Here is a 72,089-nt window from a genome sequence, read left to right on the forward strand (position 1 = left end):
ATAACACTTGACCTTGCCTTTGTCCGCCTTCCTTGCTCCTGTGTAAGTGTGGCATGAATTGAGACGATACATTACCCTGTCTGGTTTCATTTCCATCCAACTGCAGAGGATGTGGAAAAAAATCAGTTTGCAGGTTAATGAATAAAGAATGAAAGTGGGTGTGTGTGAAGTATATTTAACACATATTCACAAATAATCCCTCCAAAATAGCATCAGGGAGCTTTATTGGGACTGAGAATACCTGAGCGGGCACATCATCCTCAGCCACAATCGATGTGCCATGTAATAAGATATTACAGTCAGGCCTCAGAAATAGAGTCAGTCACATGTATTTTTAGCATCAGGATATCTACTTGCTTGTTGTAGTGATTTTTTCCCAGACACAGCAACATCTGACCAACTTGTGAAATACAAACCCACAGGACAAACAAGAAGGAGGAAAAGTTGCTGCTCAGGCAAAATAAGTTTTTGAGAGAATGAATGAGTGAATAGTTTTAATGAGAATTCAGAGGAAGGCATCAAAAACCAGCAGGAATCATTCCATGAAGACCCTGAGCTCCCCTCACTTTGTTGTCCGACACCATCATTATAGTCATCTTTTATCTCTGACTAGCATTATTTCTCCTATCCACAACTTAAATATGACAAAAATGGATGAATATCTGTTTGTTCACCCACATTTGTTCCAAAAAATGGGGTAAAACTAAATTAACTAACTATATAATCTCTGCCTGCATTACAAACTGTGGGCCAGCAGTGAAAGTCGTATTCATGTCATTTACTTAAGTTACTTAAGTATTACCATGTTTATAAATTCTTCAGTAAAATTAAAGATCCTGCATTCAAAATGTATTAGCAGTAAACTGTTTTTAAAATAACGACAGTAAAAGTACTTATCATGCAGAAAAATTGCCCCCGTCAGAGTTCTGTAATCATCTGTGTATTATGTTATGTGCTCATTATTAGTGATGAATTAATGTGTAAACAGCATTTTATGTTGCAGCTGGTTGAGGTGATGCTAATATTGATGTATATACTGCTAGGTACATTAACCCGTAGCAATGAATTGTATTTTTTAATCTCATTATATAATTTTTAACAAATAAACTGCTAAATACCTTGGATGGAGTATAGAGTATAATATTTCCTCATGAGATATACAAGTACTGTATTATAAGTGTAACATAAAATGAAAGTAATGAAATGCCTCAAAATCGTACTTGTACACTACCTGAGTAAACATACTAAGTTACATTTCACCACATCTGTTTAGAGGGATTAACAAACAATATTGATTTGCATGATGGGAAGTGGGGTATACAGTGTTTCTGGAGCGTGGCTCAGAATTGGGAGTACACGTTGCTGGAGTACACCTTTAAATTAAGCTTAATTATCATTTTATTGTTGAATATATGAGAATCTGTTGTCTATTCATGAATTCAATTTGTACAGAACTTAATATGTTTTATAGTCATGAGGCGGCAGAGGCTCAAACCACATGTGACACTGAGTCATTACCTTACATTAACCAAACTCATGACAGTCCAATCTCATAGCTTTAATGACACCTCAGTCTACACAGACTGAGTCACTTCTTCTGTTTCAGCAGTAAAACTGAATAACAGGACGCACTCTACTACTAAATCATTTTAAGTTTCTTAATACTGTCAAGGACAGCGACCCTATCTGGCAATCAGAGGACATGGACACGCTGCAGTTACCATGGATACAAACAGCGCATGTAACACAACACAAACACTTGGCCAGCTCATATCTCCCCTACTTGTCTATGAGCCAGTGATCCATCGCCATCACCCTGTCAGAAAATAAAACCATACTACAAAAATATCTGATGCTTGTTTCCCCTAATAACCCCTCTGGTGACACGTGTGTGTTACAGTATTCATTTAGAGGCTTTATTTAGTAGCGTGTTATCTATTTGTGTGGATGTTCAGTAAACCTGCCTGACCAGCTGCACATCACCTGCCATCCTGGATGCAGATGTTTGGCCTTCACCCAGGTTCAGGGTCAGGTTTAAGGTATAACAATCACAACCCGCCGAACAATATGCACCTTTTATGGGTTTTCTATACACACCAAATAATATTAAGGTTGTCAGGCAGTAGCCTTCGTTCACTGAGTGGATTATAAATCACACCAGAAGAAGAGATGAGGTTCCCTCTCTTGGGCAGACTGTTGGTGGTCTGTTGGGATAATTTAAAGAAAACAGAGCTTCTCTGTCATAGGAGGGGAGGTCATGATCTGTAAGTCTATACTTGGCTGTCAACTCATGCACCATAAAGGCTTTGATCTATGGACAATTTTTTTCAACAAAAAAAAAAGTTTGATTCCTCTGGCCTTGATCTTTGATTTCCTCTGTATAATGTTTTGTTGCTATGTTGATTGAGACACTGATACACACGATGTTATGTATGACAGTCACACCCTGACCCCTGAAATCTGATATTGACAGTGTGGGGTTACCCAGAAGTGAGCCATGACATATTCTGGGTGGGCAACAGACACCTAGACAGTCTTCAGGGAACTCGGCAGACTTAACTCAGTGAATCTTAAATTGCCTTGAGTCACTCTAAGATCCACTGTTTGTTCACGGTGGCTATAGCAACACACAGTCAGCGCCACATCATGGCTCGGTCAACACATATTTATTTCATACACGTCTGTTTAAAATCACTGTCAGAGATATTTGGCTTATTGGGTGCATACGTGAAACTAACTCTAAAGGACTCAGAGGTTTGTATTTGCAGCTATTTCAATCAAGTCTGAAGAGAACTGTTATAAACCAGCAGTCGCAGAAGCCCATTATTATAATAACCTTCAGTTAAAATTGTCATGGACTCATGGTTTTTGGACTCTTTGTGTTTCTGTTCTCTTGGTTTCATGCATTATATTCCTGTTGTCTAGTCCTTTTGGTCATTTGGTTGTGCTAATTTATAATATTTGGATTGTTGTTTTAAAGGACTGCCTAGCATTTTCACTTTGCTTTGTTTCTCTCTTCTGTGTTCCTGCACTCCCCCCCTGCCCATTTCTTACTCCACACCTGCCCTGCATCACGTACGTTAGCCATGCCCAGCCTGCTGTCACCTTCACGCCTTTCTCCCTGTTTCTTCCCAGCCAATCAACTCCAAGCTTGCCCTTTTGTCTTGTTTCCCTTTCCCTTATTAATTCTGTCTGCATTTAAGTCTTGATTTGCAGTTGAGATTTGTTGGATCTTCTGTTCGGTTTGGTTCAGTCTGTTCTGTCCAGTTAATCCTGGTTTGTTCAAGTCTTGTCCTGTTATTTGTTTTGGTCAGCTCAGCCAGTTTTGGTTTTCCCTGCTCAGTCTGAAAATAAATGGTATTCTGGTATTCCTAACAAGTTTTGTGATGTATTTTTTTCTTTTCTTTGGTGTGAACTACTGATAGACCAAACCATTATTTTGAATGATACACTATGTTTCAGCTAAGTGTGACATCTCACTGTGACAACATAGCTTTGTCTGTTGATGGCAATTTGCATGACTATATAATCTATAGTCTTGGTCAGTATTCACAGGACTAAGAGTCAACAGCCATGCCAGCAGCCTTTGTGAAGCCGTTAAGCATTGCTTCGCTTTAAGTTAAATGCTACTGTCAGCATGCTAATATGCTGGCAATTGCTAGGAGAACATCCTAATGTTTAGCAGGTAAATTACCATGTTCACCACCTTAGTTTATCTTGTTTGCATGCTATCATTCACTAATTAGCACAACATAAAATGTCTAGGTTTCGTGTATCTGGCCATAAACCAAAAAAGTACTATACTAAATATTGGACAAATTGAAATGATCTGATGATAGCACTAGCTGAAAATCAATGGATCACTAAAAATATCTTCAGGGGGCCTTGAACATCTGCAACAAGTCAGTGGATGAGTAAAGTCATTGGGATTCATTCCTCTTGGGGCCATGAATGTGTACAAATTGCAATCAATGTGATAGTTTTAAGATGTAGATAGAAGAGATATTTCAGTCTGGATACAAGCGGTGGACTGCTCACTGACATTGCCTTCCATAGAGCCACACAGCTAGTGTGGATAAAAGTAAATGTTTGAATTTGCATAGCTAATAGAAATATCAGACAAAAGCTGAACTCACTGGTTCAATATGAGGGCTGAAATATAACAGATTAACAAACTCAAGTGTATATTTTACCTGTCATTGAAATTTAGAGCAAATCTCAGGTTAAATTTCGATTGAAGTGAAGCAGAGTGAATCAGAGCTTTATTTAAATTTTATCCCCAGACAGAACCATTAAAGAGCAACCCGATAACTTAATGGGTCGGACTGGGATAGACCCATGTGATCATCTCTCTGTCTGTCTCTGTGGATTGTCTCCAAAAACATCACAGGCCTTTGGCTGGTTTGATCCCTGCCGCATCTGCTATCTACTGCAACTCCCACAACCAACCACCACTGACACGTTCAAGTCAGAGGGGTCAGTCATGCACCCAGAAGCGTCACAAGTTTCCAAGATCTCTATCCCTCAAGCCCATCGGGTCAAAAATAGTCCCTGTTAGCCTTTTATAAATCGGAGTGTTTCTATAAAAAGCCTTTGGCTGACCAGAAACCTGGGTTGAAGCCACATCACACTATCTTTAGCTTTATTTATGTCCTGGTGTTGACAGCACCACTTGCACAGCTTTCCAGTCACCGTTCAATAGGTCACATGTGTGCCAAGCCCTCAGCCCGATGTTGGAAAGCACGGTCGAGTAAAAACGGTAATCAGTGGGCCTACAGTGCTGGCCGAGCTGCATCCCTTACAGAAACAAACCGCCTAACAGCTGCTGAGTTAACGGCTTGATGAGTCTTGCCCTTAGATTCTTTCCATCCACTTAGTGTTTATGGAGCTCTCTTCTGATGGCAGATAAGCATGTCCACTTTTGTGAAATGATGATTGGCATTATTACAACAGTCACATGACAAGAACTATTGTTACATGAGCTGTAAAAATAGAAAGACCCACAACTGTGGCTTTATTTGATTAATCTAGGTCATGTTGTCTGCTTAAAACACGCTTCACTGTCTTTTCATATAAACACATCCCTGATTTCTGAGAAAGCCCTTCAGTCACTGAGACTTTCACTGTTAACATTTACAGCATGAAGCTTAGTTATGGAAACAGATTTTTATTCAGGAGTTCAATAACGCCAACATAATTGTCAGGAAGCCCAGTTTCTCTTAACAAACAATTTATGAATTGAAGTATAGATGGAAACAGGATCAATATGTCTTAAGTGGTATGCCTTTCAATCCTGCGTTTTTGGCTTAATGCATATTTTATCATTGTAGATTTTGCTGGAAAATGTTGCTGTTTATTTGATTTAATTGTGGTTGGATTCTAGTTTTGCCCCCTTTCTCGCTACTTTTTAAAAGGGCCAGTGTGTGGGATTTAGTGCATCTTACAACCAAATGATTGCATCCCCAACCACCCCCACATCCTTTTTAAGCATGTAGGAGAACCTTTGGTGGCCACAAACCCTGCGAAAAATGTGAAAGGCTCACTCTGGAGCCAGTGTTTGGTTTGTCCTTTTCTGGGCTACTGTAGAAACACAGCTGTGCAACTTGGCGGCCTCTGTGGAAGAGAACCTGCTATGTAGATATAAAGGGCTCTAAGGTAATGAAAACAAAACAAATTTTATTTTCTCACTCTTAATTAATTAAAACATACTTATGAATATATTAAACTGTATTTCTACCAAGTCTGTTCTACTAAATGCCACTACATTTTACAAACTGTATCTTTAAATTCTGGATGGGTCAAGTTAAAACAGCCAAAATTCAGCTTCCTCTTTCCTCCTCCTTCCTCCCCCTTCTTCCTCCTTTGCACTGGGAGAAGGTCAAAGTGCCTTTACAACTTGGTGACTTGCAGTGGAAAAACTGAGTTCACCACAAACTCTTTCCAACAATTTCCTCTTCCATCTCTCTCTCCTTCTCACACTTTTCTCATGTGCTTTGTCTACAATATTTCAGAGCAAGTTCTCCCACACAAGGACAGTAGGTCTCATCCCACTCACGCATCAGTTCATGACTGATGGCAGAGGCCACTTGCCACATTTTCTGTGTACTGAGATAGTGTAGGTGGACTGTGTGTGTACAAGTCTGCGTCTGTGTCTGTGTCTGTGTCTGTGTGTGGGCTTGTTACTCTCTCCTCAAGATTGTTACACTAAACCTCTCCAAATGTGGGGGCAGTAATGTCTTAATGTTTGAGTACCTGTTGCTCTCCTTGTGTCTTTAAGAAATAATAAGCTCACCATACAGTGAAAAGGTGGTCATCACTGCTATTTATAATCTCTTATTGAACCTCGCATTGAACTGTGCTAAGTCTGAGTAGTGCAATCATGCAAATGCTTGTGCCAAGATTGAGATGGAGATGTGTCAAGGCCTGTGGATGATGTGTGTGGGATGAGTGAGTCTGAAGGGGATAAATGATTGGAACTGTTTAATGTATTTGTTTAGCTGTTAATTGCAGTTTCTGCTGCTATCACATATCAGAGGATGTTAGCCTCTGAAATATTCTGTAGCTTCTTTCCTCCCAAGATAACAAGAATACAAAATCAATAACCATTTATTGAAATATTGTGATTATTTTTGTGTGAAGACAATTCCTTCCTCATGATCAACTAATTAAAAATCAAATTAAGTTGCCCAAATTAAATGGATATAGATCACGTGTTGAGACTGTAAAAAAATGAATAATGATGTCACGGTTTTTCTTAAAACACTGACAAGCCCATATGTACATTCAATATGTTATTAGCTACTGTAATTGCAGTACTGGCTGCTAAGAATCCCTTTCCTAAATGTTTGCAATTTCAATACGTGATGGGGATGAAACTTACATTTCTGTGTGCAAAAATAAATTCCAAAGTGTCGCTGAAACTAATATGAGTCCCCGGCAGTCTAAAATAGTCACATCAAGTGGTTAGGTTCCGCAATAACGGCTTTTTTGGTATATAATCCCTGCTTTGTGTTTCCATGGACAGTGTTTTCTTATTGAGGCAGAGGCATTGTACCACTAAGATTGAATTTGGCACTAAAAGGACAGTAACTTTGGAGGGTACCTAACTCACACTACTGAAGCCTCACAATAGCTTTAGTTAATTTTAGGAATTTTTGTCCCGCATCACTTACACTGAAATCGCTTTAACCAAGGATGTGTTTACAGCCAGTATGGAGAGCAGGAGCAATTACAGTGAGAAATCAGTCTTTTAATGTACATAAAGGCATGTCAGTATTGTTTTGAAATAGATTTGAACAAAATGTGAAACTGTCCTTTCAGCCAACATGGACGAGACATTCTTAAAAATATTGAACATATACATGGTAACTGGGAAAACTCTAGCTGCTGATGAAGATCATGGTATATGAGAGAAAGCTTATTAATTAATCTTTAGGTGAGATTGTTTTGTCAATCGAAATTATAATATTCAATGCTAGAACATTAACATCATACAATGAGAAAAGCTGAACAATTTGACTGATTGAAATATACACAAAAGCCCCTTCCGTTGCCATAGAAACAGGTTGTTGGTTTAAAAATGGGAAATCATTTTTTTTTCTTTTTAAGGCTTGAACAAAACAGTGATACAAAAGCAACATTTGGTTCATCTCTCAATTTTTCTTTTATTAGTTATTCCATTGAATGTGCTGTGATTTGTCTCACATGCTACCTTGAAGGACGTGTACAGCATCTTCTGGATATTTCATCAATCAGCACACTTTGTCCTGATCCCTTATGTGAACCTTTTGTATCCTCTCTTTCATAGTCCTCAGCTCCTCTCATGTCGTAGAGCACTTTACTGTGTGCCTCTGCCTCACTCTCACATGGCTTTTTCACAAGTGCATGTGGAATACATTAATGCAATACATATACAGTACAAGTCAAAAGTTTTTCTATGGGAAGGTGTGTCTAAACTGTTTACTTTTACTAACTGTTTTGTATTTGACTAATTAAATCATACATCTGGGAGTATTCTATATGTTTCTCACAACCAACAAATCCCATAAAAAGACCAAAAAAGAAAAATGAATTGATCCCACTAAGTAGTGTTGCCTGTGTAGCCAAAGCTGATATAGTTTATTCCTTTGCACCACATAAACGTTCATTGTTACCCAAAATCATAAGAGTGAGTCACACCATTGTAATGACTCACATGTTTCTTCATTACAATTAACATGGGTACTCTACTGTGGTTAATTTTCAGTCAATCCTCAACACACTGTCCTCACTATACAGCGAATGTGTCATTTGTGAATGTGTAACCAGCTGGAGATAGTTCTGAACTAATTTGACCTATTAACTATAAACTACTAACTATTTACCCTCTGAAAAAAAGAAAGTGTATTTGTCACGTCTTTTAAAGTCTGTGTTCATTTGATAGTAATAGTTTTGTTGCTCTAGTCTCATAATTCCTTCTTGTCGACAGAATGGACAAACTCTGCTTATGTGATAAATGTATTTCATTAATATGCTACATTACCATAAGTTTAATTTTACATCCAAAAATAATGTGTTTGAAAAAATAAATGATACATTAACAAATTGTTTTATCTAATATTATAAATATTACAAAGTGATGCCTGAGCATCCAATCCATCATGAAAATATAAAGAATATGAAGATATATAATCAAGCAAAACAAGATTAGCAATACTACATCACTGATCTACCACTGAAAACTGTTGAAATACATGCAGTAATAGAGGACGAAAGCAGCATTATAGAGTCAGGTTTGCTTTCATGTGCGTATATTCCAGCTGCGTCTTGAATCAAATTGTTGATTTCCAGCTTCCTGTCTTAATAGTCTGAAATGTTAGAGTGATTACAGCCTCCGAAATGCCAAAAATAGCATGAGTGACGCACATACTCTGTCAAATGTCCATTTCATGTGACAAGCAGTTTAAAATGTTTTCCTGTTCACAACACCAAATTACTGAATTGAATGAATTATGAAATAAATAAATAATTAAGCAGAGCTACGACCTGGTCTATTTTAAAAGCTTTCTTTCTACGCATTTCTATTCTCTGGGGTCTCATGCACAATCCTGTTTTCTATCAAACCCTTAGCCTCTCTATTTTGAGTTTTTAATGTTGTAAAACATTAGTAATATGCTTTTAAAGCGATTCTACATTGATAGACCATATATCCTGGCAAGAGTTATGAGAATGAAAATGGAGAAAATGTATTGAGGAGGTATTCAGATCCTCTAGTTGTGTGAAAATAGTAAAACTGCAATCTAAAAATACTCCATTACAAGTAATGGCCATGACATAACAATGTCAACTAAGTCAGCAAAATGTTAAGTATCAGGAAATGGCCCCTGTGAGTGTTATACTACTATACACTGTATATTACATTAGTATGTTATCATTACAGATGCATTTATGTGTAAGCAGCATTTTACTGTTGTAGCTAGTTGAGATGTAGTGAATTTTAACTATTTTATATACTATTTATCTGTTTATACTGTTTGATTTATAACAGCATTATATTTCATAAACTCAAAATATGTTTTTTAGGGAAAATCTTAATCTGTAAAATAAGCTGTGAAATACAATATTTACCACTGTAGTTGCATACAAGTTTAAAGTAAAACATGTTCATATTTAAAAGGATTTGATGGCGATTATTCTTGACAAACCTCATGTGCAGAGCCAAATTCAGTTCAGCAGACACCACTGCGCATGCACAGCAACATGGTTCTGTTTACAATGCTTCACTGGCCTGTTGTGCTACTGTAAATACAAAAACCTTGTGACTTAATATTACTTTGTAAATTTCTAAAATAACTAAATAAGTACAAAGTCAAGTGGTTATGAAATGTAGACGTGACATGTTTTTAATAGTTTGTGGACACTGCGGTACAGAAAAACAAGATATATCAGGTTTAGATAGATGCATAATTCTTGTAAGCCTATCAAATGAATGTTGGTTTGGCTCGGTACATGAGATTTAATGACAGTAAGAAAAATATCATAAATCACCAGCCTTATCCTTGAAGTAGCTGGAATTTGCACTTAAATACAGTATTAGAGTAAATGTAAGTTACATTCCACCACTGCTGGAGCAGAGCTGCAGCAAACAGGATTAACAGCCTCTCACACTGCCAGTGACAGTGTTTTGTGAAACAAGACAGCCGTCAGCCTCTTACAATCACAGGTCAACTTCACTCTCAACTTTGAAGTTGGTGGAAACTTGGGGCTGTTTATTTATTTTTCCAATATTTTCATACATTTGTCTAGCTTGCAAGGATGGCCAGCAGCAGTTTGTGGAAAATCCACAGAAAATCCCAAAGTTTCTGCCATCAAATCAACAGCAGCTGTCGTTATAGTGGGGTTACTGTAAAAGTGGACAGCTGGAGCACTTCAGTCAATGATGCAACATAATGCACCAGTAAGTTGTGCCACTGTTTTGCAGCACCATTCCTGACAGTGAATCAATTTATTGTTCAAATGGAAAACCCTAACAGCCTCTGACCTTTTTTCAACCTCCAGTAATTGCAGGCAATTTATAATAAATCAAACATAATTTACTGAAAGAGGAGGGAGAATGCTGAACAGCTGAGAGCAAGTTTACTCTGCAGGCCATTTATTGCAGCATTTCTTGAGGTCATTTCAAAGGGAGAATTCTCATGTTTTTAACCCCGTAGAATTTACCTTTCCATTAGTAGAATATTAAGAGGAAGCAGACATCCTACTTGCTCCTCTTCCTTTGTTGGTGGGTGCTCTTATTCGACAGAAATTAAAATGAAAGCCTATATGCTCTGGATGTAATCAGTGGTACTGAATAAGATGATAATGAGGTGCTTGCCTCCAGAGGAAACTTAATCAAACATATTGCAATAAAAGTGCAAATGAGTTCTGTATATGTACCTAATCTCCATACCTGTGCAGCCATATGACAAATCACTCGAATAAACAATTAATTGGTCTTTCATTTCTTCTTCAGCCTTTGATAAGATTTGTATTACAACAAATACAAATTGGATATTGATCCTAAACTCTCTCAGACCCACAAGGGATGGAGATGGAAGCAAATATAATAATGAGTTGAAGAGTTGCAGCCTTATGAAATAAATTTAAGTATTAGGGATTTGCGAAGCTGGCTTTAAGAAAGATTTAAATGTCACTTTTAAATACTTAGTGGTTATTGATGGTGATGATGGCAGTGAAGTCTTTGCAAGGAGTGCTGGCAGCAGGTGATAAGTTCCTTCAAATCTGACAATGACATCGGTTAGTTTGAGTCTGGAAAATACTCTCATACACTTTCATGCTGAGTTTCACTCTTTCTGTTGTCAGCATGTTCCTTCGGGTCAGTTCTATTTCCTTTCTGCCTACATTCTTCATTTCCCTCTATTTGGCTCTTTTTCTGTGTTTAAACAGATGCAGTCATAGTATTAGCCTACTGTACATATCTAACAGATATGGAGCAACATTAGCATTAATTTTGAGTCGCGTTTGTGTCTTCCTGATGAAATTGATGAATATGAGTCCCATATTTACTCTCTGTTTAGTTCTGTCTTTGTCTACACCAACTCCTGAGGGAGAGATCTGGCTCTCATCAGCTAAATGATTCACTATGTTCACCAGTTAGTCACAAACTTTGTCTTTGTGATTTGGTGCTGAGCAGGTAGCGTACAGAGCGTACAGAACTCTTTTTGTGTGGAAAACAACACTGATGAGAGCTGTGAGAGTTAACCAAAACTGTAAAGTTGCAGACGAGAAAAACATAATAATGAGCTAAAAGACACTGAAATGCTCTGTAGAGCTGAGGGGACCTGCAGAACAAATAGTCAAGTGATCCATTGCTAGTATTTTGGCAGAGTTATATTTAGATTATTATGACTTGCAGGAGTGCTGATACAAGCCTGTAACAGCTACAGATGGGAAATCTGTCAAGTTTGGAGCCAAAGTGAAACTACATAATCTTAAAACAAGCTTAAAATAGCCAAAGCTGTGGGGAAACTTGAACCCGAGGGGGGGTGAGGGGTTAGGAAAAACACTCCTCTGTGCCGGTAAACCAGCAATGGAAAACCAGCTGGCCACTTGGGGAAAAACTGGCCAGTGCTCCACTGTTCCTGTCCCTGAACGTCCATCCATATGGGGGGAATTATCTCTCATTTCCCAAGCTCCTTGAAGTGATTGGAAATCTCACCCCCTTTTCTCTCCATGGCCTTGCACCCCAAGTTGGCCAGCTGAACCATCCCTGTCCTTTAGAGGATCTCAAGGCTAAAGTTGGAGGCTCATTACCTCCCAAATGTAACGCTTGACCCCATGTCACAAGCTAATCTTTTCCCCTCTGCTCTCTCATCTCCCTCAGGGTCCTCTTCAGTGTACTTTTCTTTTACCCGCTATGTTGTGCTTGGTTGTGATTGGAAACGGTTTGCTATAATGGATATAAATAGCCTAATATAAATGGACAGTGGGTGGGTAGGTTATCAACAGCATTGTCTATATATTTGGGGGGTCACTGCACATTGAAAATGTTCCGTTGAGGGAGGATGTACACCTTGCTCAGATGTATTTGTAATAGTGAATATGTAAATGTAGTTATTTTTAGATATTGCCATCTCATTTCTGCTCCATTGTTGCCATGTTTTCTCCTTCAATTCATGTCTGCTGAAACAGAAGAGATGATGAAGGATATTTGAGGGGCTAAGGATTTGTATATTTTGTGATATATCTGAATGTCAGTTCTTCCAGTACTACTTGTATATTTGTGATTTGTATTACTGGACTATACAAATAAAAATAACGTGACACCTTTTCTTACAAGTCAAAACGCCTGCTGTGACATGTTTATGATGAAAAAACTTTCAGTGTTGAGTTAAGATAAATTAGAATTGGGTTTACATTGTAGCCAGGGTTAAAAGGCCGACTTAAAGCTGCATTCATTGATTTTGAAGGTCTACAAGACAGAGGAAGTGCAAAAAACCTAACACACACTCCTGAGGGGTTTTTCTGGCCAATGGTACATTTGGTGAAGTCCAATATTCATTGTCCTTTTAGCTCTGGTTTTTCATCCTGAAAAACACATCTTGTTAGTCTTTATCTTGCTAGTTGCTGACTTTCTTCAGTAACTGTTAACCTGTCTGCCATTTGGTGCTGGCCATGTAGCATACAGTGGGTTTATTATATTGTTTGCTAAAATCAGCTGCTTTATACTGCTGAAACATAGTAAACAGACCAAAAAAACAAAAAAGTGGCTGAAAAGCTCTTTCAGTCTTTCATCGTCACTATGGCAAATTGCTGCAAATGAGGAAACCAAAGTCAGTATTCTTTTTTTCTTTCTTTTCTTTACAGTTAATGGCGAAAAAAACACCTTCATCCCAAAATTGATCTGGTACCTGGTAGCTTCCCATCAGTTAGTTTCACATATGGCGTGTGTGAGGAACTTCATATCTTCTGCATCTCTGACAATGCGACTGCCCCTTTTTTCCCTCCTCGATTATGAACAATTATCCCAAATTTTAAAAAAAATTCTCACAGCAGGCTAATGGAAGTGCATCTAATATCTATTCAATGTCCAAAGCTTCGTCTCTTGTGAATAAATGGTAATTCGTTGGTTGGACACTGCTGGGTGAGTGTCATTCAGTGGACCTTCAGTTGTCAATCATAGCAACACTTTGGTCTGAATATAGCTTTGCTTGCCTGTAAGGGTCATCTGGGTCAGCATTTCTAAAAGCTTAATCACACAGACTGGAGCATGCAGCTAATGCAATTACAAACACAGGATGGTTTCAGACTGTCTCTGTGTGTTTCAGTTTATAGTAAAGAAGCAGCAAGTAGAGTGAGAGGAGAAAAGGAAAATATTGCATACTTTGAAAGTGACCACATTGATTTCTAATGGTACTGTATGACGGACAGTCAAAGACTTATTTCCAAAAGTAGCAACAGCATACACATATATTTGGAATTAAATAGAATTATACAGTTGTGGTGTGGTAAAATGTTTTAATTATGATAATGTGTTTAATTAACTAAACTTAAAATCAAATATCTGCATTTACAGGATTGTTTTCCTCTGGTTTATGGTTTTGCAACAATCTTTGTCCGACAATTGATCATAGCTAGGAATTAAGTAAATACCATGATAACTCAATAACCAGATGTGTTTAACATTAGGTTAAGAAAGTGCCTTTGAAACTAATTATCAACTCTACAGCAATAAAAAATAACAAACTTAAAACATAAAAGTCAATGTAATCTCCCAAGCACGTAACATGCATCAGACATCTTGACTAATCTAGGTCAGTGTACATCACAACTTTGATCTAATAACTGATATCTAGATTAATTTTCGTACATTCCCGGCCATGTCTTCTGCAGACATCTGAAGACATCCTCTTAGATTGACATTTTCAGTGGAACTGTCTCCTGGTTAGATTTACTTGGTCGTTTTGGGTTCTGGTAGGACAGCCTCACAAACACAACAATGAGTATAGTGCCTGGAATAACAAAAAAACAAGCACTGAGATATTCAACAATGACACTACGGTATGTTACTACTTATTTGTATTTAAAGAACAGTGGTTGGCATCAGGAAGATATATTAAATCTACTACATTATGATGAACAGCATAGATTGCACATTGGTCTGTGATATTGTGTCCACACTATAGATGTTACAGACGTATTATTGCTCTTTTTGTCAGCTTCTGTACTTACCTATGACCGTAAAGGTGCCAAGCAGAATGCCCACTGCAGACTGGATTGTTGGCATGCCCTCCAACTGCTTGGCAGCCATTTTGCAGTTGCCTCTGACGTTGCACGGACACACTGTCACTAACAGGGGAGGCGAGAGAAAAAACATGAAAACAACTCATGGATCCAGACTTTTTAACATCACACAACACAGTAGTTTTGACTAAACATGGAATTCATAGCATTTAAATAATTCATACTATACTCAGGGTTGATATTTGGTGCTTAAGTCCTCCAAGACAATTTAGAAGATATAAATACTTTTTCCTCAGATTGAAAAGATTACTGATTATTAATAAGAATTTTACCTGTCCGTACATTTTTGTGAAAATTGAATTTCAAATAAGAGATACATACATGCATCACATGAGACTTTTTAAAGAGGTGCAAAACTGCAGAAAGGGAAAACCTTGGAGAGCAGTCTGTACACCTGCACTACTACTCTTTTTCCAACTGTTTATCCTGACCAGTGTTTGAGGAGATACATGTTGTTTTGTGTGACTTATGTAAGGTGTCAGCACGCTGTTATTGAGCAGAACAAAGTCTTAGGAGCACCGCATAGTCATCAGCGTAGAAAAATCATTAGTAAAGCCCCATTGCATCATTAATAAACAAGAACAAAGCTCGGACAAGCTGGCACACAGGGGTTGATCTCTATTGATTGTTCCTTTGCTCTTGTCCCATAACCTCCCCATGCTTGCTCACTCTAGCTCATCAGCAGGAGTGTCGGCATTACCTGGCAAGTTTATGAAGGTGCTCCTGGGGGGAGAGCTGCTGTCAGAGATGGTGAAGGGCACAGTGTACACCTCGGGGGCCAGGTATGGGATGTTTAAGGACAGGTTGGTGTGAGTATCTGAAGGACAAAAAAACCCCCAAAAAAGAGTCCATAAAATTTAAAATTAAGCTTTTGACAAAACCATGTACTCATTTTGCTTCAATGATGAGGTAATGATTTACACACTAAACACAAATCTACTTCATATTGTTGAATTTAGATTACATTTGCTTATACTCAAAGCCTCAAACAAATGGTCTGAGTGAAGGACTGAAGTCTTTTGTACCTTTGTTATTATTAAACAATAAAGAAGTAACAAGAGGAAAAGAAGGTATGTGCTACCTGGTGCTTGCAGATCATGGTTGATTCAGAAAACATACAGAATAGTAGTAGCATATTTTTGTTCATAAAAACACAGGCAGGAGGGGGCACAAAAGTGTGCCCCCTCCTGCGCAGTACTACAATTTCACACCAATACATTATTCAAAACTGCTTAATAATGAAAATGTGTTACATTAGACTAAATGCTGCATTACATCCCCATGAAAGTAAATGCAAAACTGGTATGCAAGTTTGAAATATTTTGCTGTAATTTCTACTATCAAAGGGGGAAAAACATGAAAGCAAATACTGCAGACATCAATTCCCATTACACAATGCACAACGACTGTTGGAACTGTGTATGGAGAGGTCTGGAGTGTGTGACTCTTTATCTTATCTCTGTAAATCAGACTAAAATACACGCCTGGCAGCATGACGTAAAAGCCCTGACCAGTGAAGAGAAGCGTTTTATCAAGTTGTTTGAACTCTTATCTGAGGGTCTTAAACTTTACGCTTACACCTTACCATCATTCCCCTTCATGTTCCATTTTGTCAGTAAGGGAAACAAGAGCTGTGTAGCACTTCTCTAGAGACTGTTAATTTTGTTTTCACTGCACTGTGTCATCTTTGCAAGTTTATTTTGTGAGCCACCTTAAATTATTTTGAATGATCGTGGTATTAGAAAATGCTTTAAGGACTGCACATATATAGCGCTTCTCTACCTTAATGGACAAAGGGCTTTGTGCCTCTCATTTAACCATTCACACACACATTTACCCATACACACAAACACTCACTCACCCACCGATAGCGGTGCAGTGTTACAGGCAGAATGCATATATCACATGTTCTCCTTACTGCTATGAACAATCTGTAATTTATGTATTGAAAGGAACTGTCAGTCATTTGAACATGGTACATTTGAGAGACTAAGAGACTTGAGATTAATGTTCATGACACACACACACACAATCTCCTTTTCATGAAATGTTACACACCATTGATGCGAACATTACTGGCTGTGACCAGGTGCAAAGCATTATGGGATATTCCTCTTTTAGCCCCCATTAGCTGGCAGGAACCCAGCGGTGACGCCAAAGAAATTACACAGAAGATATAATTACAGCTGGGCTCAATCAATACCAACAGGAACAGCAGAGTGAAAGAGGGAGATAAAAAAAACCTGAGAGGGAAGCGTTGAGCTGTGTGAATCACTTAATGACAGACGTCACAACAGTAAATAGTTTGCATTAACTGAGCCCAACACTAGCAGTTTACAACTGCAGAAAAAAAGATAATTACATTATACCTCCCATCCCAGATCGAACTGAAAAAAAATAATGCAGGAGGAAAGTAGAACAAGTAAGTCCAACCTTTCGTCATGCTCTGTACACTGGGTGTACCTACAAGTCTAATGACCAGTGATGTCACATTACTCAGCCATCGCTAGGTTGAAATTTTGGATGATGAAATTTCATGGTAATCCATCAAATGGTTGTTGGGATAGGAAGAAGGCCAACTGGGTGTCAGTTAACTATGTTGCATTCTGGTGTGGGTGGTTCAGATGTAAGCCAGTATGTTGCCAGATTTTGACTTTTGGGCTGATGTGGGTTGAGCATGAGCTCCAATTTTCAGCACTCAGGCTGGCTTGGAGCCAGCATTAGTACCGAGAATCACATCCGATTCTGGCACGTCACTCATCATGAGTCATCTATTTGCTGGATCTAAACTGCTTTCGGGCCGAGCCATTTTAGCTGAATCCTCAATCACTTGTATACTATAAGGAAATGTGTCCAATCTGTCCATGGAGGCTGATCATGAACGATATGGAGTTGTCCCTGTTTTAGCATTCAGAGTATCTTTGAATTATAACAAAACATATTTTGTCAAAGATTGGCATATATGCTTGTTTTACTTGTCAAACTAATGTAGGAAAGGAGCTTAGCATAATGAGGTACCTTTATTTTTTCTTGATATTTCATTTGATGTACTGAACAATCATCTTTTCTCTTTCTTGCTGAATCATTAGACTAATACTGCATGCTGTGGGTTGACTAGGTTCATTTAGTCTGTATGCAACTCACCATTGATCGGTGTTAGTTTCCAGTTGCGTCGGACTGTAGCATCGCTGCGCAGAGAGAAGTTGAGCCGTCCTCCATGCTGCGGCCCATCGCTGTCCCGTGAGGCCAGCACCAGTGCTTGGTCTTCCCAACGAGGCGTACACAGGTACTTCCAGGAGTAATCCCCAACCAACACCGGACTGTTGTCGTTCACGTCCAGGATTTGGACAGTCACCAGTGTGGAAGCAGATAAGGAAAAGTTTCCTAAGAGGAACAAAAATACATCAATAAGTGAACAAGTTTGATGCAACTAAACATTTATTTTAACCACCAGATACTCACAAATCATGATGGCTGTTTACTGAACTAAAGAATGAGCTGACACACAGTTTACAGGTGGTTATCAACATTTACTGAGTATAAAACAAGTACTCCCTAACACCATCCCCTATCTAAATACATTTCTGAAGATTTCTAAATAGGTTACCAGCTCAGTATAGTGTACTTGTATCAAAGGTTATTTTCTTTTTTCAACTTGTGTGTCTGCATATTGTATGTGCATGCATGTTTGTGTGTAGTGCCCTCTCTCTCTGTCTCTCTCTCTCTCTTCCTCTGAGTGTGTGTGTTATAGAGTGTGTGTGTTAGTGTGCGTGTGTTTGTGTGTGCATTTGTGAAAAGCAATGATTGAATTTGCTTAAAAAATTAGGATTATTCAGTGAAATTCAGTGAAAAGGAAAAATGAATTGGGTTAATGCATTGTCACATTTAAGAGTACATCAAAAGAAATCCAAAGAACAAGTCAACATACTTCACCAGTCAAAAGTTTGGACACACCTTCCCATTCACTTAAACAAGAAAGTGTGTTCAAACTATTGACTAGTACTGTAGTAATATTTTGAAACATTGTATAAAATGTAATTGAATTATTAATTCACAGGTGGATGGAATATGTGTTTAAGGCCATAGCCTTTTATTTAAATAGCTGTGTGGATGAAAGCAATCTTACTTCCATCCACTGCAATGACCTCCATGGTGTATGTGCTGTTCTCCTCTCTGTCCAAGGCCTGCACAGTCTTAAGCTCACCAGAGTATTTCCCTATTGAAAAGTACTTCTTAGTGTCCCCTCGAAGAGAATATCTGTACAGAAAAAGCAGGAAGAACAACAAGTGTGTTTCAGTCAAATTAGAACTTAGATACTTAACATCTCTTCTGTGACTTTACTAATTATTCACTCAGCATTCAACAACAGATTTACCTGATTGGGTGAGAATCAGGGTCATAACCTCGGATGGTGGCAATAACTCGCCCTGGTTCCTCACCCTCTCTGACAGTCACCTCATAATGGCTTTGAGAGAGAATTGGACCTTCATTTATATCGTCGACATAGATGGAAACTGTTGCTGTGGAAGCAGGACCGTAGCGGCCACGGACCAAGGCTACCGGGTTCTGAGCACTGAGCACGAGGATGTACTCACTCTCACGCTCAAAATCAAGAACCTGCTCAAACAAAGATACACATAGACAGACAGGGATGAAGGAACAAATTACATGTCATAATCTGCGGTGTTAACATTGAACAGAGTTTAAAGAGTTTAGTTGAACTTCTAAAACATGACATACAAATTATCTGCTATCCACAAAATACAGGAATTACATTTAAAGGGCCAGTTCACCAAAATCCTGACCCCCAATATTTTGGATCCATTTTTTAAAACCTCGGTGCAATTGAAGAAAATGCCAGGAGGAACCTGGGGTACCAGGATATAGTATGTGAAATACTGTTGAATTTTTCAAATGACATTTTTCTACATACTTAATACATAAATCAAAGAAAGTGCACTGGTAGATACCACCATGATGAAGTGGATTTTTTTTCATTTAGGTCTTTAAAAACAATTTAATTCTCTACCATTTTAAAAACGTTGAACCTCTTAGAGCTACAGCAATACAATACATTTAAGGAAGTCATTGATTATTTTAAGGATTCAATTGTATTTCATAAGTAAACAATTTACATAAAAATAGTACACAAAGAGGTCACAGTCTGTTTCCCGTCAATTTATATTTCTTCCAAGGAAACTGGATTTACTGCCAGAATTATTTTTTTTTCCAATATGAACCAGACAATGTAGACACAGGGAAAAGAGCCAATTGATTCACAGTATCACGACTGAACATTTTTCTATGATACAGTACAACTGCTATGTGACACTGCAAAAAATATATTATGAATTATAAAAGGGTGTAAAAATAAAATATACACAAACTAATCTTTTCATAAATATTTTCACCATTGCTCTGCCATTAGCGATATGTGCTATTTTTTGTTCAAAACATTTGCAGCAAAATTGGGAGTATTATTAGATTTCAAGTAATAAGGTTGTTGTAATCTGACACTAAAATAGGGCCTGTGGTCTGTTGACTTAGTTTCAGGGATTAAAAATATGTTTCTTAATGGGGTAAGACAAACCAGTCATACAGCAGCCAGTGATTTGAATACTTGTCAGGCACTTAAAGATTTTACGGATTTTAGAGGCAAAAAAATAAATAAAAAAATCAAATAAAATTTAAGGCAAAGGAATCATATTATTGAATTCTGCACATAAGCTTCTGTTTGATGTCCTGTTTCACCCGTAAATCTGCTTTGTCTTCCCATAAAACAAGACATCATTAAACCAGTGTTGCCTGACATCATGCTGCTCAGGCTGAGTGCGTCTCTGTTGCCAGGGAGAAGAAACGCAGACCTTGGAGGGTGCATGAGAACTGCTGTTGACTGGAAATGACGCATCAAACTACTCAGCGTGTATCAGAACATGTGCATGAACTATCTGGAGGCTAGAGTCAGTCATCTGAACCACTATCTTGCTCAAATGCTTCATATGCTGGAATTACTTTTGAATGATTCTGGATTTCTTTGCATATCTAAAATGTTAATTCGGTGTTAGTGGACAGATATCTTCATCCTTAGTTAATATTTAAAAATCTCAAAAATGTGTATCGAAAATGAATAATCACCCATTTCTCTTAAAGCATATCTACTTGCCTTCATTTTTAGTCCAATTTCTGTCCCCAAAAAGATTTCTACTTTCTATGATAATGAATTACTCCTTTAGATATATTAATCTATGAAATCTTATATCCCAAGCCTTCATCTTATTTTCTACTCCGGACAGATTCATGACAATGAATCCGAATAAAATCTAAATCTACAGCTTAGAAACATTGTTTTCTGAGTTAAAATTAAGCTTACATCAAACCTAATAAATATAAGATTCATGTAATATTATTAAGGTTATTCTATTTTTTTCTACTAACGTCAATCTCATGATTCATTTTGTTACATCATAAAATTTACACTTCAAACCAATAATTCACACATTTAGTCACTAATAGATGAATATGTATAAAGGGTTTATTTGGTGATTTAATTCATTAATGGTAAATGGGTGCATTAACATAATTCATTTCACTGTGACAACAGGCCCTGATTCACTGTACCTTGAAATAAGTTTCATGTAATTTTACCCTAACAAAATGGATCTTACATATGAAGTAATGTTTAATGTCTACTGTTTTTCCATCCTGATTCTTCTCACATCCCCAGTTCATTATACATTTACCTCAATTGGCAGCCTCTAGCCTGTGTGGTAAACTGCCACTAATGTCTGCTCACACAATCTAATTATTCACTGCTGTGAGAAGTGTGTAATTTCTAATAATGAAATGTGTCTGCCTTCTGGCACTGACCTCACACTGTAACACGATGAATTAAAGGATTTGCTCAAGTGCATTTTAATCCACTGGGGCTTTACTTGTGAAGGATTTAAGCTTTGATTTTTTACTAAAGTAAGCTAAATAAACAACAGTATCCCTCCTCAGTGATACAAAGTTAGTTAGTTACAGTGGACTCCCCCAAGGTCAGCAAAGGTGTTTTAAACACAGCTGCTCGCAGAGACCAGATTTTAATCTGTGATGTATGATATCACTTATAAAAAGCAGAAGTCTTTGTATGTTTATCTGAAATAATGCAACAAGCTCCATTTTTGGATTTTAAACATCTCCTGCTTTATCTCAGAGGACCGTGTGTGACACACAGTTCAATCACATTCATCAACTCCCACAGAGAGGCGGAAAACAATAGACTAGTCCCCTGCCTGGCCCACTTACAGAGAGCAGACCATGGAGTATACACACACACACGCACGCACGCACGCACGCACGCACGCTCGCTCACACACACACACACACACACACACAATTCCCCACACATCCTAAAACACCCCGCTGGATTATAGGATGGAGGCGAAGGGCGATGCACCCCGGGGACAGTAGAGATTATTGGGCTCAAACATTCCATTGTCATCTGGACTCTTTTATTATTTGAGGCATCTGGGACTGAAGTATTGACGTATTGGAATATTATTTTCCTTTCAGCCTTTCTGACTGTGCCTCATATCTTCACACTGTAATAGTAAAATCATGTCCTCATAAAAATGACTCGTCTTACATGTGACACCAAGAACAGACACATGCCATTATGCCAACAATTGTCCTGGACATAATATCTGTGACTCTGAGTACTCTTTCATACCACAAACAAGTGATAAAAAAATCAACAATTTGGGTTAATTTTGGATTGATTAGAGCTAAATCACTGTTTTTAAGATGATCTTAGTCGGAGTGAGCTAGCAAGGAAGTCAATAACACGGTCAAATGCACGTGTGTGTGTGTCTGTGTGTGTGTGTATGTGTGTGTGTGTCAGCAGAAGATAATCAATAGTTTATGTTGTTTACCTTTGACAGGACCAGTGAGACCTCATTGGTCTGCTTGTCTGTCACCAATGTGAAGACCTCTTCCTCGTTTCCAGATTCTAAACGGTAGTCCACCTGCCAGCTGTCTCCTCCTCGAACATCAGCATCCCCTGCCAGCACAGCCGTGACTGTGGTGCCCACTGGAGCATCCTCTGGGATGTGAAAGGGCCCATACTGATGGGGAGGAGATGGAAAATGTATGATCATTTGGCAGAAACCATTCATTTATCAACAAAATACTCCTACAAAGAAGCATGTCCATGTGTGGTGAGCCCCTTACCCCTCCACAAAAAAAAAAAAAAAAAATTTAAAAGAAAAAGTTTTTTCAAGTCAATAAAGTCAATGACAAAATTGTATTAATAACTCTGACTAACTGACCAACTTATTTATTGATAGCAACTGACTGATGGCAGATGTTGGGAACAATATTGACACTATATTAAGAATTTAAAATAATCGGATAACAGCATATCAACCAATATTTTTTTCTTATCTGCTGATACTCAACATTTTTAGCAAAGATCTCCAAAATGCAGATCATTCTCAAATGACTGTATCAACAGCTGCATTAAATATTACATTATATTATTAAATATCTATATTAGTTACAGGTGAATCTCATTTTTTCAAAGACCTGCAATGACTGCTCAATCTTTTTGACTGACTGTGCTGATGTGACTATTTGTGACTACGTGTGAGAATACCTTTGCCCCTTGTTGCCTTCCTGGTGTTAGCTGACCTTTATTCACACACCTCTGTGTGTTTAGACAGCCTTTTAATCTGCCACTCACAGATGTCCTCTAGTGAAGCAGCCATGCCTCTGATCTGGCTGCCCCATCCGCAGGGTCGCTGAACCCAGCCCTGTCACCACTCGCCTCCCACATCACCCCCTATAGTGCTGCCTTCACACAACCATGGAAAAAGCTGCACTACTAAGGCGTGACCCTGCTCAAGAGCATTTTCCACCTCTGTGTTTGTGTGTGTGTGTGTGTGTGTCTGTGGTAAGTGTGAACATTTGTTTGTAACAGTTTGAAAGGGACCATTCAGAAACACAATTGTTTAATAGATATGTGGGTAAATCCTAACACATTGATTGAAGTTTTATAATACCATGTGGACTTAGATATATGAACAAATTTGATAACAAATAATGTGTACAGCACTGTCTCCTACTATTGGTCTGGTCTCAAAACTCGACAGCCAGTTTCCGTTGTTAAACTTTAAAGCAGTACCTTCTCTCCCTGCTCAAAATAAAACGTTCCTTCACAGCTCATAATGTCCGTGCAGTCTTTTGCTGTCACCATGATCTGACAGAGAGAACAGCCAGGGACTGGTTTCCCCTTATCACAGCCAGTGGCTCTCCCACGTATTGCTCCCAACCCTCATGACTTTTCCAGCTCTTATTATGCAGCACATGTGGGTGGAAGTGAGGGGAATTTCTGTAGCTGCCTATCTTTAGTCTATCTTTCTTTAATACCAGCAGCTACGACGAAATGAGGGAAACCACTTCATCCCATTTCATGCTTGGCCTGTGACTGCAGTCTCAGTGAATGAAATGCTTTTCTCAGCGGGATCACTAAAAAAAATTCCATACAAAAAATGGAAATGAGGATGCAATGAAAAAAATGTAATAGCTGTTGGATCTACTCAATATTTATCATGATACTAAACCCAAAGCTATATTTTATATGAGATATCTGATTCAGATGTGGTTGTGTATATAAAAACAATAATTTTAAGTTAAAACTTTACTTAACAAATCCCACTAACTTGGAAAACAATGACTAACTAGACCTGACTAAAACTGTAGCACAAAAATTGCAAAGGTGGCGAAGCAGACTATGCTCCAAGTAGTCTAAGAAATTTCAATGGATGCTAATTTCATCTTTTCCAACTGTCAAAACATTACCCTGAAAAGAAAACCAAATAATCCTGCACACTGTCCATCACTTGAACACACTAACACAATGTTTTGGTCGTCAAATCTTTAGGCAAAATGGTACAGACAGGTTTTGTCTAAATGCATTTTGCCTGATGGTCTGAGGACTAAATGTGTTGTTAAAATGAATTCAAGTAACAGACAATGTGTGAGATTCTTTGGTTTTCTTAACGGTTCCCTGTGGATTTTTTGGCCTCTACTAGCACTATTGAGAAGTTTTTTGAATAAGTAGGTCCCTGTCTTGTTTTCCTTGTGCATGCACATGAGGATGTACATGCACGAAGATTAGTTTTGCAAATGTTTTATGAGACACAGACACCATATTTCTTAGATGACAAAGAAACACAATGAATAACAAATATAAGCATAACTTTACTGGAAAACTCCACAGGGTACTTTTGTTTTTGATACTACACACCTGTCACTAAGACCGTATGATGTGCAGGAACGTTTTCGAAATTACCATTGAGAAGTATATGTTTAGATTTGGATTTTTTCTGTTATGCACTACACCTTTCAAGCAGGTAATCTGTGATTACTAAAATTATTTTGGGGTAGAGAATCACTATAAGGATTATTTTGTATAGATTAATTCCAGTATGCTGCTGAAATAAGAAGCCAGCTGATACAGAAATGATGATGACATGATTCTTACATAATTTTTAACATGGTCTTCCTATTCTGTAGTGATGATGTAGGTTTTGGGCTATAGATAAATGAGTGGAAACCTCTCTCTAAAGGAGGCTTCATCTGATTAAACTCTAAGAACACTGTCCACTTTGAGTGCAAAGAACAGAATAAAACTCCTCCAATAACATGGTGCCATCTCTATAAGCCTGAGATTAGAGGGCAAGCTGTATCTAGTTCCCAGCCAGGAAAATTAGATCAGTGACCTGCAGAGCGGATTCACAGTCCATTGTCCAATAGCCACTTATTATGGCTTGTGATGTTTGGCCTGCCTCTTTTCAAAAAGCTATTGTTTATCATGTCCTGAGCAGACCGCTGCATTAGAAGTTTGATTTAGTGTGTGTGTCTTTCTGAACATGTGCTCTCGTACCTCATGTTGGGAGAAGACTGGTGGGTTGTTGTTCTCATCCTGCACCGTCACAACCACCGTACAGGAACTGTTTAGACCTGCCAGGGACATCATCACAGCTTCTGTTAGTGACTCAGGGTCAGTCCATCACACAAATAAAATATGTTGGAACAGCAAGTAACTCATTTTGCCTCCATCACATCCTGATCCATGAGTCACACAGACCACATCATCTGTCACCCCAGGGGCTAGCATACATTCCGCACATCCCCTGGACAATATAGTGTCAACGAAGCTACTGGTTCACTAGCTTACAAACCTAAGAAGCTTTTGTTCATGACATTGTCATTATGATGGTTTTACACATTTACACATTATATTCCTCAATGGCACAGTTGCACAGTATTTGATTTACTTTTTCTGATATGTTCATTGACTGCCATTTAACGGAAACAGTGATTGGCCAGGTAGTTCTCACTAACACTAGTTAGATAGAAGATGGTGATGAGAAACCTGCTCTGTAAAGTTTAATGATGCACTATTTCATCCTTGAAGACTTAATTTTCCTTTCTTTATTGCCTTTTAATTTGCTACTGTTTATATTTTTATTACTTTTTATTCATCCTAAGAAGAAAAATCTGAGAAATGAATAAAAAAAAAAAAATCAAATACTGACCCTCACAGGCATCCATCATTAAATAAATAAAATCTCTTTTAAAACGTATATACCTGACTACCAACTGTCCAACCTCAGCAATGAGAAATATAAGCTCATGAAATGAAGTGAAGCAAGTCAAAATGATCTGTATACCATTTCAGTGTGACTTTAGTAAGGTTGTTAAAGGAAAAACCATATTATGAGAAATACTGCCTCTCTGCATTGATCCAAAATCACCTTTAGCATCCTCAGCAGTGATGGTGAGAGTGTACTGTGGTGCCGTGCCCTCCATACTGTCTGCTTGGACAGAGATGACCCCTGAGTCACGGTCCACTCTGAAGAGGGCACGAGGACTCTCTGGAATTTGGCCAACAAGACGGTAGAATATCCGCACATTGTCTGTCTTGGGATCATCATTATCGGCTGCCTGCACTGTCAGGATCTCCGTCCCTGGAGAGAGATATGCCAGTAAAGTACTATTAATGTAAACCCTCTGAAACACAAGAGCATCCAAGAGTCAATATTTCTTATTTTCTTATTTTTTCAAACAGTTGCCAATTTCTGTAAAACAGATTTTTGCTCTCCGTAACAAGTTGCAGTCACATAGCACTCTGAATGAGAGAATAAGGGGAGGAAGGATATAACAATAGCTTTCTCATTTCATCCTCGCTCAGTGATTCCATTTAGATTAACAGATTGTCCTCTGTAATTCATTTCCTAGAATCAACTGTTTTAAAGCATAGCCAAAAAAGTATTTATGCCAGGACTTGATTTGTCACAACACACCATGTGCTTTTTATGAGGACTGGCACGAGTGAGGGTGCCTTCCCCCCGTGTCTTGGCAAAAATCCCAATCTGCTTTCACAAAAAGTATTTGGCACTCTCACTGTAACATCCCATCCAGCCAGTGTTTCCTCTACCTTATTATTGCTGTTGTTAAACAATATTCCCATTACAGGGCAAATGTTACAAAGGATTATTCAGAGGTCTCATTCTGTTGTTATCTCTAATTTAAAAAGTGACTACATTTTGCAGCCATTTACTAAATTGATTTTTAAAAGCAAACGTTGATGCATTTTTACATAATATACAAATATAATTGTATACAAAAATATACTTCAATTTAATGGTTCAGGAAGTTATTGACAGCTGTAAAGATAAGCAATTTATCATAACAATTATGAGGAAAATTTTAACATTAATCAATACATTTCTTTAAAATATTAAAATATACAGTTGTCAGTTACCTCGGGCAGCCAGTTCCTTGACCACAGTATGGTACTGTGCTTGTGGAAAGGTGGGTCTGTTGTCATTGGCGTCGCCAACCATCACCCTCAACTCCACAGGCTTTGCAATCTCTCTGCCATCTGGACGCTCCACCACAATGCTGATCTGGAACTAACAAGGCAAAAAGAGAAGAGTTAGACTCCAGTGCATTGGACATAACAGGTCATGTTTAAGGTGTTCTCCCCATTTGGACCTCACGAGTAGACCACATAGAGCATTATACTCATGCCACACACACTTATAGGCAGCAACTCGTAAGTACTTGGTTGTCTCAGATTGTTTCCCTGCTCTTTACCAAATGTATAGGACAGGGAAAGGATCCAACAATTGAGTAAGCAGGTAAACATGGATGGGTCATATTGTATAAAAAATAATGGACGCAGCCACCATAACATCATGCATTGGTTTGTGGACTTTGACCTTCAGTATCTTGGACCCATCTTTTTGGAGCTATAAGTAATGAAAAGTGACCATATTTAGACAAGAGGGTGAAGTTGAACCAAATGCTAGCCGCTAGCTGCAAGGTTGGTTAGCGCAGTGCATTTACAGTATATGGTTAACTGTAATAATGCTAATGCTAATGGTCACTAGTGAAAAACAGGCTTAAAAGCGTTAAAACAAAATCTACTTACAAGAAAAACTGCAAATGTGACTCCTTTAGGATCTTTTAGGACAACTAAACATTGAACATGACTTTTTTATTAAGAAAATGTTAACTGAGGTTATAAATCAAGTGAGAAATAGGATGAATTTCACACAACAGGTACTACCCACTTGGGATGGATGAAAATGTGAAAAAAAATGTGTCTGAATTTTTACATCCATCATTCTGCACCTCTGACAGGTGAGGACACACAAATTGAAAATGAACAGACCCTATCAACCCCATCACTCATGGGGGATACAGACTGATAAATGGAGCTGTATTTAGCATTCATTGGCCCTTTAGCACATCCACAGATTATCACTCAGTTTAGAGTTGATAGTAAGTATGCACCACCAACCTTTTACTTACAATAAAATAGCTAAAATAGCTTATATGTTTTCCACCTTTTCCTCTTTTTCCTGACTCATATTAATATTATGCACATTTTGTTATTACTAATACATTTAAATGTCCTGTAGCATAAAGAAACACACATGTGATGGTATCTCTTATATAAACTGCCAAACTGAAGCCGGTCAATGAAGCATTTCCTGTTAAATGGTCACTACAGAAGACAGAAAGTGCAATGTGCCAGGAGCAAGTGTTTATACACAAGTCACATCCAATGATGTAGCTCAGTCTCTTTGTTGTTCTTTGGCCACTTGAGCATTTGAACCAGAATGTACTGCTCAGTGAGCCATTCAAATCTCTCAGGAGATTAAGTTGTGTGCGCAACTCAAGAGAAAAATGCAAACAAGTTTAATTTGAAATCCTACCAAACAGCAATGATCTGTCACTCTGTCACCTAAAGTGAACACGATTTGAAATGAAGCCTTTGACTATATAATCCTTGTCATAATACAATAATTATTTTTGTTGCCACAGGTAGGATATGCTCAAGGAACATAACTGCACTTTTCAGGTTTTACATTATTTCCCTAATTACAGCTTAGAAATATCCTGTTCTGTGTGCCCCTTTTATTAAATGATCATTAAGCTGTAACTAATTAAAAGAGAAGTTTACTCCTGATGAACAATATGAGAAATTGTTAAATGGTATTAAATTAATCACATCCTATTTTTCTGGTTTATGCTGAAAGTTATTAAAAGATTATGAACTGCGCTGAAAATGTGTTGAAGGGAGAATAGCAGCATTGGAAATTCTGCAGTTTATCACAGAGGATTTTGTTGGTTTTTAGTAGAATCTTGTGGTGATCAGAAAATAATGCACCTTTAAACCGGAGCAACTTTATATAAGAGTCCATTGCACCCACAGCCCTTATGTTTAGACATTTTAAACACTAATCATACACTCAGACATTCATTATTAGGTGCTGGAAATGTTTAGCTTGCAGGCTTACAGACCTGGTCTTGTGTCTCTCTGTCCAGAGGGGCGTTGAGATAAATGACTCCCTCTCTGCTGATGGTGAAGAGCATCTCTGGAAACTCCCCCTCCAGACTGTACTCTGCTTGACTTCCACTCCATTTCACCTAGATAAACACACACACAGCAAAAGTTTAATGAATACAACATCCCACATATCAGAGGATAAACTAACATTTTGACACCATGCTTTGTCTGTGTTATTAAATGAATTTAAGTGGCATTTATCTAGGAAAATGATCATGATAACTATTTAACAGGGCCTGCATGATGTATAAGTACAAAGCTAAACTACCATTTGTTTACATGATAAGGAGCCAACCAAATGCACTGACAATGATGTGGAACAGAGAGCACAGCCAAAACTAACTATGCAGGCTGAAGGGGATTTTCCACTCTGCTTTACAGCCCTTGACAGAGGGCTGTACAGTGGGGCTGAAAGGGCCCTAGTAGCCATCAAACAGCACCCAACAAGGAGAGGAGCCTGGTCACAGCACAGCTGATGTACACCCAGGGCATGTGTATCTCCTCATCTTACTGTCACACACTCCTCCCTTGTTTTGGAGATGGCTGCCCAAACGCTATGCTTCTGTATACACAAAGCCACTTCACACAGCTGGCTGCCTCTCAGTGTTATGGTGTGTTTCTGGACCTCAGAACTTTAAAGCGATATGTTTTAAGAGCTGATTAATGATCACTGCCTGCTCTATATAAAGTTCTATACAACACATCTATGAGCTCATCTGTTTTGCCTCTGTCAGTGTTTGTGGAGCATGTTCTGTCTCCCTGATGGTTTGTGTTTGAGCGCCTTGGTGTCTGTGTGCTTTTCTAAGTGACACGGTGGACTGGAGTGTGAGTTGAATTTCAAAATGCAGCACAATCAAAAGGAAGAAGTAATTAATTAATCAATTGAAATGTTGTCACATTTCACTGTTTGTTAAAGCTGAAAAAAATCAATAGAAAATGAAAAATATTAATAGTCAATTAGCTTAGTTGATTGACAGAAATTTAATCTGCAACAACTTTCTCAAATATGAGGATTTGCATATTTTATTTGTCAAATATGATAGTGAATTGAACATCTTTCAATTTTAAAGATTGTGTTAGCTGGACAAAGCAGGAAATCTGAATATATCGTGTTGATCTCTTGGTATTTTTCACTATTGTCAGGTCCTTTTGATGAATTAAGAAAATAATCTGAAGATTAATTGACACTGAAGGATTTATTGCAGCCATATAAGATATGGATATAACAATATACTGATAATTATATTGACACTGACATTGCCTATTGGATATTGGAGAGTGGAAGCATAATGACTAATGTTTGGTGTTTAAAACATTAAACTTGCAATATCTTTTTTTGCCTCTTGGCAGCAGCAAAAACAGACTACAAATACAAATCCTCATAAAGTTGTGATGGCAAACTTGTCAGCAAGAAATGGCTTATTTATACATCTAACAGTGGCACAAAAGTAGCATCCATTTGAAGTCACATTTTTGGCCAAATGGCGAATGCAAGTCTGATATTCACTCACGTCCAAGCTCTGCTTGGTCTCCACCAACTCTTGACCAATATCTGGCTCTTTACCTGCTAAATGCCCCACAAACAATGATGAGAAGAACCAAAACACTTAGGCTGCAGGCTGTAAAACCACAACAATGAGCTGGAAGATGCCGAAATGCTCCATGTAGTTATGGGGGAGCTCTAGGGTCAGTTGATAATTTTCTGTGAGCATCTTCTTCCATATACACATAGTCATTTGACCCATTGTTGTTTTAAAAATATTGATTAATGTCTGTATTATTCACACTAACATGAGATCACTTCTTGTGACTAATGTTAGCTGAAGCACTTTGTTAATACAAATATTTGTAATACTGAACACTGAATGTGAGGCCGTGAAGAAGGTCTTGTGGGGCTCAAACTAATTCTGCAACAAATAATCAGACTTTTTTTGACTGTGAAAACTAACTATTTAACACCTTGAATTATTCATTCATAGGCACAAGGCCTCTGTTTCACTCCAAAGACTCAATAGATTGCATTACTGAGTTCACGTAGTTATCCTGATTGCATTACACAATCAAAGTTTTAGGCAGGCAATCAGAAACATACAAAAGATAGAAGATTGAAATTAGCCCCAATGACCCAATGACGCAGAAGTACTGATATCAAATGCCTAGATTTCATATTTAAAATTACAGCCACAGCTTGTTTTGATCTGATTGCAGAATCAGTCAAATTGATCACAGAGCAATCTCAGCTTAATTTTATAACTGACTTTTACACATAGAAGGACGATGGCAAAATATACATAAAGTGCGCTATAGGCAGCAGATTGAGTTCAGCATCTGTCAAGTTGTCGTCATTCAATGGATGGTGTCAGCACAAGTAAAAGTCCACATTTGTTACATTTGAGTGGATGTGGACATGACTGCTCCATTTATCTGGAAACAGTAGGGGAGGTGAGATCTATAGAGTGGGTCCTTGAACATGACTATCTCTGTGTGTGTCATAACAGCGGTTAGTCCCTCCACCCACTATGCACAGCAGTACCATCACTCAGCGTGGGAGAAATGAGGCTTCCCCCAAGTAAACACCATGATAACCTAATCCAGTTATGTGATTTAGATTCTGGATTGGGATTACTGGGACACTGTAACGGTTTTCTGTGTGGACATTTCAGTGTTGGGGCAATAGTGTATTCAGAATCAAAGCATGTAGGAGGAGAGGAGGAGTCTGTCCAGTAAAATATTCTCACATAGTGTCATTTACATATAGATGCACAGATGCTTTTCCTTATAAAAGTGAGTATGATTATCACAGCCATCAAGCTGTGTATATAGCATTGGTTATTAGGAATTAGAACTATATGACAAAGATAATACATTATAGATTTTATTGTAGATTTAGACTGGCCTTTGAAAATATGAAAAAAAAAATCAAATTCGCCTACACTTGTGAATCCACACATTTTCAGTGGGTGGAAGGGGCTGTTAGAACAGGAGAGATGAGAGGCTGAGGGCGAGTGAGGGGGAGGTGGGAGAAAACAGGAGGAGGGGGAGGTATTGTAATGTACCTACAGGACACAGCGACTCTCAAAGCCTGCACAATGCATTTAATTCAGCGCCAGAATTATCACTGCAAGCCTCTTTTGTTTGCCCAGTTCTCAGAAGTGAATGACTAAATTGAGTTTTTTTCCCCACACAGGCGTTGCTACACTGGTCCATTGAAATGATGGCCATGCATCATACAGATGTCTTTTGAAGATTAATTTTATCCATATCTCTCTTTTGTCAGCAGAAACTACAAAACTACAAGAAAATAAAGACATATTAAGTTTAAAATTTCTCAGTCATTTTAAAGTCTTCTAAGCTAAGTCAAGTCAAGTCAGTTTTATTTATAGAGCACCAAATAGCACCAAAACAGAAGTTATCTCAGGCCATTGTTCATGTAGTCCAAGTCTAGACAGTATTCTTTAATTAAACAGGCCTGAACACGTTAGCACAACAGAAATGTCATGAAATCAAATAAAATTACTGAAACTGTCATGGCACTTTGGCCACGTAAAAGCTCAACATTATACACTCTTGGACTGTATGCAGAATAAGGTTATTTTGGGGCTGTTTGTCTTTCCTCTGCATCCATGCTGGCTCTGACCCACAATGCCACAGTCATGGCCTTAACTAAACTCTGATCATGTGACCTGTCCCATTCCAAATTAAAATAAAACCTTACAAAAAGGGCATTAAATGTTTTTAACCAAACATCATTTCAAGGTGTTTTTTTAATCAATGGTACCCATTTTAACATCTTATTTATACTACATTTTAATAATTTTGAATGCCTTTATGAAGTCAAATCATCATAAAATTGTATCAGAAACATACAACATGAACATATTAATGAACATGTCTCTGACACAGACTACATTGTAAAAGTTTCAAGTGTTTTTCAAGTGTTACAAAACCTCTGAGGGCTTTTGAGCTATTTATAGACGTGTAGTTGATATGGCTATTAACAGCCAAAAGACAAGGGACAGACAAAAGGATATGTTATAGGAACCTGACTTGAGAAGAAACTGATTGATGATCAGATATCATCTGGTGACAGTTTTTTAAGTTTGTCCACTAACAAATCAAATAGTGACTAGGTTTGTGCTGGTACATGGTTTTTACTATAAAACACAGTAAAACATCATAATATTTTTCATAGGACACTGTGAACACAGAGCAGTGCTCATGTCTTCATCAGCAGTTTTATTTTGTTTATCTACAAGGAAGGAGCTTTTTCACTGGTCAGGCAGAGCCAGAATAACCACTGCTCAGAGACGCAGGCTCCTGTCTGTCGAGCTTTAACTACTCTGGCCATGACTTTCTATATTAACATTAGTCATTAAGCCACTGAAGCATGTTCAGTTGTAATGTTCTGTATTTTACCTGACTGACACGCTTTCACATCACACACATTAACCATTACAGCTGAAACGGTTTTTGATTTGATTTCTTACAGCTGCTATACACAGACTCCTGTGACCACCAGTGAATAAAATCCAACATGATCATGGAGTGTGTGGTCATTTAGCTTCAGACCTAATGGTAAGATTTCAGGAGACTTTGATAATTATTGTGATAATAATACTTACTGTGTTATTTAGTGTGATATGTAATACTAGCACATCCCTAGTGTATGACTCCCCTGATAGAGGGGCTTCACCCAAATTTTAATGCAGGATTTAGAGCTTTATATCTTAAAATGTGCGTATAGAAAAATCAACATATTGTGGATTACATTATTCTGTTTTCATTTTAACTTTCAACAAGCTATGGGTATGTAAGCATGTAGGCCTGCAACTTGGCTCAATTTGTCAATTACTAATTTGGTCTATAAAATGTCAGAATTAAGGGAAAAACATTCATCGTAGTTTCCTACAATCTGTGATGTCATCCTAACATGCCTTGTTTTGTACAACCAACACTTAAATACATATGGTTTGCAGTGTGTTACATAGAGAAAAGCAGAAAATACTCAGAATGAAGAAGCTGGATCCAGAGAATGTTTGTCATATTTGCTTAAAATGGCTTAAATTAGTAATTGCTTATAGATTACTTCTCTGAATGACTGTCAATGGAGTTAGTCATGATGACATAATCACTACAGTATGTTTCAGTGCTGACCAACATGAGGTCAGTCTTGTTGAAATGTAAAAAGCATAGTATGAGTTGTACAATATGATTCAAATAAAATATCTGAAGTCTTTCCTAGGTTGGACTCTGCCTTTAAGCTGTTAGGTTTGTATAATACCCCTCACAGTGAGTGGTGGTTGTGGTGGGTGGGTGGGTGGGAGAGTGAGTGATTATGGGAGTTAAAGTGACTCAGTCAGGAGGTAGCCGGACAGGATCCATGGCATTTGAACAGCATCAATAATTCAGTATTTGGTCACTTAGGAGGACCCGAGAGACACTAAAAACAGCAACTGGCAATATGATGCCACTTTACTCTGTCCAGGTTATTGATAGTTTGTTTTATAGTAATACAATATCACAGTTGGAACTGCATTAACAATACAACCAGCACTTAGTCCGAGTTGTTTGTGTGATTTATGGTAAAAAATCGAATAAGTAAAAGTGTTTTTATTGCTGAGATGGGTTGAAGTGTTTAAGTGAGTACATTTTTATGAGGGTTTTGCTGCCTCACCTGTGAGATGGGGATGGGGTAAGGGCCTGGGAGGTTCTCCTGTAGTCGCACAGGGTCTGGCGATGCCCAGGTGTTTCCAGTCACCTCAACAGTAACAATGCCAGTGGTGAAGAAAGCATTAGCTCTCCCAGCCATGTCCTTCACCATCACTGAGAGTTTATAGCGACCACACATCTCTGGGTCCAGAGCTGAGGCTCCTGGTGGTCACATTGGGATAAATTATACAAGGACACTTTTTTCAACATTAGTTTTTCAATCTAAATTCAGACCTACAGCAAACTATTTACTTGGTCATTCATATATTTTATTGTGTTTCATAACGAGATACTAACTGTGTTAGTTGTCTGTTGGCGTATAAGGAACAGGTCACATAAAGGAAGCACATTACAATTACGTGAAGGCTTATGGAAACTAAAGCCTGACCAATACTGGATATTTGGGGCAAATGCCAATGGCGATACATTCTTTACATAAATAAACACATATTTTTTGTAATGATTCCTCAAATATCAAAAACTTGACAAACTTGATATGTAATGGAAGCAGGATATTTTTACAGATTAAAAATAATCTCTATTGTTCAAAATGACATCAGTGCTCTGAAGCAGTAAACTTCACTGGGGATTTAATCATTATAAATAACCATCAATTAAAAGAAAAACACACAAATAGAACACATATAGAGTATGAAGTATATACAACATATAAAACTTGAATTAAGAAAAAGGATCAAATATACATAAAATGTTTCCTATATAACTTTTCTTTTTAAATATATTGGCACATATCAGACAGCATATACACCAACAAAATATATATCTGGGATAGGCCAATATCAGTCGATAATGGCACAAATGGAAACAGAAATATTTAACCGACAATATTTTACTTCAAATTACTGAAACATTAAACAGATCTCATGGTAATTTCACATACTTTATTACCAAAAACCATCTGAGGGCAGAACTAATCTTTTCAATTTCTTACTGACGTGGCAGGGAAAAGGGATAAGAAAACCACCATAAAGGTGATCACAACCATGTAGTAGAAAATCTAGGAGGTCATTTTCCATTTTCACTGCTACTATGAAACTGTGTGGAAACCAGCAGCAGCAGTGTGGGCTGGAAGGGACCAGCAAGCGTGAAAGTCATCCAGCTCCTGCCAAGCTGTAACAAGGAGCAGTACGAAAGCTCCGGAAATAGCATCAACATACAGGACTTCACTGCATGTGTATGAGTATGTGTATTTACTGTATATGTAAGTTTATTTGAAAAAAATGAATTTGTGGCCAACATATTTCCATCATGGATGTATTTTCTAACATTACATTAACTGTAGCTTTGAATGTCTCTTAATCTAAACCACCAGAGAAATGCTGGATTTTCAGTGAAATATCTTTTTTTTGCCTTTCATATATCAGTGGACCATTTTTGTTTTCACTCATTCAATTCATTACATTTTTCTCCAATTTAATTCCTATTTTAAAATCTTTAATAATTAGTAGGCTACTAGCAAGTATTAGAGCAGTCAATGGGGGTGCTCACACACAAAGATTACTGATTAGAGTTGCTCTTCACACACTCAAAAACTTTATTTAAGCCAGAGATTGTTCCCAAATTTGCTCTGACATTATAATTAAAGCCCAAACAACAGACAATTTTTGAGGCTGATAAAGATGTCAATATTTTTAGAGTGTAAGAAATCCAATGACAAATAATTTCATCCCTGACATTTTACGGATGAGGAACAAACTTCTCAATGCCCTCTGATAGACAAACTATAAGACTTCATTTGAAGTCAAACATATCTTTGGCATTTCTGTTCCATGCTCATGTGAACTGTGAAAACATTACATGTAAAATCAGAACTGAAAAATTATACTTGAGTGTATGAAAAAATAGACCCTAAACTGTTATGTTACTGTTAATGTTAACCCTAAACTGAGGCACACTTTGTGACCCAGTGTCTGTAAGCAAGAATACGCTCAATAAGGAGTGCTGCCCTGTAGCTGACCTTCCTGTAAAAACAAACAAAAATTTCTCCCTGGGGACCAACAAAGTATGACATTAACTTGATACTTTCCCTTCAGTCTCTAGTTGGGACTGACCTTCTTCAGTGAGGGAAACCTCTCCAGTGATGGAGTCAATGAAGAACATTTGACTGGAGGGAATCCTGGGTGTCTGTTCCATCAGGCTGAAACGCAGTTCAGCGTGGGCGGTGTTGCGGTCATCACGGTCCAGTGCCTCCACCTGCATGAATGGGATTCCTGAGAGACATGGGAGGTGTGATGTCAAAAAACTTACCTTCTCTGTCACATCCATTTCTCTCCTCACCTCAAACTCAGAGCACATTAACTATCTGGATTTATACAGAAACAGATAAAACATGGATTGCACCAATCAAGGCACAAAAAAACAAAGACATGTAGTTATATGGTTTTGTAGGTATAAGTAGTATATGTTTACTGGTACCTAAGTTTCATGCTTTACTGACAATGGTTTTATTGCTCATCTCTTCCAAGAATAGAGAGCATTAATTAATCCACATAATATACACTTGGGTATTGTATCTGAACCAATGTGGCAGCTGAGCCCTGTGACAGTTTGAGAAGGGTTTACATAATTTTTAATGTAATCAAATCATTAATTCTATTGAAACCGAGGTTATGGGTAAATGGCAGTTTCCAGGGAGACATTGGGTATGTTTTCCATTGTTAAAAACTGAATTTGTATTTCATGTGACAGGATTGACAAATGTGACCCAGACTGAATAAGGAAGCTTAAGCCTTTTGTACCCTTGAGAAGCCCGAGCTGCACGCTGCCTCTCATGCTCTCCTCAATGAATGTGGGCACATTGTCGTTCTTGTCGATGACACACACTTCGACAGTGAAGCTCTGACGGTGCACTGATGTTCTGAAGGACACCTGCAGTACACACACAAACACACAAACATATTCTATAAGCATTTCTGAATTATCCTCTTAGTAATCTTAGTAATTAGTAGTCTTAGTAATTCTGAGTGATGTATACTTTATACATTATTAAACACATGGTAAGCACATAAACCTCATGATTAAAGTAGGAAAAAATATCCAACGCCAAAATATATATTTTTTGTAATTTATGTGACGTTTATGCTATTTATTTATCCTAAATGAAAGAATTTGTGACTGCTATTCATGCAACAAAGAAAGATGGAAGTCCACACAATGCAGCTCCTTTACATGAAGTTTGTTGATATCGAGACATCCTCCAACACCTGTTTGAAGTTTATGGGATGTGCACATCTACTACACTATTGACTGCTGTTCATGCTATGCCATAACTAATATATATGATGAATACCTGCAGAGAGTAAGATGGCTGCTTCTCTCGGTCCAGTGGTTTTATGGCATACAGAAACTGAGCCTCAATTCCAAATATCCCCTCATCATCCCCTGTCACCACAACGTCACTGTAATTAGCGGGCAGGATGTTGAGCTGTGCAGCAGAGTAAAAATAGTAAAACATCAGGTTGTATTCCTGTTTAAAAACTTGATATATACATAATAAAGTGCATGACTGGACAGGCAGGGTAGCAAAACAATTACTCCAGCAATCAGTGATTTTATTTGAATTTGTATTAAAAGAGGATATCTAATGAACACTTGGAATAACACATTGTACTTGTTGTAAAACACTATAGTGCATATACAGTAAGCATGGTCAAAATAAGAATAGGAATAAGAACAAGAACAAGAACAAGAACAAGAACAAGAACAAGAACAAGAACAAGAGCAAGAACAAGAACAAGAACAAGAACAAGAACAAGCACAAGAACAAGAACAAGAACACGAACAAGAACAAGAACAAGAACAAGAACAAGAACAAGAACAAGAACAAGAACAAGAACACGAACAAGAACAAGAACAAGAACAAGAACAAGAACAAGAACACGAACAAGAACAAGAAAAAGAACAAGAACAAGAACAAGAACAAGAACAAGAACAAGCACAAGAACAAGAACAAGAACAAGAACAAGAACAAGAACAAGAACAAGCACAAGAACAAGAACAAGAACACGAACAAGAACATGAACAAGAACAAGAACAAGAACAAGAACAAGAACAAGAACAAGAACAAGAACAAGAACAAGAACAAGCACAAGAACAAGAACAAGAACAAGAACACGAACAAGAACAAGAACAAGAACAAGAACAAGAACAAGAACAAGAACACGAACAAGAACAAGAACAAGAACAAGAACAAGAACAAGAACAAGCACAAGAACAAGAACAAGAACAAGAACAAGAACAAGAACAAGAACAAGAACAAGAACAAGCACAAGAACAAGAACAAGAACAAGAACAAGAACAAGAACAAGAACAAGAACAAGCACAAGAACAAGAACAAGAACAAGAACAAGAACAAGAACAAGAACAAGAACAAGAACAAGAACAAGAACAAGCACAAGAACAAGAACAAGAACAAGAACAAGAATAATAATAAGCAATAAATAAGACGAAGGGAAAGGAAGAAGCACTTTTTTGAATGCAAGAAAGACTATTCTGAGGTTTTCCTGGTGACAAGTCATGTTTGGTTAAAATGAAACTCTAATACAATGTGCGGTCAAATGTTGACTTACAAGAGATTCAGTAATATAACACTCATGGCTGATTTCCACTTGCCCCACATACCTTTAAAATGAAATAATTTATTTTCTTACTGTCAATAAATCTAAATAAAATACTAAAGCCGAAGGTAACTTCAGTCTACTAGAAAGTAATACATGTATTCAGAGCCTGGTATAGTGTATTCCTCTGTGCTAAAGATTGTTGTTCATAGACTATTACAAATGCATCACTGAGCCACACTGTCACACAGGGCAACATGTTCCTTCATTACACTGAACATGGTCACTGTAGTTTATTTTGAGTGACAAAATGCTTGCTAGCACACAACATATGTATTAATCTTCAGCTGAAAAGCCCCCAACAAATGCAATATATATTTATACAGGTCAAAAAAACATGATTTACATGTGACCTGTTTTCAAAGGTTTAAATAACAAGCAGGAACACATGGGCTTGGGGCTACAGACAGGGGAGGGAAGTTGATAAAGTATTGACGGATGGAGTAACACATTGTTGGTTTTGGTTTTTTCATGTGATTTGTTGACACAGAAAAATACAGAGTAATGCCTGCTCTATCCATTAAATGTTCTTTTTGCCAACATCCTGTCATTCAATTTGTTTGATGGCCCAATTATTGCTAAACACACTCATTCAATGCTGTAATACTCTGCAGAAAGGCTCAGCCTGATAAGTTGGTCCAGATGTTTTAAACTCACTAAAAAGGTCCTCTCAAAGCAAAAACATAATTCATGGAAGGCTACAGGATGATTTAAAATTGTCCACTCTTATACCACGTCACATGGTGATTCTTTCAGTGCTTTTGTACTTAGTAAGGTTTGAAAATTGGATCATTCAAGAAGTTACAATACAGGAGAACTAACAAGTGTGGCCTCATGATGTACAAACCATCATAAGAGCTTTTACCTTGAACCAATCTGGAGTAATTATTGTGTACTTTCCATTTATAACACAAAGTGGGGTTATTATCCAACACCTCCATTCTGGCCATTAACATGCTATTTAAAGAGTGTTAATGACACAAAGAGTGAAAATATGACTGTGTTTCATACAAGATGTGGTGATGTCACAATGCAACCAATTAAAGTGCCAGATACTCATGCTGTTGCACAATCCAGAGGATGTCTGAGTGACATGTATGAACAAAAACACCCCGCCTGCCACCCAGCTGGACTGAATGAAGGCTGGGTCTGACGCCTGAAAAGCATTGTGAACACTCCAATTATAGTCTACTGATGACGACAGCATGTGTTCGTACATCGTCAACCTTGAGTGCAGATGGATAGAAAAGCGACTGGTGCAATTCTGGCTTACCTTCGGTTTCTGCAATGATTTTTAGAGCAATGATGTTTTTTTAGCCCCATTCCTCACAACTAAAAGACAAGCTCATAAGGATGGTAGGAGGATTTTTCATTTACGTTTAATCTTGAAGAAATGTATTAATTTGATGTTGAGGTCCCTTTGAGTGCTTTAAACCAGATCAAATATTGAGAAATAACTTTATGAGCAGGTATTGGGACATTTTTTCCCCAATTGTTATTGATGCTTGTTGGCCATACAGGGTTAACGTTATTTCCATCCTGCACCTTAGATTGCTATGTTTATACCCTAAATATTGTACATTTCTGCTGATTTGCCACATAAATGCATTTTCTGTGATGCCATATGTTCACATTCGTAAAATATTGAGATGGTAAGATTATGAAAATAAGATCAGAGAATTATACATCTAATGTATTTTCTGTGAGGGTTGTGAACAGAAAATACATTAGATTTGTAAACATTTATTTGTTGAATAAGTAAAAAAGAAAAGGAGCTGCCTTACCTTGGCTAAGTACCACGGGAAAATACCATTATAGTTTTCTGGGACACCTATTTTAACATTTGCCCCAGCACATGGTGCAAATGTGTTTAGTATCACCAACTGTGAAACAAGACATTCATTTCATCTTAGTGACACTGTTCATGCAGCATTTTGTTATTCTTAACAATTAAAATGCAGGTTAATCAAAGCAAATATCTTACTGTGAGAGCAATGATGAGCATGGTTATAGCCCTTCTTTCAGCCATGAGTTCCTGCAAATGTGGCATATTTACAGTATTTCAAAACCACATGGCTTTGGCCCAACAAGCAACACAATTTCTGTCTTGTTACTGATTCACATCCATGGAATTCTTTCATATACTAAGATGTCACAGTTTTTACATGACTGACAGCCTGCATTTAAATGTGTAACCGCCTACAAAACAGATGTCCGTGGCACAAAAAAGCCAATTTAGCCAGGTTTGATTTGAAAGTTAAACTCTGGACTGTGAAAACCAAATTGATTGAAAATATTACCTTAATGTCTGTCAAATATCTTTCAGGCACAGCAGTTTTTTCAGCTATATCAAAGCACAAGCTGTGTACCTGTTTGTACCAATTCCTCTGTTGCCCAACACATAGCCTACCATTAACTTCAATTTATGCCCCTAAAGTTTAACAACAAACTGAAAACACAGTTAAACAACTGTAGATGATGACATCGATGAAGATAGCACAAAGTGCCATCAGTTTAGTAGCTAAATATATTACATTTTGCAACAATTAAAAAAAAAGTTCCTTTTGTATCTTACCTTGTCCAAGTGATGTGTGTGCTCTACTGTGTGTGTGAGAGGAGTTTAAATTGTGTGGAAAAAATTGCGTTCTTGTACTCCTTCAGGGGGATTAATGGTTAACACCTTCACATAAACATGCTTAACTACCTTGTTTCCTTCCTGCAAAACCAATGGCCAGCGCAGTTCCATTCCACTGATAGGATCAAATGAATATTCATAAGGATGTAAATCGCTGAAACAAATCTTATGTGTCTCATTTGGCCAAATATTTTGCTTAAGGAAAAACTGACAGAGAAGATTTCATATTTTGATTTTGTATTTTATTGAAAAAAGGAAAACAAGGTAAACAAAGAATTTCCAAATAATGTCAAAGTTCACAAGACTAATATAACTTATTGCTTGACTCATACATTCACAACCTGAATTCAATGTTATGGAACAACATGGAATAACAGAGTTTTTCCTCTCAGCTGTGTGACTGGTCTTATGTAACTTGGCCGAGGCACGAACCTGCGTACCACGTTTCAAGTAAATGTGACTCCAAGTGACCTATAATATTGCGATCCTTAACGTGTCTTTTAGGATAATGAGATGTACAGTATGTTGCATTCAGCATCATTCATGTTACAGTATATACATCAATCCATCCAATAAAGGAGCCCAACAGTAACCCAACAGCAAGGCAATCTTTGAAAAACTCATTAGTAAAAAAACCTTTGTGGGTTCTTCATAAATACTGATCATATTATGACAGCAACATGTTTAAGGCAGACAAAAATAATAATAAATAAATCGATGTTTGCAAAGCTGCATGCATGTTATCACCATTATGACTTGAATGATGTCAGCCATGTTTTATTTACTTAAGTCCTCTCTTTGCTTTTGGTTGGTGTCTAAAAAATAAAAATATATTTCTGTACAGCTCTATTAGTCCATTAGGGTTAGTGTTAAAACACACACATTGTCTGGTCTTCAGAGGCCAAAGAAAAAAATTTCCTTCTGTCCCTTATGTTCCTCAGAGAACCGTTAGGTCATGGCAGGACTTTGATTTCTGCCTAAAAGCCATCTTCTTGTTCTTGCGTGCGACCATGCGGCCCAGAAACCGTTTGGCTTTCTTGCCGATGCTCTCTCTGCGCCTGCAGTTAGCCATGCGTCGTGCATTCTCCTCTTTGCTGTCTTTCCTCAAGCGGATCTGTCTGACGATGCCCTCGAATAGGTCCTGCACATTGTGATGGAGGGACGCAGACGTCTCAATGAACTTGCAGTCAAATACCACTGCGCAAGCACTTCCCTCTGAAATACAAAACATATAATGAAGGAAAATTAGTTACTTTGTGTGGATGGACATTTCGCATAACATCAAGGGACAAGCTCAACTGGATGTAGACTGAAAATGGTAACTGTAGAGAGCATAAATTAACTTTAAAACATTGGTTTGCAGTGGTATTTGAATTTTCCCTAAACCCAAGCAGTCAAGCAGTCACTAACCAGCTCTGTCAGATTTAATCATGACAGTTCCAAGAATAGCTCTGAAGTTTAAAGTTATTTATATTAAATGTAGAAGTAACCAAAAATTACTTCAAAATCCACTTCCCCTCAGCTGAAAACCTTATTGGCTGAACACACCACACATGTAGGTTCAAATGGTTGGTTGATCATATTGACTTACCATCTACAGACACCTCTCTGGACCGCACCAGGTCACTCTTGTTGCCAACAAGAATTATGGGAATGTTTTCAGACTGCCTGGCCCGGCGCAGCTGGATACGCAGCTCTGATGCCTTCTCAAAGCTTGATTTGTCTGTCACCGAGTACACAATGATGTAGGCGTCTCCCATCCTCATGCACTGGTCCTTGAGCCACTGGCTGTTATCCTTTAAGAAAGAAACAGATACCGAGTTTAGCATTACAATACTACTATTACTAATAAAATAGAGATGAATCAATGTAAACAGAGAAACATTTCATGTATAATGTATAACTCTCACCTGTTCCCAGATGTCATACAACACAATGGATGCCTCTTCCTCATCCACCATAATAGATCTGTCATAAGTGTTTCCTGAGGTGGGAAAAAAAGAAATATTCTGTTACACACTGACAGCAAGGAACAAAGCAAAGCAGTCGTGTTTGTTGTCAATGTGTTGTTGCTTCTATTTGTACTGATTTTAGCACATTTCTTCTTTTGTAGTCTGCATATCCTAGCAGAAAGCTGATCACAGCTACTGATCAAGCCATCGCTGGTCTTTTATATTTTTCCTTCATGTTATGTTATTGGATGTGTTTCTGACAGTTGTACTACTGAGGGCAGGGCTGCTGCCTCTCTGTAGATGGAAATAGCAATAATCAATGCGTACACTCTTGCGTGCAAAAATAAGAACCCTGTTCTTGTTTCTAATCCATCAGTTATCATTTATCACTGTCCTACCAGATAAATATGTCAGTGGTGAGTTTAGAAGACTGTGTGGTTTTTTGTTATTTTTGAAGAATAAAATATTCATTATCTGAAAATATTTTTTATGGTTACCTTTTGTTAACTTATTTAAAAGGTAGAAATTGGCTCCAATTTTTTGTATTGACACCACTCATTCAACCTTATACTGGCATAATTCTGTACCCTTCAGTTTGCATCCTTGATTAACCTTTGACAGTCCTAATCACATGTCTTCACAGACAATGGACATGGTAAATGTGTGTCTATAAGACTGTGTGGGGGTTGCTATAGGGTTGATGACTCATCCTCAGCATCACCAGTTACCTGCTTCATCGCAGTCGTGACCAGCATCCTCAACTCCTCCAAAGACGCGTGCCAGGCTGGATTTGCCGACGCCGTGCTCCCCGAGGAGAACCACCTTGTACACCTGGGAGTCCGCTTCGCTGCTGGTGGAGATCACGGAGTCAGAGGAGTCCGACGCGCAGCTGCCCCGGTGCTGTTCGTTAGGGGAGTAGGACGTGCAGCGCAGGAGGTTGGACAGCTCGTCGGTTTGCCCAGTCTGTGGCATCGTGGCGCGCAGGTCCCGGTCGTCCACGGGCATGCTTCTCCGGTGTAGATTGGGCAGATTCATAGGAAATGGCATGCTTCCTCTTCTCTTGTCCATGTTCCGCAGTTTGTCACCCTTGTTCAGAGTCATTGTGCTTGTACCGAGGATCTGTGGACAGATGTGCCATGCGTTAATTTTGTGATCCAGGCTTAAGTTTAAACACATTTTCACAGAGAAAAGTGCGCGTACGAGTTTAGAAAGGGACATAGCGTAGTCTTTACACGTTTAAATCATATTACAAATGTTGATTATACCTAATTTAAACAGACATGAAGTCAGGTTGTTTTTCCATCGAAATGTCAACTCTGTTCAACAACAAAAAGGGAAAACGAGGAGAGAAATAAAAACACACACGAGACACTTACTCGGTGCTGGCAATAAATCCTACGAAGTGAATCCAATAATCCTTTGTTAAAGATTTGATGTAGCCGAAAAAGCGCGTTGCTTTATTCTGACCAGAGTTGCTGCCCAGCTTATTTATATAGGAGTAGGAGTGACGTCGACGGGGATTCGCCCCGGAGAATCACGTCTCCACTCATTATAGTGGTGCGTAACGGTAACATCATACAGAGGAGGGGGGGTATGACTGGAAGAGCTGAGGAATCTCCCTTCCGCAACGCCAAAAGGAGCTCACATCTGAGGGGGCGGCCAGAGATGAATCCTTGAAGAGGGAAAGCCCCCTTAAAGCAAGAGTGATCTATAAATATTTAATATTAATTCAGGAGATAACGTTTATACAAGGTGGAACTATATCCACATGATCACAGATTTTAAGGTAAAGGGCAAGATTAATGTTTTTTTGAGCTTCACGCCCCTTGCATGATAGCATGATACAAAAAATAATAATTACATTTTTAATATGAGGGTAGAGGTTGCTCCCATCCACCACTGAGGAATACATGATAACATCAATACAAACAAATCTCACATTATAAATAGGAAAATTACTGATTGCTATTAATTGATTCCTTCTTCCTTCCTTCTTCTGTGGCAGTCTTCAGTCATATTTTAATTCAATTTTGTGCACATTCAAAACATTCATACTTCAAATATGGTACTGAAAATGGTATTAACATAAAAATAAAAAAATCTACAGTATGTACTCTGACATTAATTCATCAATCATCTCCAGCTTTCCACCCACCACCTATCTGTTTGATACATGAAGGCCACTTCACCCACAAAACCATAATGCTTTGCAGCTGTAATCCTTTTCTGCTGACAGACCTGACCTATGTCGAATAATATTTGGTTTCACTGGTCTATGCCCAGATTGAATAATGATAATGCTTTCAATCTAAACATCTATGTACTACAACAATAGAGGCAAATTTTATACAGTTCTCTATTGCAGCACCAGAGAGTCCAGGTCATTTGTCTTTATCTTACTTCTGCGTGTGTTTTGTATGGTTTATCTTTCATCCAGCATGTTTTAGGCCGATATTTTTTCTTGAAAATATGTAGCTACAACACTCAGCAGTATGTGATACAGATGCACAATTCAATCTTCCAGTTTATAGAAGGGACTGTGTACGTGGAGTGCTGCTGCCTCCCTGTGGCTTTAGGTGTCACATTACAAAATGAACCTTTTGAACTCACTGTCTGTGTGTGACTGTGCACACGTTTCCATGCATTATAATGTATGCTGCTTTGTCCCTAAATTTGAACTAATGAACAATTAAACAAATACTCTGTAAACAATTAAATACTCTTCATATATCAATGCTATTGATGTTTGCATTTTTCCTAAATCTGCTTATCACAAAAAATATTTGTCTGAAAAGTCTGTCTTAACTCTCTGTCAAATCAACCTCACATGACTCCTTTTCTATTTCTCAACCATTTAGTCATTTTCAGGAAGGCCAGTTTATAAATGTAATATTCACATTTATTTAAATAATATATTACTTTTTGACCCTTTCTGTGAGACGGAGACTTGAGAGGCTGTGGTGTCATTGAACTGCATTAGCCTCTTTTCTATCGTTTTGGCCCCTAGAGGGCAGTAAACCAGATACAGCTTCACTTATACTGAATTTAATGTGCAGGCAGAGTTCGTGCCTGCTCTGCTGCTTTTCACTGAGGACGCATTTGTAGTAAATGCTGGAGTGGCATGATGATCTTCCAGAGTGGGATTGTTTTCTTTATGTATTTTTATTCTTTTTAGTCTAAAGTGTTTAATTTACAAACATCAAGGCATAGAAAACCATAACAACAATAAAAACCTCTTAACATACAGCGCACCTTAAATAAGAAAGATCATTTAAATCACATGAAATAATAATGTAATAATGTAAATAACAGAAAATACAATTGAAAAAACAAATGAATAATAATAATAATAGTATCCTGGGTGGAAAGGAAACCGGAACTCAACCTTTTAAGAGTAACTCTGCGCATGCGCATCCCTCTCGTGTCTTCGACCTCTACTTACAAACCGGTGAGAGCAAACTAACCTCTTCAGTCACCAGCTCACTGTCAGTAAGAACCTTGGTTTTCTTCTGTATAAGTCTGTATGTATCTTTGTAGCTGTTTAAACTACAGTGCTGCTTTGCTCTTTTGACGCTCTCAGCTAGCTTAGCTCGTTTTCAGCGACCTTGTTCGGTTTGCAGCTTGTCTTGACCTTACCACTTAAAATTACTTGTGTGTTCCCACTTGGCACACTTTGTACTTTGTGATATAGCAACCTAGTTACAGTCGACTAACTCAGTCTGCTGCTTTATTGTGTTTCTTATATGTGTCTGTGTGGACAGCAGACACTGAATCACTGCCAGCTCCTTTGGGTGACCTGAAGTCTCGTCGTCATGTATGCCTGCGCTAAATTCGTCTCCACGCCCTCTCTGGTGAGTGATCATGAATGAATGAATGAATGAATGGATGAATTAATGAATAAAAATAACTGCTAAGTGTTCTGTCTCAGTCTGTTTAACCGAGTCTCTACACATCATGATAGTTTGCAGATAGCTGTCGGCTGTTAGCTGCTAGTCTGTGTTCAGGGCAAACAATCAGTAGCTATCTTTGACCCTCTGCTAAAGTTAGCCAGCTCACACCTGCAAGGACGTCCTGTTTTTGAACCTGTATGAGGGCTTAACCCAACAATATTATTAATAGTTTGTCTACCTTTTTGAATCTCATATGCGTAGGTTTTATCTAGATTTGATGTAGAAATAGTCACTGTTTGATAACAGCTATACTTATATTTAGGACAAGGTTAATGTCATTGTAGATGAAAACACATCCTCGTGATATCTTGAGCTGAACTGATGTATTACTTTATTATTGTTACTGATGATGAAGATGTGATTATAACATGCTGGTAAATTTATTTTAACAGAGCACAACTGCAGTAACAGAAATGTGCCCCCTACTTTTTTTTTTTCTCGATACAGGTCCGTGCTGGATCTCGGGCACTGTACAGGCCGCTGTCAGCAGCAGTAGTGTCAGATGCCAGGAAAGCAGAGGTGAGAAGCTACCTGTATTAAATATATTAACTGATTTGACATTATTGAGTGTCAATTAATCTCCAGGTGCCTCCAGTTACCTGCACCTAGGAAAAATAGGATAAAATAAACCTGTAGATTGTAATGCAATCCAATACAACAGTGCTATAATAATACTGCAGCTGTATAACCTCTTCATGTATTCTAATCTTATTTTAATTGGTAGGATTTGATTCGTAATTCTAATCCCGTGTACTCAAGAGACAAGACCTGAGACAGCACATTAGAACATTGTGTACTACATTGTTCCCATATTTCTATCAAAAACAAACTTGACTCAGGTGAGGTGCCGCTACACTTTGCTCAAGCACTGATTAAAAGATGAGGGGAACAAACCATTGAATGGTGCTACTTCACTCCCACAAATGGCAATGACCTACAATGCAAGGTGCAGCCCTGACCATTAGGAGGAATTCAGGGTTTAATGTTGTGTTCAAGGACACTTTGATGTATAGGGAAGGAGGACCAGGGGATCGAACTTATTAGTAGTCGATCCACTCTGCCGCCTGAGCCACAGCTGCCCAGCTTAATGGTTACTGCCCTTAGTAAGGAATGCAACTCTATATCAATAAGTTTCCTTGACTTGTTCAGTTTGGAGAAATTTAATTTCATGCCACAGCTAAACTCTGACCCCTAAACCTGTCTGTGTTATGTACCTAATAGATGAGTTAAGTATTCAAGACAAATACACAGAACAGCATTAATTTGCATAACAGAGGTGACTGGCATTGAGCAGCAAAAGTTGGAAATCTATGCTGGTATTTTATGTTTGTTTGTTGTTTTTTTGCAAAGCACCAATAAAATGCCACTGAATGTATTTGTAGTATTTGTAGCAATGGCCAAATTTGCCATATTAATGCTTCTGTGAGCTGTAAATGAAATGCAATGGATATTCATGTACCAGATGCCTAGAATATGTTAAAGGAATTTTACATAACAATCGCACATTATATTATACTGTCCTCAATTTATTTACTACTTCTGCTGTACAGTGTTATTAACATGTGTGTATGTGTGTTTTCTGTCTTGTATTTTGTACCAACACCAGTTGGTTGGTAATAGTTGTTTTTTTTTTTTTACCAAGATGTTATTTTTTGATATCTAAAAGATTTGATCTCACGGGTTGCAAACCAAGTTTACACCATATTTCTTTCTTTTTTTTCCTTTCTTGATTACAGAAAAAACATTTTTTTACTAACTTCACTTTATTTTTTATTTCAGACTGCTTCCCTCCTGGTACCACAGAGTATCATTGCCTCCCAGCAGCAGGTGGCACTGCGGGCATTTCAGACCAGCGCTGTGAGCCGTGACATCGACACCGCTGCAAAGTTCATCGGAGCAGGCGCTGCCACTGTGGGAGTGGCTGGATCTGGAGCTGGGATTGGAACAGTGTTCGGTAGCCTTATTATTGGATATGCCAGGTAAATTGCTCATGTCTATAAGCACTATGTCAGAAAAAACAATCAATTAATTTCCATTTCAAATTCAAATTAGGTGGGAAAATACGATTTTTAGCCAAAGTACAATTTTTATGAGATTTTAGGTAGTTCTTCCTAAACTAACAGAGGCATCCTTTATTCCAAATCCCATCAGTATGTTTACATACATCAAGAAGTATATTTTAAGTGAAAAAATATAAATATATTTAAGAAGTGTTGAGCATTGTTAGGCTTGTGTTTCCAGTTAATCTACAATATAATAATAATAATAATAATAATAATAATAATAATAATATATAATCACATATCCTACACAGGGATTGTCTTCTCATTTAAATGTCTTGCCCAATTTTTTTTAACAAAACTCTTTACTCCACAGGAATCCCTCTCTGAAACAGCAGCTGTTCTCCTACGCCATCTTGGGCTTCGCTCTGTCCGAAGCTATGGGTCTCTTCTGTCTGATGGTGGCATTCCTCATCCTGTTTGCCATGTAAACCAGTTTGGCATTTGCTGTAAAAGAATACATCACAATGTTAACAATAATGAGCGGTTTGGATGCCCATGAATGGTACAATGACTTCAGCCAATCGTGTGGCTTAGGTGACATTGGTGTTTCTTAAATTATTGTGAAGTCACTGATGTATGAAACTCGAGCAAACCGTACTCCTCCTTTGATGCTGGTTTTGCCAGTATGTTGTATATTTAATCAAATGTTTTTGTTAACAAACACACAACCAATAACAGAAGTAAAACATTCAATTCATGTGTCTGTACAATTTTTTTTTAGCGAGTTCTTCATATGTTTGAGTTATTTTTATATGTTGGTTTTAGACACAAAAATGGTGAAAACTGTAATCTGCCTCCAATCTAAAGTGTGTGTTTGCTCGTTACCTCAATTGAATGCCTGAACTTGAATATGTGAACACACACACACACACACACACACACACACACACTGAGAAAGGACTCTACAGTGAAGTACACAGCTCATCTTGTGTCCAGTGGTTTTTAGAAGGTAAAATATTTGCATATTCATAGATTATGGAGGGAAAAGGATTGATGTCAACTTCAAGAATTTTCAACCAGGTATTTAAAATTTTCTTGATGAAAAATCACATCAGAAACAACATTATTAAAAGCTGACTAGTTCTCTATATCAAAACATTTCTGGGTGGATATTTAAAACCCTAATAGTTTTTTTTGGCTGTGACCTGTCAGCTTCACTGAATATGTTTCTCTCAGCAGTACCAGTTAAATTACTACATATGGCTAGTTAGTCCAGTAAATTTCAAAACTCACCTGTGACAGAGATTTACTATCATTTTCTGTCTTACTGTTTATAGTTCACTCAAAATGATTGTCAGTCTTCAACAGCCTGGCTACCTGGCTAAAATTAGAATGAATTTACCATTTTTTCTGATTTGGTCAGATTGCATTACTTATTTAAATGTGAAATGAGGGAACAAAAACTTCTCATACCCATTAGATTGTGTGGAAGTTCTTTAATGCTAATGAAAGGACAAAAAGATGAAAACTTAGCCTTGATATTTAAAAAAAAAAATGCCCATGGTAAATCAAAATTATAGACTTATGGAATTAAAGGTACAGCATTTTTAACCCAATGTATACCGTAATTTTGACTATTGTGACATTTTATCACAATTGTGCCTTTTTACCTTTACTTTGCCTCATAATTTACATTTTTTTAATTAGATAATTATTACTTATTATCTCACAGTTTTTATTTACCCTTATCATTTTTTAAGTTCTCATCCTTTTCTTTTTTCTTTTCTTTTACTGGCGGAAATGGGCCTCCATAAGATGGTTTGTACCCAACATTTATTTGACAGGTGGAACTAAAGAAGCGCAGTCCGAGATGAGGGACGGACGGATTTGAGGAACGTACGTGTCAGTGTGTATTTGTTGTCCGTGGGATTTAAAATGATTTGATTATACTCTGACATGTCAGTTAGGTGGTTAAAAAAGGGGGAGACGAATGTACCAATTTTGCAGCACATGGAGGATAATTAGCTCCAAAGCTAAAAAGATAACGCCAAGACCTCTGTGGTGGTCAGACAGCTGTCACACGGGTCCTGATGTTGTTTTACAGCCGAACAAAGCAAAAGGAGCCCCAAATACTCAGGTAAACTAATGTTAGGAGAAGCATTTAATGTATAAGTTAGTCTCTGTGTTCCTCTCTGGTTTTAAAGCGGTTACCACACACTGTCACAGCTCCTGTCTAATATTAGACACTTTATATTTAGCTCTCCAATCCTCTATTTTTAAAGGCATATAATCATTTTTTAGCTTAAGTTTAGCACTGCTAAACAGTGCTCTACTACCTATATGTGGTTGTATGAGTAACTTTAGGACTCAGCATTATTTAACTGATAAAGAAGAATTTGGACGATTTACCCCTGAGATATAAATACTGTTAGTTATACTCTGCAATTGGTCATTTTTGAGAACAATATTTTTGTGTATTGCATGCTTATGGAGCTCTAATATGTATTTTGCCACGTTTGTCCCTATAATTAAATATACCTGCAGGCTATCTATTCTCATCAGTATAGATTTTACAGTCAGTATCCACCAGGGGGGGCGAGTGTACAAGACATCACATCACTCTGCTGGAGACTAGAAAGTGATACACTTACAATGGTGTTTGGTGTGTTTACTGTTAAGCTGGAAATAAAATATAAAAATAATTTGAATGTGTTAGGTAAGCAGGTGTCAGCCCTTTTTTGGAGCTACTTAATATTCACGTTTGTTATTGTGGTCCAAATGAGTTGTGCATGAATGGAGGACTCACAGCTTTAAATCAGAAAATGTCCCCACATTCCAGTAAACATCAAACTGAGTGCTTTCAAACTTTCGAATGAGTTCCTGAATAATTTCTTTAGGATTTACTGTGTCTCTTGGTAATATCATCACCACAGTCTGTTTGTAACAGGTAACCAAAACACGCAAAAAGCAAATATCTTCATGTCAACCAGTGCTGGACCATTTTGACCAGCAATACAGTCAGGAACTTGGAGACTTGTGGACACCTGCAAGGTAAATTTTGTTTCCAATAATCATTTCTGCTTACGTTTGTGTAGAGTGTGTACATTTTGGTCATTGGGCTTGCTTCTCTTCCAAAGAGCAGTGCTCCTGGACCCTCACTCCTGGCAATATGGGGTCATGCTCAACCGCTTCACTACAGTGACAAACATCAAACAGACTCTCCAATCAAAGGGATTTTCCACATTGCTGCCTCAAACAGATGCCTCCACACTGTGTTGTGATGTCCCCACAGCGTCTAAATCTATATCTCAAGATGAAAAATGCCCTGTTTTGCCACCTCACTGCATCTCCAAGTGTCCTTCTGATGACTCCCATGTTCAGCTTGTCAGCAGCTCTCATGCGCTCAGTCAGCTGCCTCAATCAGAGTCTTCACTCAGATTGCCCTGTTCTTCACTACAGTGTTACATCCACCCATATCCAGTGTGTTTCCCCTCCCAGGCTCACAGGCCTGGTCAACTGAAGCAGTACTATCTCCTGAATGCTGCATCCCTGCTTCCAGTGCTGGCGCTGCAAGTCAGAGATGGAGAGAAGGTTTTGGATCTTTGCTCTGCCCCTGGGGGCAAAGCTTTAGCCATAATGCAGTGTGCTACCCCAGGTAAAATAGCTAATTTAGTAGACTTGACAAACTTTATAATTTAATCTATTTTATGTAAAAACACAAAGGTAGACTTGAAATCAAGGCAGTCAAATAAATGAATGCTAATCCTACTCATTATATACTGAATGTTTGATCAAGTCATAACTTGACGTAATGAAATTTGACAATTGGCATTTTATGTTGACAATATAATATTAAACTTTAATTATCAACTCTTATAGTTATTAATATGAAAACATTTCCCACAATAGACCTTATCACATCTTATTTAAATGTGTTCAGCTTTGTTTTTAAACATTAAAAGCATGTTTTGCACATAAGTTTGTGCAGTTGATTTTAAGAAATATTTTTGTCAGCCCTGAATGGCCAATTGAATAGCCCCTGCATTGAATACAGGTAATAAGTAATGCTGTCCTGTGCTATGTTCCAGCATTTCTCTGCTGTAATGAACCAGATCCACACAGACGAGACTGGCTGGCTAAAACCCTGGAGTCTTTTCTGCCTCACTCATTAACTAGCAGAGTGATTGTGTCTGCACAGGATGGACGGTCTTTTGGGCAAAGTGAAGAGGGGACATATGACAAGGTGGGGAGAGAACCGCTGTCATGTTTACGACATGATTGAGTTTTACTTCAGTGTCCAACAAATTAAGGTGACATGCCTCATAGTGAAGGCCTGGTTAGAAATGAATTATAACAGACAGCCTTTGAACAGTAGCTAATAAACTCAGGAGAAGAGAAGAGAACCATTTATTCAAAATAAGGAGCCAAGAAGAGACAGACGAATGGCTGGAAGCAATCAAAGGACTCAAAGTGACTGATAATGTAGAGGATGAAAAGGTAGGGAGTAAGACATACAGTGTGAACAAAGAACTATTGAACAGTGCACACAGACTGAACAGAATTTATGTGTATTGTAGCAATGATGTGGCTCTGTAAGTCTGTAAAAAGGACACATTTTCTAGGTACAGAGGGACTGAAATGATTTGAAGAAGATTCTTTTTCAACTTTACTGACCATAGTTGGTCCCTTGATGGCTGAGGTGCGGTGGGGAAAATATATAATGTGCTTGGATTATGTTCCAGACCTCCAGCGTTTGTCTTTTTGTCTACTCTCTTTCAGTCTGACTCCTCACAACTCTCATATATTTCTCTCTCTGTTCCACAGGTCTTAGTCGATGCTCCTTGTTCTAATGACAGGAGCTGGTTGTATTCTTCCAGTGGCCAACAGGGGGAACAGAGACTGAAAGAAAGAGCCCGGCTGCCTGTGCTCCAGGCTCAATTACTCAGGTAAGTCCTATGCCCAGCCTAAATAAATGTCTTTTGATTAACTGAAATTCCTAAAAGACTGTTTCATTCCTTATTGTCAAGATGAGGAATTATAAAATATTTGCCTGTGTTTTTGTGGTACACAAAATAATATAAACACTGTAAAAAGGACTTAAATTAATTACAATTCCTAACAGTGTCATAAAGTGGAATTACATTAGATTGACTTGAAATTAGCATCATTTGTCAGAGATATAAAAAAAAAAAAGTCTGGTAACCATTTCCTAAACATGGGAACATTCAAAGCAACATAACACCACCAAGAGAATTCAGTGGAGGCTGTGTCAAATGTGGTCAAATTGCAGTTGTACCAGAAAAAAATGGCTAAGTTGTTAAATGTTTTGAGGTAGAAGAAACTCATAAAACTTTATAGCCATGTTTGAAATTGTGATTTATGCACTTCAAAGTTAGTCCCTTTTTATAAAGTTGAGTATCTGTCTACTCCCTCTAGGTCTGCACTGTCAGCCGTGCGTCCAGGGGGCGTTGTGGTTTATTCAACTTGCACACTGTCCAGCTCTGAGAACTATGCTGTGGTTGAGACAGTGCTGAATGACTGTCCTGAGGCTGAACCTGAAGACCTGTGGGAGGAGATTGCTGTTCCTTTATCAAACTGCTTTACATTTAGTCCAACTCACCGTGGTCATGAACAGACACCTCACAAGCCATCCCTGCAGTCACAGTACGGCGCCATGTCCACTTATCACCACAGACTCGGCATACTAGTGGTTCCTCAGCCTCGGAAAACCTGGGGACCGATGTTTTTGTCTCGCATTAGAAGGAGGAAATAGTGTTTGTCTTCCTGAGCAGAAGAGATGTGTGAAAACAAGTAGATACACTTCATGTGTACAACTTTTGTTTTGTTTTTCTAGAAATAAAACTAAAATACCTCACTCAATTGGGTTTTAATTCTCAAAACTACCAGCATGTGCCAATCTATAGGACAAGAAAGAAAATAAAAGCAGATTAGACATGCTGTTGCACACACATCAATGTCACCACTTACAGTAAAAACAAAAAAAGTAATGAGTGTTAAAGCTTTTCTTGTTCATAGCTGCTGTTTAATTTTTATAGTAGATGTTTCTGTTATCGACATAAACATCAACATCTGGCTATCAACATAAAAAAACAATAGGAAAAGAATATCAATTACATTCACACTGAACTCCAGTGATCTGCATCAAAATAAACCTTAGTCAATTTACTTTTTTGGTTTTCTTTTCACTGACTTCTCTATGCATTTTACTGTATTTATTTATTGATTATAACCCTTCCTTTCCTCTCTGCTGACAGTATCAAAAAGGAGGGTCTTTAAAAACAGAGAATACAATATGACACTTAGAGATGTGCACTCTGTATCGTCCCCCAAAAATATGCTTCAAGAAAACTCAGTACTCATACTTGTACTGCAGTTGTAACACTCATTTGCTGCAGCTGTCACATGTAAAAATTGCAGAGGCTGTTGCATGCATGTTCACTTCTGCAGACCATATCTGCTTCTGTTTTCTTTCCTATAGTTGGTGCAGGTTGAACTGGACTGGGTGTTAGGTGTTTCACATCAATTACACTGTATCCTCTTATAAACAAGTTGACTTCAATTTTCTAAGATGTAATATTGTCATATTAAACATTCATTCACCATTTATTCTGTAAGAACCTGGTGTGAGTTTTCTAAATACCTCATTTGAGGCTCAACAGCATAGAACTGACATTCAGAATCTCCAACTTCCAAGCTTTTAGTCCATTCATTAAATTTTTATCACTTGTTGGCTTAAGTTATCACTGATTTCTTTTTTTGTGTCAATGGGAATGGCCCACAATTGCAATGTGTAAGCACTTAAGCAGATTTAACATAGGCTACTCAACAGAAAGCTAAAAGTTAAGAGTCTGAGAGATGGGTTTAATAACAGTCTATGAGGAAATGTAAGAGCAGTAATCATATAATGAACACACAGTTCCCATTTTCACCAACTATCTCTTTCTTCATTGCCGCTATTCCGCTCCCTGCACTGTCTCTCTCTGAATTAACTTGTGCTTTAAGTCTCACTAGATGTAATCTTACACCTGTCATCGTGCCTTACTCCAGTGTGTTTGAGTAGGCAGTATCATCTCTCACAATGACTCATTACCTGGGTGGACTGCTCTCATGTCATGCTTGAGTGAAAAGTAGACACTATTTCATCGCAGTGTTGAAGCTTCTCATCAGGCAAGGATTGCTCAGACTACAACCAAAAAATGTTTTAGAAAAGTGAATGTGAACCACAACAAACAATAATTCATATGTTTACTTTTTGAACGTAACCGACTGACAAAGACAGCTGTTGCATAGACATTTATTTGTGGAAACCCTTTTTCTGCTTCCCATAAGGCTGGCGGATTTGAGAAACCCTATGTGACCCTGTCAAGGATATGATTACTGAAATAGGAAATCTACAAGAGCCTTGCACCGGTTTCATCCGACTTCTCTGCTTGGACATAGACACAAGCAATACTGGGTGCATTTATATGGCTATTTTTATTGGCTGTCCTACTTTCGCTTCACTTCTGCGTGTCTTTGAAAAGTAGCTTCGGCTTCCAATATGAGTGCATCATTACACCACCATAACAACGACGCAACTTAAAAAATGGTGAGATGTGACGATGAAGTGGAGGTTCATCGAGGTTAACCGTGTTGCTGACCTTTATGTGAACTCTGGTTTGTTGATACTCCCCATATTGCAGTGTTTCCTCAAGGGGAGAATCTCTAAGCAGCTTTTCCTCCACTTCAAAGGGAGAGAATGTAGGCCTGCTTTGCATAATCAGGTGGGGAACAGCTTTTTGCCAGAGAGGCAGGAATTCATTTGTGGCACCACCAGATGTAATCATTAAAACCCTAGTTATTGACAATAAGGGGAGAGGAGGAGGGGGAATTAGAGGAGGAATTGTAGAACAGTAGATAGAATGAGAAAGAGATATGGAGCATAGGATGGTCCTGAATGCCGGAGGACACTATAGCTAAGCAGGCTAATCGTGCCTGAGCTCTGTTAAGCCAGAATGTAATTTTTTTCAGACTGGTAACATGCAAATGTATCACTCTGTGTGTGGACATGCTGATATGAAGTTAATTCTTACTTATACTACCCCTTTAATATAAATGTATTTCAATATTTAGTGGTGTATAAACACATTATAAAGGAGTTGTAATTCTGCAAATGCGTTATTTAGGCAGATATAGTAAATGCTAGTCTTACTGAAGGCCATTTAGCAGTATGTGTAGGTTTTAAAGCTCCTTTAACAGCCATTAAGTGTACTGCATGGGTCGGTCTCACTACTCTCATTAACCCAATTTCCAGCAGCAGGCAGCTGTTCTCAGCACAAAAGCTCTGATAAACCCACTACTGTGCCTGCACAACACCAAACAGACCAAAGTCAGTGACTAAATGTTGAAGAATGTTGAAAATCTAGCATTTTTTTCATCATATTTGTTGTTTTTTGTGGCAGCAACAAAGTGTCAGGATACACAGGAACATCACAATATTTGTTATTCATGATGCTAAAGCCACTGTAAAAAAAAAAAAAAACATCTGATATTTTGCCGCTTGTGAAAAATGTTTGACTTAAAGCATTTGACACTGACTGTGCTGGACATTTAACAAGTGGGTCTATAGATTTACTACCTTTGGGGATCATTATTTTCAAACGTCATAATTTGTCAATATTCCATCAGTGGATGTGAGAGACAAGGATTGCAGCTCTTGATGGATTGTTACACTACTCATCTCTGAGGAAAAAAACAAAGAATGAATAAGGCTTAAGTCCAACCAAGGATTTATTGGATTGCATGCAGGAAACGCACACCCGTTTTATTCATTAGGCTGAGTTAATTGGAAAAGATCAGTCTTGTCTTGAATATTTTATTTTTCGTGCTATTTCTTACTGAGACTAGGGAACAAAAAGAAATCCTCATATTGCCACTCATATGGCCACACAGGTATATTGAATTAGCAGCATGCCACCACATGACACTTCTGAAGAAGACGTAAAAACTAAATTTTGTCTATTAAAAATGTAATATACAGAACAAAATTTGGGTCTCTATTTAATGACTGAATAGATACAGAACTTTCTCCAGATGTATTTATGTTTTTCTTGTTTGGTTATTTATATAGTGCCAAATCTCAACAGAAGTTATCTTAAGGCACTTTTCCCATAGAGCAGGTATAGACTCCGTAGATCATGTTTAATGGCCTGGGGAGACTTCAGGTACCATCAGCAGAGACAGGCAGGCCAGAGGCAAATTAATAGGACAGGAGTAAAAGTGACAAAGTAACTGAGACAACTTCACAGAAATCATCATACTTTTCATCTACTGTTGTAGTTACTTAAGGTGCAGTGTGCAGAATTTAGTGGCATCTAGTAGAACAGACTTGGAAGAAATAGAATGAAATATAAGTATATTTTAATTAGTGTATAATCGCCTGAAAATAAGAATCATTGTGCTTTCATTATCTTAGAATGAGCCCTTTATATCTACATAGAAAGTGGGTCATCTATCATGGAGCCCACCATGTTGCACTGCCACATTTCTGCAGTAACCCAGAACAGACAAATGAAACACTGTATCAAGGACAGGACTTTCACATTTTCTGCAACCTCAACGCTACTAAATCCTATACACTGCACCTTTAACAAGAGTCTACAGCCATGCTAGCGATGAGGCTGCATGTGCTATAGGCAAATGCTAACATTAGCAAGCTGACCCTGGTAAGCATAGTTGCAACTGCAATGATTGTAATATGAGTTTTCTCTCCCCCTAACCCTCCAAAATGTCTATCTCCACTTGTTTCCTGTCTCTGCTGCTGTTACATAAATATCTGTATAAATATGCTAACTGCTTATTAGCACTAAACTAAACGTACAATTGATGCTGATGGGAATGCCATTATTTTTGTAGGTATTTGGTCATTAAGTATTGAGCAAATTTAAACTTCGACTTATAATGGAGCTATAGAGGAGAGTCAATAATTAATCTTAAGGGCACCACGAATGTCTTTACCAAATTTCATGGCAATTCATTGACTAGTTTTCCAAGATAATTCACTCAAAACCACAAATATTAACCTCATGGTGTCACTTGAGGAAAAGTTTCTAGTGAAATATATCAGTTTGCAGCCTTAAATGTTTCACTAAATAAGTGGTGGTGGTTCTAGATGACAAAAAGTGAGAAGATCTCCAAAGTTATTTGGCTTCATCCTCTGGGCACCACGAATGTCTGTAAAACATATCAGTCCAGTCAACATTTCCTGAGATATTTTTATCAGGACCAAAGGGGTGGCCCAACCAACAGACTGACACTGCCACCCATCAAGCTACAATGCTGGCATAGCTAAAAATGGTTATGTATTTTCAAGTTAGCCATATGTATTATTGTGGTTGCTTGTCCTGTAGACCTCTGCCAGCCTCAGGAGCTGCAAGGAAGGAGACATCCATAACAGCAGCATGAAGAGAGAAAGCACTGGCTTAACTGACTGAAGGCAAGACAGATTACCCTAGCCTAGACATTCATCCTTTGAGGAACAGACAGAATTGATCGGAAGATATAAAACTAAGTCTTGCAGCGAAATGGGATTTGAGGGAGAATTGCCTGGTCTTTTTATTTTTAAGTATCAAGCCATCATTTCTCCACAAATGAAATGTAAATTGGAACAGCAGACCTGTAAGACTGGACATAAATATGGCAATTTAGGATGTGGGCTTACACCACAGACTACTCTAAGAGTTACCTCTAACAATTATAGCTCACAATGTTCTCCACTTATGACCGTTCTAAACCGAGTCGTCTTCTTTTGACCCCTGTGTCTGGCAGTGGAAAATCTAGACCAACCAAGACACCTACAGTTTTAAAAAGATTCACTGTTTGAAGGAAAAAAAATCAAAAAAGAATGGTTAATAAGGGGTAAGCTTGATTAAAAATATATGTAGCAGAAACACTATAGTCCTTACAGCGGATAAATTAGTCCTTAGGTTATTGCCACTGTGACACATTTACTGGAATTGTGTTTTAAAAAAACAGTTCCTTCTAAAGTAACCTTTTCTTCATCAAAGTTCTTTTGAAAAACAAAAGTCAACTTACAGGAAACAAAAGCTTATTTAAATCACATGACCAGCTAGCTTAGGATCCTTATTATGCATGGAAGGAACTGCGTTGTAGGACTTGGACTCCAGTCAGACTTGACTGACAAAAATGAGGTCTTGAGACTTGACTTGGAGTTGACTTACGTGACCAGACTTGAGAGTTGAAAGCAAAAATATTCAACTATCAAGTTTTGACCTGGTCCCAGAACAATAGAATCTAAATAAGTCAGTGCAGAAAGGCCTTGCACAGTCTCACACCTTGAATATTGAATTATCAAGTCAGAGTGCCAAAAGGTCTTGGCTAAAACACTTATTTACAGAGGTTGAAAATGTTCAAATGTTCAAATGTTCAAATGTTCAAATGCCAAGTCGCCAGCATTCAAAGACCAGAGAGTTGCAGCTTGACTTGCAATTTGCTCAAAGTCTTGTGACTTGATATGAACTTTCCCTCAAAGACTTGACGAGACTCAGGAGTTGACATGGATATGCCCTAAAACTTAAAAAGTTCTACAGAGCTAATAGCAGCCCTGAAAAACAGCCCTACTTTATTGGTGTCGCGCTGGAATAAACTACATTTTAAGTGTGCAGCTCTCTTCCTATGGGGATTTTATCTAAATTCATTTTTGCCTAATTCTACATAAGTGCTTCTTAGCATGTGATAATTAAAGTGCTCCCTGTGCCTGGACTGCTGAAGGCTCACGTCATCTATAGCCGCTCTCCTAGCTGCCGTACATGTATTCTATAAGGCACATACACATTGCAACCCTATGTTAACACTTATTTGTCTTCTGCTAGATTCTTCAAGTATACTGGCCCAATAATAAAATGTTCATCCAGAAAAGGTGTCCCTAGACTAAGTTGCCACATCTCAATTCCTGCTTCACTTATATTAAACGTCCAGACTTCAAACCTTGTTGAAGTGGACACTCTCAGGGTGAGGGAAAAGCATGAATAATAGATTTTGCACCTGAAGGAAAAAAGGGAAAGAAAATCAGAAGGCAGAGGAGTGGAGGAGCTGATTAAAACTGATAGATTTCATATGAGTACTTTCAGTTTAAAACTTCATAAAAACATTAGTAGGGGATGTTATTCAATGGATCGAATGGCTGACACAAACTCAAATTAAGAATATTTTCACAGAGTGGTTAGAAATAATGGAGCCCTCTTGGAGCCTACCTTTAAAGTGCTTATATTGGATATTCAATAGTGTATTCATCACATTTTATGTAAGCACTTAAGCACTTACACATAATATATTTATTACTCATATTCAGTTGGTCATAGTGGAAAGTACACAGTTAAAAAGTGTTGCAGGAAACAGGTTCTCTACTTTTTCACACCCGTAATTCCAATTTTGCTCGAATTTGGGCAATTTGCCTTTGAAATCTAGCATTGATGAAATTACACTTGTGTGTGCCTGTGCTACAGTGATAAACTGAATGAGCTGCTTTGGTTGGTTTGCTCAGCAACACAATGATAGTTTTATACATTTCTACAATGAGAGACATGTTTCTCACAGAGAAATATTGCGCAAGTTGAGGTCATATTAATTTAAAACTTTCCAGAAAGTTTTATCTGACACATTATGAAATAATTAATCATTGGTGCAAAGTGGGTGCTGCATCATTCTTCAATGCAAACATGTTCACTGCAGTCTTATTTCCAATTAGCATGTCTCAGTAGTCAGTGCACTGACCAGGCACGTTCAATGCCTGCCTTGTTTCAAGGGTTTCACAAGGCATACACAAGGTGACACTGAGGGCAATGCAGCGCATAATCTGAAGTCAGCAATAAGGCAGGTGGCAGAAGGGAAATGTCTTCTATTTATCCTCCCTGTCGATTTTTTCTTTACCTGCCTCCCTGTCCCTTCTGTGCTTTCAGAACTTGCTATTCTCTCTGTCTCCTTGTCGCTGGATGACTTTTTCTCTCCTCTCTTCTGTGTCTATGTATCTGGCTGTCTCTCAGTACCCCCCTCCTCTCTCTCTCTCTCTCTCTTTCTCTCTCTCTCTCTCCCTCTCTCTCTCTCAGAGCCAGCCTTTGATCTTGCCAGTTCTAGCACAGAGGTAGACAGTGATGCTGTATGGCTTTTCTCTGCCTATTAATGTCTTAACTCTTGCTCTGCCTTGTGCAGCAGGTCTACTGAGACATCATTTCCCCACACCGCACTGTCTAATGACAAGCCTGGACACCCTAATCACAAGCATACTCTCTCTGTGTGTGTGTGTGTGTGTGTGTGTGTGTGTGTGTGTGTGTGTGTGTGTGTGTGTGTGTGTGTGTGTGTGTGTGTGTGTGTGTGTGTGTGTGTGTGTGTGTGTGTGTGTGTGTTAGAGAAATAAGGTACATTCAAATGAGGTGAGAAACAGGTTTGAAATTCATATAAGCTGAAATAAATGTGGTGACATCAATGACACTCCAGTGTCCTTATCAATGACAGACACGCTGAACCACAGCCGGCTGTTTGTTTCCATATATAATACTCAGCACACATTGGCTCGTTGTAATCTGTGATGTAAATAATCATTTTGTAGTATAAGATAGCTATACGATAAGATATAAGACAGTTAAGATGAAAATATTATGACAGATGGAATATAACTTCACAAAATGAAATATTATGTGAACAGTTTTATTGCTGTAGTTTCTGACTGCATTAGTAAAATCTTGGATTAAATATTTCATCCTAAACTTTGCATTATTGCAGCATTATTACATCATCTTTTTTCTTTTTCTTTTTTTTGGTTCTAAATTTTAAATCATTATTGCTCAAGAAAAATGGGAATAAGCATTTTTCATTCTACAGCAATAAACAGGTAAATCAAGATAAACCAATCAAGATAATCCACTGTGCTTGGTGCAAAGATCGCTTTCCCAGTGTCACAATTAAAAATATGAATACCAGGAGAGCAGTCCCTCATATTTGGAAGAAATCAGATAGTTAACGGTTTAGTGAAACAGATATGAAATAATGGTGAGCCACAGTGACATGCTTATTCTTACAATGGCCCTACACAAACAGCAACGCTGAACTTTTACCACAACTAAAACACATTCAAATATGACGGTGTAAATTTGCCCATACTCTTTAAAAAAAAAAAAATTAAGACTTAATTTCAGTATTTCTCATCACAATGATTAGTTGAAAACTCACAGACGTCATTTATTGCTCATGTAAAGCACTAACTGGCAAACAAACAAACATGTACCCTGATCCAAGCTGTGGGTGGATAATGGGCATTTATCAAGGATGTTCTTAGCTGAATGCAGGTTATTATCCATATATATTACAATCTGTTCTCATTTTATGGATGTTCCAGATATGCATGTGACACGCTTCAAATGACACCTGGTGTGTCAGTTAAGTGTGAACGAGTAGACTGGGTGGGTGTAGGAATATTTTGCACATGTTGAAAATTATTACAACTTTTTCAAGAGGGGTTGCCTAACTTTAACCAAGGAAAACAGGAGGTAGTGTCGTGACTACAGTAATTTGGAACACAGCAACAAACAAGACTGAGGAAAAATTTTGTCTAGACGTATCTTAACTCCAATTTTCCAAAAAATACTTTAAGTCCTCCTCCACTCAAAAAAATGTCTATTGCTTATTTCTTACTTCATTCACTTGAATTATGAGCTTCATTGTGTGGAATGATGTATGTTCAGAGTCTGACAGTAGAAGGCTGTTCTCATATTGATCTGCTGAAAGTGAGAAGTTTCTTTGTGCTCTATTTAAAACTGAGCTTAAAGGGATAGTTCAGGCTTTTTGAAGTGAGCTTGTATGAGGTAGTTATCCATAGTCAGTGTGTTACCTGCAGTAAAGTTGGGTCGGCACGCTCTAAGTTTGGAGAAGCAGGCAGGCTACATCATTTCAACCACAGAAATTGCATATTCATACACATAATGCACACCGTATTATGGTTGAGAAAATGCAGCTGCAAAAGAAAGGGCTGTCTGATGATAAGGTAAAGCAATGAAAATATAAACATATAAATATAGCATTCATTTACACTGATTTTCTTTAGGTGGCTAAAATGCATTTTGCTGCAGGACCCATCCACAGCAGTACACTGATCAGCTTCTGTGTTGGTACTCCTGCCTACTAATTACAGTGTACACTTAAACTGATAATGATTGTTTTGATGGGGTTTTTTTTAGGTGGCTAAAATACATAACTCCTGCCTGCTTCTCCAAACTGGGGGCACAGGATGGCCTCAGGTAATACACTGACTATAGATAACCACCTCATAGAACCCCACTTCAAAAAATCTGAACTATCCCTTTGAGGGGTACCTATGAGCATTATACAAACATTATACATACACTGAGAATGAACCTCTCAGTGTTGCAGGAGACATCTTGTATTCAGCAGTTAAACTTTTGAAATAAACAAGATTTGCATATTCATAGATTCTGGACTTTTCAATGAGGGTGGAGGAGGAGATGTCGTTTTAAGAGCGTCTAATGAGGGAATTCAACTTTTATTGTGGAAAAACCATATCAGACACACATAACTATTCAAATAAGAGTATTTTTATATAGCTTTAAAAACGTGTCCAGAGTGGATCTTTAAAATCAAAGCATTATTCGGATTTCCCTTAACTCATCCATGTGATTTTATTTGCATAACCAGAACCATTTAGTTTCCATGTAGCAATAGTGAACAAATAGCCAATTTTAAAAAAGCATTAAAAAATGAAATGTGGCAGTAATCTGTAACAATCTAATTATGTTTCCCCCAAATGTATTTCATTAATACAAATATGAACACATATGAATCTGAACATCATTTGAAGAGGATATCCCTCTTTGTGAACTAGTCTTATGTCATTCTTCCTTCCTTTTCCTCTCCATTTTTCTGTCTCCCTGCTGTCTATTCATCTTTCTCTCTTTGCTGGAGTGATGGCTCAATTACCATTCCTCATACTGAGACTTTAAAAGTGAGCAAAATGGAGCAGGATTGCTTGACCATGTAAAAGAAAAAAAGGAAAAGAAAAAAAAAAAAAAGGACTTTTAATTTTCCTTGACTCCCCGTCTCTGGCTGTCAGAGTTCGCTCAGCTCAGTAGTGAATTGTGACACCAGTAATTTCAGAGGTTTCTGGGCTGGAGCTGAGCTTTGACTCGATTCAGTGAACTCAGTACTTAACGACGGAGGAGGGTAAAAACTTCTGAATGAATGTATGAGGGAATCAATTAGTTATAAAGCCTGGTTTCTATAAAATATCATCCAATCTATGTTTTGTGTTAAAATCTTGTTAGAATATCAGCAGATTTCAACAGTATGATATGAAGGATCTTATCTTCACCTTTTCATTCATCTATGTTCCAAATAGCATACCCTTCCTTTGTTTTTCTTCATACCTTCATCTCCCCGCTTTTCAAGTCCCTCTTTCCCTCCCCCCTTAATCTTCCCTTTCCCTAAGTGCTAGCTTCCAGCCTCAAGCCTCAGGGATCCACATGACTTGATTGTGTTTTGATGTTCTTGTGAAACTTACAAGTGCACTCAGCACTCAAGACCCATAACATACATTTTCAAGATCGTTCACCCAGAGGAAAAGAGACGGAGGAGAAAAGAAAAGTATTTACTATTACCACCATCAGAACAGCGTACACACTCCTGGTTGCATAAATCGACACAAATCCCTGCATTACTATACATGTGAAGGCACGGAAACATCCTGTATGTTGACTTGCATTTATTCCCAAACCCTGAATATCTGCTCTGACATGTATTGAATCATAACCCTAACCCTGGACTAAAAACTGTGTGATGTTTTTTTTTATCATTTTACCAGTTTTGTTTTTAAACTACATGACGCTTTGTATCCCTTTGTAAATTGCTTTTTTTTTTTTAAATGCTTTATTGTTTTATAATTAATTTTCCCATCTTGGTATCCCAGCACATTTTTTTTCTCTTTTTTCCATTATTATCTTACAATAAATCAATTTATAGCTTTGCATGAAGAAGCTTTGCTATATTAATGAAGTTTATTCTTTTTTATAATTACTGTTAAGCTATGCCACCTGGACACACTAACGGTTTAAACATCACACGCTGGTTCTACAACTTGTGTCTGTACTACAATTATAATAAAACCTGACATTTTAACTGAAATCTGATTTGTTACAACACAACTTTGAGATTTCATTGAGTCATTATAAAACTTAGCATCAATTCTGTCCACTGTTTAAAGGCCCTGTACACAGGTGCTTTAAATTGTGGATGATTACACCTTTAGTCAGGTTGAAGTTGTTTGCTGGGAATCATGTGATGTCACTAATTTGTGTAATTATAAGAATGATACAATCACAACTTGTCCTTCCCAAACAAGTGCAACAAAACTAACAGGAGAGAAAAGGTGCAGTGACACCAGATTACGCTTCCCGTTAATTTATATGAGGAACGGGGCAAGACATATTTGCTTCTGGTCCCATATTTATCCCGCCTCTTTCATTTCACACAGTGGTCAATTAGATTAAACTTCAACACACAAAATTACAAGGCTCTCTAATGTCATGCCCGTTTAAAGGGATAGTAAAAGGATTGACCTATCATTCAGGAAATATTGATAGTTTGTATTCTTGTTTGTGTAACTGCATGGCAAAATTATCCAAGCAAGCGAGTGAATTGCACCAATCAAAAGGCTGCACACATAAGGGAAATGACAATCAGGCACAGTTCGACCAAGGCCACACAGTCCTGAGAGGAGGTCTAATCAGGCAGCACCAGTGACAAAACCAGTGTGTGTTTGTGTGTGTACAGCAAGCTAACCAAAGCTGTTATGGTGACTACTTACCTTAAGCGGCATTGCCAACGTAAGCATGAAGGCTCCCTAATGTGAAACCTAATTGTGGTCTGATAATATTACAATTAGGAGTGTTGACGTTGGACACTTTAAAAGCAAGTGTGTACATTGAATAATTAAAAATAAACTACAAAACAAGACAGACTCATCTTTATGAATCTAGCTTTCTTTGTGTATTACTGCTCTCTAGCATATGCATATACATATATTCATACATATTCATATATACTATAAATCCACAGAGCGTTTCCTTTTCCCTGCTCTGCAATAAATGTATCCTTGCTTTCTGGAAGCCCATACTATTGTGCAGATGCTGATAAGACAAAGAGGTGGTGTTTGTGTCTCCATATTTCTCTTTCCTGGGGGTGGAACACATCGATGTGACAGGTGGCTGTTGGCCAGAATATCAAAGCTGGACTGAATGAGGCTTTCTTTTTTTCAGTGCTGAAATCAATAACTACTATATTTTGGGAATAAGACTTTGAGAATTCAATATACCAAAGTTATATTTAATAAATCTTGTAATCGAGCAATTCTAAATGGTTCTTTGGGAATTCAGTAGAGCTATTGACTTTGTAAAATTTCAAACGTAAATCAAACCGTAGATAATGAGTGATTGGAAAGGCAAACTGATTCGTTCACCACATGTGCACTATTTCCTTGTTAACAAGCACCAAGAGACTGGTTGGGCAAATAGGGAGAATCATGGCTGAACATTAACTGAACTACAAACCGTGGACCAAAAATTAAAGTTTAATTTTCTCATGTCTCAGAGGGTCTTTTTCTTTGAACTGTTGTGTCTAATTTCATGCTACATACCCTCGCGCACACAGAGAGAGAGGGGGATCAGTGTGGGTACAGCAATAGAAGCAGCAGGACAGGCTGTAGGTGCACATACATGCAAACGATGTGTGCATGTAATCAGACACGTACCCACTTATCTGTATTCAGAAAGGGCAACATTTACAGTCACATGCTTCTTTTTATTTTCCATTTTAGCTGCAAACCTTTTATATTACGTCCTCAACTGATACGTAAACACCAAGAAATGTTAGCTTATGCTTTAATTTATGCCAGAAGAAATATAAAAACGAGCAGGGGGGAAAAAAAACAAAAAAACATAAATGACAATGTCTTAGGGGCAACAACACTGGTGCAATCAAAAGAATGGGTCCAAGTGTGAAAACATACACAGACATTCTTTTGTGTCATTGCTGCCTTGCCACATTCAGTTATTATGATGAATAACAAATGTATTATTAAAAGGAGCTTGGAGATTTTAGTCACACAGTGAGGCAGCATTATAATCACACACGCCAGATTTGTGTGTTATCCAAGCTCCTCTTCAACATGAGCTACAAGTATCAAGAACAAAACATATCTGAGAGAAACACTCATCTAATGTCAAGTTTTTTTTGCATTTTTTACAGAAAATAAAGTCACGTTGCTCAGGGTAACCGACACATCTTGACTCCTTTTTCTATCAAAAGTAGCTCAAATTAGTTCAGGAACAGAATGTGACATAGCTGTGAAGAAACCGAGTCACCAGCCAATCTGAAACAGACACATTTTGACTTGTCAGAAGTGATTTATCTCATTTTCTTTTCCCAAAACTGTCCCTCTCCTAATTAAATAGTCACATAAAAACATTAAATCACTTCTACAACTTGTCAGCACTTCCTCACCATTCACCCTCTTTTTTCCAGCATGTCGCATCAGCTAATATGAGAATAGTAGAGTGTATCTCAATTATTAGTGGGATTTAGTCTGAGGCTTTAACAGATACATTTCATCCATTCATATTTTTCCGATTCTGTGCCTGCTTACTATAGTCTTCCTTACTTTGATGGGTAGGATGGAGCATTTCCCAACCTGCACATGGGGCATGCAAGGGCAGGGAAACAACCTCACCTCAAAATATTCAGGCATCTGATAAGGATGTCTTCTGGATGCCCTTCTTTAGAGGAGGAGGCATGGGGGCAGACCCTGAATACGCTGGAGGGATTACATATCTCATCTGGCCTCACAGGCCTGGAAATATCTTTCGATCCCAAAGGAAGAGCTGGAGAACGTGGCCGAGGAGAGACGTCTGGGCATGACGCACTGTTAAAAGTTGCTCCACCTTGAACAGACGTTAAGTATATGTGTGTAGATCGTGCTAATAATACTTATGCACTTTTACCGAAGTACATTTTTGAATGCAGGATTTTTAGTTTTGACAGAGTATTGTTAGTGTGGTATAGTCTAAAGTTGTGAGTACTTTATCTATCACTGCCAATACCTACATTCTCAAAAGGTGAAAATAAGGCACAAAGAAGGCTACATTACTGAGTATGCCTGAAGCACCCAAATCACTAAATCTGCCCTGTCCCTAAGTGAGGGTAGTTTAACCAAGAATGAACTGGAAAAAGTTTCTTAAAGGATAGCAAGCAGAGATGATGTCAATTAATGGAAAAGTGTAAAATGTGGTCAAAAAGAAAAGGTGATTTGCTCACTTGTTTAAAGGTTATTTGCATACAGGACACTAGAAATCCAAATCTACTCATACAAGCAGTCTGCTCAGCACCAAATTTTAACACACTGTTTCTTTAACACACTGTCACTGTTTATTATGTGCTCAATTTAACTAATGTACTCTTGGTAATGATGATATGCTATGGCCATTTTTAAGTAGAAAAGCCCAACCAGGGGCAGAGGTCAAACATTAGCCTTATCTAGAAATCCTATATGCAACACATCATATTACTGTAACCTGTTACAATGTTTTCTGCATGACAAACAACCCTTCCTTCCCTTCCACTGAAGTCTGTCCACAAACTTTTCTTTTCAACAAACACAACAATAAACCAGGGTTTTCGGTGTGTTTGCATTACCTATTATGTATAATTAGTCAAATGCAGTGCATAATAGAGTTGAATGTGACAGCATAATTGTCATTTTACATTCACATTTTAGGTCATTAACAGACAAATCTAGACTGATTTATAATTAATGCAAAATGAAAAGGTCAAAGTCCTAAAAATAATGAGAGGATGTAAGAGAGAAGTGGAAGGATTTTGTTCCCTTCTTTGTGGTAATATAAGTAAAGAAATGGCATTCAGTGGGTAACAAATAAACAATTATTAGAAAAATTGAATAAGTGATACGTATGTCTTTGCCAAAGTGGTATTTTGATGCAGATTTTCATTTAGACATGGAACTAGACTACAGTATGTATGACACTTGTTAAAAGCAATTTAAAGACAAGTAAGGTTAATTATCTTAACCGAAAAGTAATGAGGTGGAAGATCTGATGGAGATTAAATAGCTGGCTGGTTGAAGAAAGACCCAGCGGGTTAAATAAGCCTGTAACCTTTAATGAGATCAATGAGCCATACGATGAAGGATGGCAGGTAAGAACATGGAAAAATGTATTAAGTGTACGACTAGAAATGGACAGAGATGAAGAGAGGATGATGTAAGTGAAGGGGAAAAAGCTATTTAAAAAAATAAATAAATAGAAGACTGGGTAGTATGAATAGAAGGGAAAGAAACAATATGTTTGGATGAAAAGGGAGGGAGAAATGAACAGAGAGGCCCCAAAAGAAAACAGTCTTGTGTCAGCAAAAGTACTTTCAT

At 37.9% G+C, this 72,089-nt stretch overlaps 4 protein-coding genes across 9 annotated transcripts; 2 read left to right on the forward strand and 2 right to left on the reverse strand.

Moving 5' to 3' along the window:
- Window positions 1–14,388: 14,388 nt before the first annotated feature.
- cdh16 (cadherin 16, KSP-cadherin) lies at window positions 14,389–42,064 on the reverse strand. The gene is made up of 17 exons (XM_062430354.1): window positions 42,020–42,064; window positions 41,820–41,918; window positions 38,709–38,843; window positions 38,158–38,287; window positions 37,471–37,629; window positions 35,364–35,560; window positions 29,644–29,769; window positions 27,593–27,743; window positions 26,583–26,795; window positions 25,709–25,785; window positions 22,695–22,886; window positions 19,157–19,398; window positions 18,908–19,038; window positions 17,926–18,165; window positions 15,482–15,598; window positions 14,710–14,826; window positions 14,389–14,489 (listed from the first exon to the last, which is right to left on the reverse strand). The coding sequence occupies exons 1-17, from the start codon at window positions 42,062–42,064 to the stop codon at window positions 14,389–14,391; spliced, it is 2,472 nt and encodes an 823-aa protein (XP_062286338.1).
- An 832-nt stretch (window positions 42,065–42,896) lies between these two features.
- rrad (Ras-related associated with diabetes) lies at window positions 42,897–46,063 on the reverse strand. The gene is made up of 5 exons (XM_062417239.1): window positions 45,999–46,063; window positions 45,351–45,741; window positions 44,581–44,654; window positions 44,262–44,466; window positions 42,897–43,885 (listed from the first exon to the last, which is right to left on the reverse strand). The coding sequence occupies exons 2-5, from the start codon at window positions 45,721–45,723 to the stop codon at window positions 43,608–43,610; spliced, it is 930 nt and encodes a 309-aa protein (XP_062273223.1). The 5' UTR covers window positions 45,724–45,741; window positions 45,999–46,063; the 3' UTR covers window positions 42,897–43,607.
- Window positions 46,064–48,008: 1,945 nt separating this feature from the next.
- LOC133977657 (ATP synthase F(0) complex subunit C3, mitochondrial-like) lies at window positions 48,009–51,328 on the forward strand. 5 transcript variants are annotated; one of them, XM_062415893.1, is made up of 5 exons: window positions 48,009–48,070; window positions 48,384–48,473; window positions 49,020–49,091; window positions 50,352–50,551; window positions 50,949–51,328. In XM_062415893.1, exons 2-5 carry the CDS (start codon window positions 48,435–48,437, stop codon window positions 51,061–51,063), a joined length of 426 nt encoding a protein of 141 aa, XP_062271877.1. In that variant the 5' UTR covers window positions 48,009–48,070; window positions 48,384–48,434; the 3' UTR covers window positions 51,064–51,328. The 5 variants fall into 5 exon arrangements, with proteins under 5 accessions (XP_062271877.1, XP_062271896.1, XP_062271886.1 ...); XM_062415912.1 differs by having other exon boundaries at window positions 48,387–48,473; XM_062415902.1 differs by having other exon boundaries at window positions 48,050–48,107.
- A 1,140-nt stretch (window positions 51,329–52,468) lies between these two features.
- Window positions 52,469–57,251, forward strand: nsun3 (NOP2/Sun RNA methyltransferase 3). Of its 2 annotated transcripts, XM_062416195.1 has the most exons (6): window positions 52,469–52,712; window positions 53,523–53,626; window positions 53,713–54,230; window positions 54,664–54,818; window positions 55,400–55,521; window positions 56,012–57,251. In XM_062416195.1, the coding sequence occupies exons 1-6, from the start codon at window positions 52,566–52,568 to the stop codon at window positions 56,346–56,348; spliced, it is 1,383 nt and encodes a 460-aa protein (XP_062272179.1). In that variant the 5' UTR covers window positions 52,469–52,565; the 3' UTR covers window positions 56,349–57,251. The 2 variants fall into 2 exon arrangements, with proteins under 2 accessions (XP_062272179.1, XP_062272187.1); XM_062416203.1 differs by lacking the exon at window positions 53,523–53,626 and having other exon boundaries at window positions 54,074–54,230.
- Window positions 57,252–72,089: the final 14,838 nt, after the last annotated feature.

This window comes from Scomber scombrus, chromosome 1 (assembly GCF_963691925.1).
Source record: "Scomber scombrus chromosome 1, fScoSco1.1, whole genome shotgun sequence".
Classification (NCBI taxonomy): Eukaryota; Metazoa; Chordata; class Actinopteri; order Scombriformes; family Scombridae; genus Scomber; species Scomber scombrus.

Coding starts and splice junctions, on each gene's coding strand:
- nsun3 (XM_062416195.1), top strand. CDS start 52,566: ATGTACCAATTTTGCAGCACATGGAGGATAATTAGCTCCAAAGCTAAA. Junction 52,713..53,522: donor AAGGAGCCCCAAATACTCAG/GTAAACTAATGT, acceptor TGTTTGTAACAG/GTAACCAAAACACGCAAAAA. Junction 53,627..53,712: donor GACTTGTGGACACCTGCAAG/GTAAATTTTGTT, acceptor TCTCTTCCAAAG/AGCAGTGCTCCTGGACCCTC.
- cdh16 (XM_062430354.1), bottom strand. CDS start 42,064: ATGGCTGAAAGAAGGGCTATAACCATGCTCATCATTGCTCTCACA. Junction 38,288..38,708: donor AGCCATCTTACTCTCTGCAG/GTATTCATCATA, acceptor TGTGTACTGCAG/GTGTCCTTCAGAACATCAGT. Junction 26,796..27,592: donor CAAGGAACTGGCTGCCCGAG/GTAACTGACAAC, acceptor ATCTCTCTCCAG/GGACGGAGATCCTGACAGTG.
- rrad (XM_062417239.1), bottom strand. CDS start 45,723: ATGACTCTGAACAAGGGTGACAAACTGCGGAACATGGACAAGAGAAGA. Junction 44,655..45,350: donor TCACGACTGCGATGAAGCAG/GTAACTGGTGAT, acceptor TTCCCACCTCAG/GAAACACTTATGACAGATCT. Junction 44,467..44,580: donor TGTATGACATCTGGGAACAG/GTGAGAGTTATA, acceptor TCTTTCTTAAAG/GATAACAGCCAGTGGCTCAA.
- LOC133977657 (XM_062415893.1), top strand. CDS start 48,435: ATGTATGCCTGCGCTAAATTCGTCTCCACGCCCTCTCTG. Junction 49,092..50,351: donor CAGATGCCAGGAAAGCAGAG/GTGAGAAGCTAC, acceptor TTTTTATTTCAG/ACTGCTTCCCTCCTGGTACC. Junction 50,552..50,948: donor CTTATTATTGGATATGCCAG/GTAAATTGCTCA, acceptor TTTACTCCACAG/GAATCCCTCTCTGAAACAGC.